The sequence below is a fragment of the Lathyrus oleraceus genome, chromosome 1 (assembly GCF_024323335.1).
Source record: "Lathyrus oleraceus cultivar Zhongwan6 chromosome 1, CAAS_Psat_ZW6_1.0, whole genome shotgun sequence".
In the NCBI taxonomy this organism is placed as follows: domain Eukaryota; kingdom Viridiplantae; phylum Streptophyta; class Magnoliopsida; order Fabales; family Fabaceae; genus Lathyrus; species Lathyrus oleraceus.
This window is the reverse complement of record NC_066579.1, coordinates 28839216-28911304: the sequence shown is the minus strand read 5'-3', so window position 1 is coordinate 28911304 and position 72089 is coordinate 28839216. Positions and strand designations below refer to the sequence as shown.

Sequence of the window (72089 nt, the reverse complement as noted above, 5' to 3'; positions counted from 1 at the left end):
TAGAAAAGTGTATGTCAGAGGAAGATATGTGGATTTTTCTCTTGTAATAATAAATATGTTTTTGGGCAGAAAGGAAGAAGAACAAGCTGAAGTTGAAGTATATGACAATGTTATTTGTAGAGATATTACTGCTAAACAAGTAAAAGAGTTGCCAAGGAAAGGGAAGTTGGCTGCAAGTTCCTTGAGTGTGAGGTATGATGTACTTCACAAAATTGGAGATGCTAATTAGGTACCAACTAATCACACTTCCAACATTGTTACAGGATTAGGTAAGTTTATTTATATTGTAGGGACCAAGTCAAGTTTGATTTTGGATCTTATGTATTTGATCAATCTATGAAGCATTTTCATGGGTTCTTCACTAATTTCTTGGCGATCAAAGAAGCAAACAACGGTATCTCGTTCCTCATCTGAAGCTGAATACAAAGCTCTAGCTTCTACCACTTGTGAACTTCAATGTCTTACATACTTACTTCAAGACCTACACATCCCATTCACAAAACCGGCTCTTTTATATTGTGACAGCAACTCTGCTCGACATATTGCTATGAATCCAACATTCCATGAGCGAACCAAACATATTGATATTGATTGTCACGTTGTCCGTCAACAACTACAAGCCGACCTTTTTCATTTACTTCCAATTACTTCTAACAATCAACTGGCAGACTTGTTCACCAAACCGCTGGAACCGCAACCATTTTCTGCTATTTTTGCTAAGCTGGGACTGTTAAACATACATTCTCCAGCTTAAAAGGGGGCTATTAGGAATTAATTACTTGATATTTCCTTCTTATTTGCTAGCCTTAGGATTTAATTACCTATTATTTCTTTCCTTTTTCTAGCCTTATTCTCCTTCCTATTTAGGCCCTCCTAATATAGCTGTTGGAGAATATTCTATCATAATTCTCTCATGTAATCAGCTATAAGTTCATGTAATCATTCACCTTTTGATCAATAATAAATATACAATTATTTCTCTAATATAGTGTTATAATGTGATTTCTTTTAGTGTTACGATGTGATTTCTTTGGTGAATGTCACAAAAATGGTTACTGTACACTAGAGAGTTATGTTGTAGATGCGCGGTATGCAAGAAACTATCATGAGCCAAACGTTTTCTTTAATACCTATCCAAGGTGGGACAAACATTTGAATTGTAACTGGGACAATATTCACATTCAAAGTTTCAGCCAAAAAGCACCTCAAGATCCAACGTTAAGGATATCATCTCAATTAGAAGAAGCCTTGGAGAGTTTTGTGCAAGCCATACAAGTAGGTTTTGATAGATTAAAAGATAATCATGAAGAGATGAAAAAGAAACAAATGACAATGAGCAAGAAAACTTAGGCCTCTATTAATATTTTAGACTTACAAATTGGTTAGTTGTCACGACAGATGGTGGCTCAGGCTAGTTCGAGCAGTGGATTTGTCGGTAATATGCTTAATAACCCAAAGAACGAGAATCATAGCTCCATTAAGTTGAGAAGTGGAGTGACGAGTTCTACCCAAAAGACTAATGGGGAGAGAAAATAAGACACGTGCACACCACTAAATGAAATGACTGAATCAAGAATTGAAAATTCTGAGGTGAAGAATAGCCTTAGGAAAAAAGCAAGAAGGCCAAGAGAAATTTTAAAGGCAAGAGTTTTCTTAGACATAGATATCCAACTTGAACATCTTCGACAACGTGTCTCGAGACCTATTTTGGCAACAAAGCATATGTAAGCGAAGAAAGTGATAAAGTATTGGACTTCATCTATGCTTTGTTCGCTATTACTAGGCCATATAAGATTTGAGAACCACATCATTGATTCCTTAAGTTCATGGGAATCCTACAAAACAAGAGGAAGAATAAGGACGGTGTCTTCTTTGAATAATTCATGCCTCCCAAATAGATGAGCAAATAGTCAAGCTAAAAACCTTAGATAAGCGTTGCGTGGGAGGCAACCCACAAATTGGTTTGCAGTTTTTAGTTTTTTCCAATTATTTCCCTTTTGTATTAGTGTCTTAGAAGTGGAGAACTAGCTTGGAAATTGTTCTTTCCCTCTTTTTTACTACTTATAGTTTTTAATTAATGAACTTGTTTTCTGTTGTTTATTCTTTTTCGGTTTAAATTGCTACCTTACCAGTGAATGAAAAGAAAATTCACAAGAAAAAAAACATAAAGTGATCGTGATTGAAGTACCTGGGCCGAGTGATGATTGATGAAGAAAAGGGACACCACTGCTTGTACTCGACCTCCATATATCTAAGCAAGTGAGGTTTCAACCCTAATAATTCCATTATTGACTTGTTTCTTTTTCTAAGAAAATTCATGCATTTGTAATATCTAGATTTCATATTATAATATTTTAATCAGTTGATCTAATAAACAAACATAGAAGGAGTTGTTTGTGAAAACTTTGTGGCCTTGTAAACCACCATTGCATGATAATTTATATCCCTTGTTAACCAGTTTGAGCCTTAACCTTTCCTTCGGTGACTTATCCAATTGTGAGTCTTTGACTTGAAACATAAAATCTTTCCACCCTCTTTAGAGTTAGGTAGATAGGTTTCATTTCCAGTATATGCTAATCACTAAGTTTTAGGCTGCTCTTGGAAGTTAGCAACATTTAAGTTTGGGATTGGGGGTACTAGAGAAATTGGTCAAATAAAAAGAAAAAGAAAGAGAGAAATAAGATGTCAAAACAAGACATTTAAAAACAAATGAGAAAGAAAAAATATGACCAAAAATAAGAAAAATCTATAGTACCCACGAATATTAAAGAAAAAGTTATATGAAAGGAAGAAGATAATAGAAGTACAAAGTGGTACCTAACTCCAAGGTTTAAGCACTATTTGTTATCCATTTCTGTGTCTATCCCACCATCCCTAAGCCCATTCAAACCAAAAAGACCTCATAAAGTGTGTGGAATCTGTTGTTGTAGTGAAATTTGAATGTATTCGAATTTAAAGTTTGGTATTGCATGTTGGTGCTGTGAGTGTAACACGCTAACCATGAGAGATATTGTGAGTGTGTGAAAAAGCTTGCAGGTAACGAGGCTTCTGATGTGAAAATGTGGCGAACAGCTGAGTCGGGAAAACCGGAAACTTATTGGAAAGGAAGAACACAAGTTGTGAAGGACAAGGTTGCATTGTGGAATATGAATTCGTGGGTGACCTTTGTTTGGACTCAATACATCACTTGAGGACAAGCAATTAGATAAGTTTGGGGTTGTGATCGGTCACCATTTCCATTGAATTCCCACCTTTGATCCGACATATTGTCATCACTTTGGTAAGATTGTGGTGTTTTTTTAGTTGTTTTATAGTCATTTAATATGTTTCGTGAGTTTACTATCGCATTGCATATTGTTACATGTTTTTGTCAAAAGTCTCTTTTATGCTTCGATTTGGTTGTGTTATTGTTACAGGTTGTTGCATAGGTTCAAAAGGACTAATAGCTGACTGTTGGATGCTCAGAAAGGCAAAAATATGAAGATAAAGCAGGTCAACACGGGTCGCCGTGTGCATCAACACGGCCCCGTGTTGTTTGTCAGGAAAAGATAGCTCAGAGAGTTAAAACAAAGCGTTAACACGGGCACCCTGTGAATCCACACACGACCCCGTTGATGCCTCTGTAGCTTGCTCTGAAAATACATATGTTGAAGAGCACACACGGGCACCCATGTGAATCCACACGGCCCGTGTTGATGGGCGCGGCTGAGAAACTTTACTTTTTATCGTGTGGGTCTATTCTGCTCATTAAGGGTATTTCAGACTTTTTGCTGGGAGAAAATCCATCTGAAGCTATTAGAAGACTTGGGAGAGAAAGAGGAGGGCATTTTTTGACGTACGAAAGAAAACATTGCATTGGAGAAGATAGCTACTACGGAGGATTTGAAGACGACGATATTCAAGGGCATCCACCATTGAAGATCAAAATCTCCTAATTCTTTGTAATGTTTAATTTCCATATTATGATTTCTTTGAATACTATGAGAGGCTAAACCCCCAATGTTAGGGGGTGGTCCTGATTTGATCGTATGTTATGAATTCGAACAATGGATTTCCTTATTACCATGTGACGTATTTCAATTCAATTGTGTGATGTTATTATGCTTTTGTATCGGACAACTACAATTAGATCTATGACTATCAATAACAGGCTTGTGATTGTTAGGGTTTTCACACAATTGGGTTTATAATTGCATCACCTGGGACTAGGAACTTTTGTAAATCACCATAAACCTTGATATTATTTATGATTAAAACCAATGATTAATTGAATGGATATTTGAGTAAGAATTGGTAGTTTAATAGTTTCTTCTTTAAAGGACTTAAGGAAGAACATTATGAGGTTAGGTAATTGAATGTTTCATGTGTATTAAGGAATCTTGACTGAATTCATAACTGGTTAAATCAACCACTCACCCTAGCATGTTTTATATTAATCAATTATTCTTTACTATATTTTTGTGTTTATTATTATAAATTCACAAAACCAACCAAATCATTGTCTTTTTGTTCAAATAGAATCAGAAGTAAAATAAGTATTTCCTACGCAATCCCTGAGATCGATACTTGGAAATAAAACTCCTTATTACTACATCGGTAAAAATAGTACACTTGCTATTTTTCCGATCAAGAGACAACCCAAAAATCACAAAAATCATGTGAAAACAAAATGGAAGAAAGCGTATGGATGAATGACGTACCTTAGATGTTCTTTAAAAGTATGAATATTAGAACCTATACAAATAAAAAAAAAATCATATGAATAACATGATTACCTTTTAGAAGAAGAAGCTGAAGAAGAAGAAGCTGAAGAAGAAGAAGAAGAAGAAGAAGAAGAAAGATAAAGAATAAATAGTGTTGAACTGATTACCTTTTAGTATAAAGAAGAAGAAATATGAGATATGTGGAAAAAAAAAAGAGACACATTTGTTGGATGTGGAAGAGAGTGATGTTAGGGTTTTATGTTTTGAGCGAGACGACTATTCTTTGTTAGCTTGATAACTTTGATTATATATATATATATATATATATATATATATATATATATATATATATATAACGATTAGTAATAAAAATATGATAAACGTTAGTATTATTCACAATGGTTTTTGTATTAATCGTGTGGTAGATATTTTAATTTTAATACATTTACAAGAGTATACGGACAAGCCATTTTCTAAGGAAAAAAATTGTTGGTGTTGGGATTCGAAGCATGTAACTTTTCATGTATCACCACAGTTGTTATTATGAATCATGATGAAATGTCTTTTAATAAAATTAAAATAAATTCAGGCACATTAAGATGAGTTATTACTATGGTTGCTTAAATGGTCATAGTAATATAATGTTACCAAATGTATATTTTGTAGTAGTGGATGACGAGCAACTATCATAAATCCATTTCCACATATCATTTGATATGAGAACTGGCTAAACATTATATGGAGTAATACAATCACCATCAACCCTTATACTCCAAAGTCATCAGGAGCATCAAGAATGTTGAGCACCACAATCAATGTCAACGAATAGCTAGGCCAAAAACAACTTGTTGAATACCCCCATCGATACCAACAAACATAGTGTTGATGACTACCATCAATGCTAACATAACATATTGTTTAGCATCATCATGGATGTTAACACCATCAAGATCTTCCATGGATAGTTAAATTTCCTTGTATACTTAAAGTATACATACACTATGCTTAATTTTTATCAAGTTTTCAAAAACACACTTAAAGATACAAATTAATTCCTACAAAATAGAGTTTAGGTTTTCATCTTTGGTACCCAAATCTTTTTAGGTCCTGGTTTGCCAGTGGCTCTAAGAGGTTTAGAGTTATTATCTTTAGACCATTTTAGTTTATTATAGCAAAAGACTCCAGATGGCAAAGCTTATTATAAAAGAACACTTGTAAAAAAGTTGATTAAATTTCTTCCTATTTTTAGTTATCTTTCCAAATGATCTATTTGGGTTAAAGCCTACGCCATTTTATTAATATAAGACCTTTGATTTTATAGGATAAGATTAGGGTTTTCTTTCCCCTTAGTGAATTTACTTAGGTTTCATGCAAATTTACCTACTTCAATTTTAAATGAGTCGTAGGAATCACATTTAGGTGATTTTAAGTATTTGCTTCTTATGCTAGCAATTTCTTCACAAAATATTCATCTTGCTATTTTATGAGAACTCGACAAAATCCTTGAGATCCATAATGCTTTTCTCTAACTTATCATTCTTCTTATAGAGATTAACATTAAGCTTAAACAATTGATTATGATATAGAGAAGTCACCTTGAATTCATCTTCCTTTAAGGCATTGAGGCATGCATGACCCATCTCTTCTTTTTGAGGATGTGCTTCATAAGAGTCTTCGGATGTATCATCAAGTATATTTTTGAAGACGTTTTTGCAACAATCTCGGTAAGGGGTTATTGATGTTTCAACCATTGATACATCATTTTCTTCTTCACAAGAAACTTGATATGAATGATTTTTTAATATTTTTATAGAAGTTGACTTATCACGACTTCTTATGAATGTTAGCTCTTCATCAACCCTTCTTTCATTATATGAGGTTACTTCAAATACTCCACTGGATGAACCTTCTTTAATATTTATTTTGGAAGTATCTTCCTCATCATACTCATGTATGATGATTCTTTGGATTATCGTTCATCTATTGAAAATGGTTGTTTGAACCAAACAATTGAGTTGATTTTACTTCTTCTTCTTCAAAAGAATTTATTGATGAAGTTGGTGATGATTCTTATACCTTCATCCATTGACAATTTATTTAACTTGTTGACCTTTTTAAGTATTTCCTCTTTCTTATATTTTTCTTGAAAATCATAAACATTATCATCTCTCGATTTAGGGATTGGATCAAGTTTATAATTCAAATTCTTAACTCTTAGATGTTTGTCAAAAACAAATGTTATAATATATCTTACACAGTTTCCAATGGATGAGCAACATTTATGAAGATAACCTCCATATTAATTTGATTTTTAACTTCCTAGATTTGTATGTCCATTCCCTCTTGCCTGATAATTGAAGAAACTCCATAAATCATTTCAAGAGTATCCCACACTTCCTTGAAAGACTCATAAGTAAACAAAAATAAAACTCCTTGGAACTTGAAGCATTTATAAAAAAATGTTTAACTTTAAACCCAAGTTTGACTTTTCTCAAATCCTATTTAGTCCAATCAAAATCATATTTATTTACTACCTAAACATTAAAGTAGAAGGTTGGAATAAACAAACCATTGTTTAAAATATCCCACATTTTAAAATCTTTAAGCTTTGATAAAAGGTTCAAATCTCGTTATTCATAAGCAAACCTATCACCACTAGGGTGTTCATGGGTGTGGGTCGACCCACGAACCCATTGATCCAACACATAAATGACTTAAATCCATTCATTTACGGGTATACCGAATCCAACCCATAACAACCCTTATAGTTTTAGTTCGGATATCGGGTTTGAGTTTTGCAACCCGCAAACACGTTGACCCAACCCATTGATGTGACTTTAGTAATTTTTTATTATTTTTAATTATCATTTTAAATAAAAATATAAAATTAATATCTCACTAATACCATAATTTTTCCAAAAAAAAATTATTCTCCACCAATAATACTATTAGACCAATGAGTTTACGTAATTCTAAGATTAATTGTTGTTTTTTATTTCTCTTGTATCATTTCCAACTTATGTATTTTATGGAAATAACATGTCTTGTTGAATTTTATACTAGTATAAGGTGTTATATCGTGTTGATGCGTTTTATTAGACATTATATGACGTGTTTCATTAAATTCGAGTGTTATATATGAGTATGATTGTATTGAGTTGTGTTATATTTTTTTAAACCGACAAAAAGATCATAAAAAAATATTTTTTTATTTGAAACACAACCCGCAAATCCAACCCAATCCAACCCATTAATGAACGGGTTGATTCGGGTCAATTTTGACAATGAAATTACGGGTTGGATGACAGACCCAACCCATTGAAGTTTGAACGAGTTGGTAATGAGTTAAGCCAAACTCGGTCTAACCCAACCCGCATACACCACTACTTGAGACTTAAAATTAGAGCTCATATTTTTTTGGGCTATTTTAGCTCTATCCTAAAAAGCATGCTACCCATTAGAGCTAGCCTGTATGAGTCGTGGATAGCCTCTTAGGCTCGTATAACTATAAATTTTAAAAAAATTATATTACTTATATTGTCTTACTTCAGAATAACATATTAATTTGTTTACCTCACTAAATTCTATCTTTATTCTATTCAATGTTTCTCTTTTAAATCTTATACATTAATATAATCAACATTCTTTCCTTGTATTATATTAGTTTCTCTTATGTTAATAAATAGATCGAGTATTATTTTATACAATTTAGACATGTTTGTATTTAAAAATACATTATAGTATTTATAAAAGATAACATAGTACTTAAAAATTCATTATGTTTAAAATAATATATTTTTTTAATTTTTATAATATATTATTATTATTTTTTAAATTTTTTATTTAAAAAAGTCTGTTTAGGATCGGGTATCTCAAAGTCCATCTAGGGTCGTGCTCAAGTAGTAATTTTCGAGCCCATATTATAACATGGTTTATTAGGCTTAACCCTAAAAAGCCCGAGTTCCGCCATGGTTGACCCATTTAGGGTCGAGTAACTCATTTTAACAGCCATAGTCTTAATACCTACAACGTGTTACATATTCTTTCAAAAATCATATGTTATGCTTCACGCATAAAAACTCTCTGATGTACAACTAATAGACTCGTGATCTACTGCAAACTCCATAGAAAACCATACTTTATGCTTCTTGTAGAATCATGATCTACTGTTGAGGTTGTTGTGAAATAAGATACACTATTATCATTATTGTCACTGTCTATCCGTAATTATGACAACTACTACAAATAATATTTTTCATAATAGTTGGAATAGACATTTAACCGTGTTTAAAGGCCTCTACTAATGTAAAGTGTGGTAGTAAGTGAGATACTTACCACCACCGACCTTTGAACATGGTAATAAATTAGAAAGCACATTACATATCATTATGGTTGAAATAAACAATCATACTGAAAAGTTTATATGTCATTGGTTCGATACCCAACAATACCATTTTTAAGTTGTATTAATCCAAATAGCATGCTACATATTGTTATATATGTGACTTCACACACAATTTGGGGGGGGGGGGTGAATTATATGGTTCCAAAAACATGATTTTGAAAAAGTTTGCGGATTAAAATCATAGTTACAATTCATTTTGAAAAATACTTTAGAAATTAAGCAGCAAAATATCAAATTGGCATAATATAAAGAGCGAAAAGTAAAGATTTGAGGGAGAGAGAGAGAACACCAAGAATTATAGAGATTTGATCAAACAAGAAAAATACACACCCCTCTCCCCAAAAATGATCTTGAGAGTATTCAATAAACTTAAGAGCTTTTAAAAGGTTATACTCACGAACCCTCCTTATATAAGGAAAAATAAATTTTAAGATTAACTCCAACCAAATAGTAAACAACAAAGTGAAGCGATTAGTCTTCCTTCCAAACGGCATATCGAAGCCGTTAGTCTCATTTCTATGAGAATCTTGGAGTGTTTAGTCTTCAAGCTTTTATCATGGAGTGAGCTCACAAACTTTAAAATCTTGGTGTTATCATAGGCTAACCAATAACCTAAGAGATTTTAACATCGAGCTAATCTCGAACCTTAAAACCTTGGTTTAACCACATACTAACCAATAACCTTAGAAATTTTAGCATTGGGCTAATCTCAAACCTTACCAAGCTTTTAATACAAGGCTAAGATTTAACCTAACCTCGGTTTTACCACGGGCAGACGAATAACCTATTGAAAGCTTTTATCACGAGCTGAGCATTCGAACCTAAACAAGGGTTTGATCACACAATCCCCAAACCAAAGCTTTTACAAGTTTAACTTCTAACCCAAACAAATAATTCCTAAATGAATAATATTCAACCAAGATGTAAATACAATTCCATTGGTGAATTTTACAAATACATCATTCTAGAATTACAACTTCTCTATTACAAAAAGGACTTTCTCGAAAAATACTTCGACTAAAAACTTAGTGAGAGAAAGTAAAAGAAAACTTTATATATACAACTTAGTGAGAGAGAGAGAGAGAGAGAGAGAGAGAGAGAGAGAGAGAGAGAAATATAGAATGAAACTCGGTTATGGATGAGTACCGACACTTGTCAATGTCACTGACCCACTAACAAAGCCTCTTGCGCAGTAGAAGCATGATGGCCATACTCGATCTATGGGTATTAGAGGTATACCAGATTGGCTATAGTGCTAGTGGGAGATTGTTGGTGTAAGCCCTAGATGCCAATAGTTTTATTATAACTTGGTACTTATATCAAATTATTTATTAATAATTAAAAAGTATTTCTTTTATTATTTTTATTTTTATAAAATAATAAAGTACTTAAAATAGCTAGTGTGTTTAATGGAAAATTAAACGTGACTTAATCATGAGATCCCATTAAACATATGGATAAAGAAACAGTCAAAAGGATTCTAAGATACATTAAACAATCTATTGACTGCAGAGTTCTCTTCTTCGCAATGAACAAGGGAGGAAAATGAAATTTACTCAATTTTGTCCAGTTCCAATTAGTGCGGAGATAAAGATTATTGAAAGTCCACAACAGGATACAATTTTATGTTCGGTGAAACACCAATCTCATGGTGTTCGAAGAAGGAACTAGTAGTAGCACTCTCTTCTCGTGAGGCCGAGGACAATGTCGCCTTGTTGTATGCGTGCCAAACCGTGTGATTAATAAATTTGTTGAATGAGTTAGGAATCAAAGAGGTTAACGTTCACAGTTGATAATGTTTACACTATAAACCTTGCTGAGAACCCAATTGCACATGGGATGAGCAAGCATGTTGAGACGAGATTTCACTACTTGATAGAACTTGTTAGTGAAGGAAGATTGAGATTGGGGTATTGTAGAAGTGAAGACCAAGTGACCGATTTGTTAACCAAGGGAGTCACGGTTGAAATGTTCAAGAGATTGAATAAGTTAATGGAAATGGAATACTTGGAGGACTTGAATTAAGGTGGTGTGTTAAGAATACAAAATAATTCAAGTCAGTGCAACATGTTGCAGTTTTATGTCAACAAATTGCACCCCTTTGTAAAATGTCAAACGACAAACAAAAGCAAAGTAGAACCAGTTGCACTAATAGTGCAACCGGTTACACCTGGAGCCTTTTTGGTTAAAATTGAAACAGAAGCAAAGTACAACTGGTTGCACTAATAGTGCAATTGGTTACACATGAGAATTTTCAATTTTATTTGTTAGTTAATTGTACCTCATTTCTTGTATTGTTGTATAAATATCATTGAGGTATCTTGTGAGAAAATTACTATACTTTTCACCCTCAATTACTCTTTCTATCATTCTCTCTCTCTAACTCCCTCTGCACACCCAACTACTCAATTATTTTTCACCAATCTTGTGGTTTCAAGTTCTGACAGTGGTATCATGAGCCTCTGGTTAGAGTCAAAGATTGACTCATTTGTATCGAAAGTCCTCCGCACATGGTGGTGGGTAGGAGGCATGCCCCGTTTGAAAGAATTTAAATAGCGATACAAGTGTATGTGGATGAAAGAGCTTCTGCTTGAGGGAGGACATTGTGTATAGACTCACACTTGAGGGGGAGTATTGAGAAAAAACTGTGAGTTAAAAGTGTTGTGTGAGGAAGTCCCACATTGATTAAAAAATTGGAGACTTCAACATTTATAAGTGAGAGAACCCTTATATCTATTACCTTAAAATTTTAGGTGAGTATGTGTTGTATTTCTCACAAGGTGTGTTACTCATAAAAAAATCCCCAAAAGTATAAATCTCTCTCTCTCTCTCTCTCTCTCTCTCTCTCTCTCTCTCTCCCCCTCTCTCATGTTTAGCACCCAAATTAAAACTCGAACATATTTGTCTAAGAATTTCAATAGCGATACACATGTATATGGATGAAAGAGCTTCCGCTCGAGGGAGAACATTGTAGATAGACTCACACTTAAGGGGGGTGTTGAGAAAAAAAGTGTGAGTTGAAAGTGTTGTGTGACGAAGTCCCACGTTGATTAGAAAAGTGGAGACTTAAACATTTATAAGTTAGAGAACCCTTATATCTATTACCTAAAAATTTTAGGTGAGTATGTGTTGTGTTTCTCACAAGGTGTGTTGCTCATAAAAAATCCCAAAAAATATAAATCTCTTTCTCTCTCTCATGTTTAACACCTGAATTAAAACTCGAACATATTTGTCCAAGTAAACAAAAATGAACCAAAATAAGGGAAAAATACCCTTTTTGGTCCTTTAACTTTACCTCAGCCTCCATTTTGGTCCCTCAATTTTAAAAAGTTTCAAGTTGATCCATTAATTGTTCAAACAAGGTCACGTTAGTTTTTTCCGTTTGCTCTGTTAATCAAAGTCAATATAGAAGATCACTTGGCATACACCTGGCACTGATGTGGCATATGCTCTTATTATTAGATCAAAACCATTCTTTCCCTCCATATCCCCTCATTCTCTCTCATGTTCATGAACATTAATCATATTCATTAATCAACCAAGAACAACAACAACAATTAATCAAAGATCAAACTGAACAAAGCTTAAAGAATAAAAATCATACATGGCGTAGAATACTGTAAGCACAACATCACACAACAACAACAACTTCACCAATATGTGAAGAACAATGAAACCCTAAAAGCTAAATTAAATGGCAATGGTGAGGAATTTGAGGCATGTAAGTATGGGGATATGATTCCGTGTGGTGCAGAAACAATATCGCATCAAGAAACTATAGAAATGATGTGAGTTTCAAGTTCTAACTGATGAAGCTCAAGAGCACGACGAAGATTCCAGTGAAATATGCAGATTCTGACGAGTCTCCGACCAAACTCCGACTAGGTGTTTTTTCAAGTGGTGCTCGACAGATCTTAATGCTGCAATTGAAGAAATTTATTATGCATTACAATGTAACTAGTCACAATGGAGAACGTGGCAAGAAACTAGCAAAAAACACGTCTTTACAAAAGTCGATTCAGTTGTTTATATGATACATCCAATTGTTGTTGTAGTCTGCAAATGAAAGATATAATATTTATATGATACATTCTCCAACAAAAAAGTATTTTAATAAGCAATACTTCTTCCGGTGTCTTGCAAATAAACAAATGAGGTATTTTAATAAGCAAACATATATAATTAAAGATGATTATTATGTAAAGAACAAATTTTATAGGTAAAGAATAAGAATGAGGTTCCCTAAAAAAAAGGATTATGGATTAATGTTATAGTCATAATTCTTGAGCTATAGTGATTCTAGGTTAATGTTTAATTTGAAATGTATTTATTCTTTTTCAATCTTTAAATTTTACATTTATTTCTCAACTATTTGCTTGATCAATTTTAATTGAATGAATTTGATAGAATACATTTGATATGCATCAGTTATGAATATGGTAATATATATTTTATTCGTGAAATAAATAAAAAAATGATATAGTCTAACGGGTACTATATCTTTTTAAGTAATTGTGGTGACCATTTTGGTGACTTGGTGATGAAGATGAAAAAAAAAAAAAAAAAGTAAAGTTAAAGGACTAAATAGGTATTTTGCCCAAAATAAATGTTAACAAAAGAAATAAAAACCAATAGATTTTTGGACGGAAAAACCAATAAAGGAGGAGTAATTACTACAGTACATATTTTAGTCTACTAGTACTAATTACTACTAGTAGTTATCCTTCTAAACTTTAATAAATGTATTTACATATTTAAGGCTGAAGTCACTTATTCTTCTCATCTCATAACTCGCTTTTCCATTCCCGGGCGTTTCCGACAAATTTGTTTTTAAATTTTAAGAACCTACCCCACACTGTCACTTTACTCTTTTGCCTCATTTCCATTTTTCCATCAACCATTGTTTATTGCCTCCAGGTCCTCTGTCCCTCTCAATATCCTTTCCACCTTTTTCATACCCACTCTCTCTCTCTCTCTCAATGCTACTAAAATTCAACTTCAGCTTGAGTTCAATTGTCCTCTTCTTTCACTAGATCTCCTCATTTTCTTACCAGTGCACAAGGTAAACCACTTTTCCTTTACCAACATTAGATCTCACCTATATAATTTCTTCTATGCACTTTAATTTTTTTTTTTCTTATTCCCCAACTTTGAATTATTTCTATTTTTGTTTTTATATATTTTTTTTCAGGTTGAAATGGAAGTACCGTCGGAGTCCGAAAAGAAAAAATCTTCAGAAGCTGTGAAAACCGCTTCAATTGGTTCGGTTTCTTCGAGAAAGAGAGTCGAGGCTCGGAACATAACGGATTCAGGTTCGGTTACAAAGAGATCAGGTTCGGGTCCAGTTAGTTCGAGTTCAGTACCGAGAAGAAACAGTACTGGAGGGTTAGCACAACGGTCTTCGCTATCGTTATCATCAGATGGAAGAACTAGAGCTACTATTAGAGATAAAACTGTTTCTTCTTCTTCAGCTTCAACTTCTTCGGTTACTGAACAAGTCCGAAGATCTCTCCCGGAGATTCGCCGGAGTTCGATTTCTGCTTTGCATGCTGGCAAGCCGGTTGCCGCCTCGCCTGTGGGTTCGAGTAAGACGGAAGTTGTTAAGAGGCCGTTAAGCAAGCCAGCATTGTCGGTTTCTGCTTTCTCCTCGTCGAGGAGAGTTGGTTCTTCGACTGGTGATGTTAGTGGCGGTGGTACCGGTGGTTCTGTTAGGAAGAGTGTGGCGAAGGTTTCATCACCGTCAATGTCAGCACGGTCGCCAACTGTGTCTGGCGGGTTGAGAGCGGGATCTTTGTCATCTTCTTCTGATAGAAGTTCTAGTTTGTCCGGAAGGAGGAAATTGGGGACTCCTGATAGCCGTAATTCACGGTTTATTATTCTTCCGCAGATTGAGGTTAAGGCTAATGATGATTTGGTAAGGTTTGTTGTGATTAATGCAATGATGTTTACTTTTAGGTTACTGTTAAAAATCTTATTAGTGAAATATTTAGAGTGTTTCATTGATGGATGGAAATTCCGATTCCGGGAATATCATTTCTAGGAATTTCTACGAAAGGTTATATTGCCTGAAATTTTATTCCCATGAATTTGTTCGGGAAGTTATTAACATTTCTAGGAATATTTTTAAAATTTGTTTTATTTCTAAATTTGAAAATTTAAAATAAAAAATAAATGTATTAAAATAATGTAGAATTAGGTAATTATAATTGGTTATTTTTTATTCTCATGGGAATGTAAGATTTTCACCATTTAATATGGGAAGAAACATTAAAATTTACATGAGTAAATTAAATTCCTTGGAATAAAAAGTATCTAGGCATAATTTGTTAAAACTCGAAAAGAACATGAAAATATGAGATTTCCAACTTCACACCCCTATGTTAAACTCCTACCATTAATTTTGGAATATTGCTAAAAAGGAGGGGGATTATATGTATGTGATGTTGTGCATTATTAGATGTAGGTGCTTTTGTCTTTGAAAATAATTAGTGGTTGTTGGGTGATTTATTTTTAATTTTAGGAAAGAAAAAGCTCTATTATTAAGTTTTAACTTAATAGCTTGCATTTGTGAAAAGAAAAATATAATAATGGTGTGCGCAGTTAGATTGATTGTGTATTTTGTGAACTGTTTAACAACTAATACTAGTAATGTTTGGCACATTAGAGTGCTTTAGCTGTCACTAAAAGGATCCACCACTTCGTCTTCTTACTTATTTTGGGGGGATATTGAGGAAATTTGCTGTAAAAAACATGGCTGTCTGTATAGACATGGTTGCTGTCGTTATGACATATGAAACTGCGGCCATAATCGAGGTCGCAGTTTTTTTTTCCTTCGAAACCTCGTTTAAATTATATTGTAATCTTTCAGCCCCTTTTACTATCTAATTCTGAATCATATTGATGTTTTATCAGAGATTGGATCTTAGGGGACACAGGGTTCGCAGTCTCACTTCTGGTGGATTAAACTTATCCTCAAATTTGGAGGTAAGTGTGTCTTCTGTCTAGCACATTATGTTAGATAATATGTTCACAGTTGTTTTTGGCAATTTTGAAATGAAATGAAATTTATGGCAGGGGAGGATTTCATTTTATTTATTGAGTCCTATAACAGACGAGCATATGAGTAAATTCATATCAATGTGTCCTTTAATTTTATCCTCCACTCATTCCATAAAAACATGAGTTAGCTTCTTTGTCCATGTTCATTTACTAATTATTTTTAGGAAAGAGAATAGTTTGCTATGGTTGAACACACGCAGTAGTCTGTAAGAAATAGTTGGGAAATCTTTTCATTTGCAAGACAGAAAAGATAGTTGGAAAATCCTTTCATTTGCAAGAGAGAAAAGTTAGTAAATGCAGCTCTTTATTTGTGCTTGCTTTTGTATTACTCATATTTTAGCGAATTGCTAGATTGGTGTAGGCTTACTGTTTTCCTAAAGGGGCTGAGATGCATATTGTCCAGTTGCTGCTGTGCGAAATACCATGACAAGACTAGTGAGCTGATGTTGATTTAATTTCTGTTGTCTCTTCAATGGCTTTAGGTTTTGTTATTTAAGATTATGAAATAAAATATCTTATTTGCCTTTATTTATTCCCACAACTGCATAATGCCTAGGAGAGAATCTCAAGTTGTTTAAATTTTAACATACCATAGTTATTTTGTATTTTGAGGATTTTCATAGCATTTAACTTATGATTCTTATTGGCAGTTTGTCTATCTCCGTGACAATCTCTTGTCTACATTGGAAGGAGTGGAAATATTGACAAGAGTGAAGGTTTTAAATATAATCTGTGCTTGGTTATCATGTTTGAATATCTTCAAGTGGTCTCTCTACTAAACTAATTGAAAAAACCATTTGATTTATCAGGTTCTTGATTTGAGTTTTAATGATTTTAAAGGGCCTGGATTTGAGCCTCTTGAGAGTTGCAAAGTACTGCAGGTATACATATATTTATGTGGGCGCGCTTGCTTTTGCCTTATGTATGCAATATATACAAAATTTTAATGATGACATTATGGAGTTCATAACTTTTATGTAGCAACTCTATCTTGCTGGAAATCAAATCACATCATTGGCAAGTCTCCCGCAACTTCCCAATTTGGAGGCAAGCTTTAAAAAAACCTTGTCAGTTTTCTGAATTTTTATTCAGATTTTATTTTTTTGGTCTTCAACTTAAGTTTTCATAAAACATTTGTATATTCTATGCTTCAATTTTGCAGTTCCTCTCAGTAGCTCAAAATAAGTTGAAATCTCTCACTATGGCAAGTCAACCTCGACTCCAGGTTGTTTTGCTGTATCTAGTATTGACCATATAGTGTGTGTGCTTATTTAACATTTTACTGAGTAACAATAAAGTAATCTGATGCAGGTGTTAGCTGCCAGCAAAAACAGAATTTCTACACTTACAGGTTTTCCATATTTACCAGTTCTTGAGGTTAGTATGATATCATTTTTACTTGGCACAACATAACCTTAAACAGTTCATCATATGTAAAACATTTATTGGAGTAGACTTTTTTCATGGGTATAGTTAATCACTGTGTTATTGTCTGATAAAATTTCTGAGTCATTGGAGACGTCTAGTTATCTATTTGAGAATATAGAGAAGTGTCGCAATTAGTGATTGTTAAATGCTATTGTTTTTGTTTTAATTTTGTAGTTTTAATTGGTTTTTTGAGAAAAGCAGTAAGGATATTGTTTAGGCTGTCATGTGATTTTGCTTCTATCTTCATCATATTTATAGATAATCTTGAATTTTCTAGTATATCTTGGTTATTATTAGTGGGTTTTAGCATTTATACAGTCTAGAAGCAATTGTATCTATGATTGTAGCCATTGCTTAGACCGTACACAAGTTTATTTTACTCGAAGAGTTTTGTTTCCTGTATTGGAAATTTTATTGGCTCCTCTGAACTGAAGGACACACTTCAGAGAGAAACGTGCATATCCCCACAATCTTATCCGTTGGTTTTCTAATCAACAATTTTAATACTGCAATTTTCTCTCTAAAGTGATCCCCTGACCTCAAAGTAGCCAAATCATTGTCATAAAATTATATATTCCTGCTAGACAAGGGGGAAGTAAACCTTTGTATTTAGGCAAAGAGTTAATCTTGCTAACGCTCCCCTTTTCTCAAACACTGCCAAGCATTTGGTTGAAGAGGTCATGGCTGATTAAATGAAAGATAAATGTATAATAATGTGGCTGGCTGCAGTATGAGTTTAGTTTTTAATACTTTTTGTTTCCATTAAATCGAAGTGATATATGTTTTCATTTCTAATTTCTAATCGGGTTTGCACCATATGAAAGTGGACACCAATGGTCTCATTTAGAAACAATTGGTAATTATCAACACAAGGGTACTAGTTAAAAATTTGGATAAGATTCAATAATAATGCAGGAACTTAACCTAAGCAATTTTAAGTAACTTTTGAGTACTATTTAGTGTTGAATTGAATTGTACATGCATGGGTAAATACTTTAGTGTAGACTGATTTATGTTGTTTTCAATGATTTAACTTTAACTTTTTCTGCTTTAAAAAAAGTTGTTTTGAATGATTTATTTTAATGTAGCATTTGCGATTGGAGGAGAACCCTATATTGAAGATGCCTCATTTGGAAGCAGCCTCAATATTGCTTGTTGGGCCTACTTTAAAAAAATATAATGATAGAGGTATGGGCCATCAATTGTTAGCCTTTGGCTTGTTAAAATGTTGGTAGAGCTGATAGAAGAGTACATTCTAATTAAGTACTAGTTATTAGTTAAGGAGTACCCATTTGTTTTCTTTGAGTGATTTGTTTCGGTATCTTCAAATTCTTATGTTCTCATGCATTAAGATAGTTCATTGAATGTGAAAAAGTTTTGTAGATCTTTCTCGCGAAGAAATGGCAATAGCAAGAAGATACCCTGCACATACAGCTTTGTGCATTAGAGATGGTTGGGAGTTTGGTCGCCCTGAGCAAGCTGCAGAGTCAACTTTCCGCTTTCTAGTTGAGAAATGGAAGGATCATCTTCCACCTGGTTTTTTACTCAAAGAAGCCTCAATAGATAAACCTTTGGAAGAAGATGTGTGCCACAGTCACTTCACATTTGTTCATGATGGTGCAATGAGTACAGACCCTCCCTTAGTCTTAAAATATCAATGGTTTTGTGGTGATGTAACACTTTCGAATTTTGTCCCTATTCAAGAGGCCACTGATGAGGTATTTTAGCTGATTGTATGATCATCATTACTTCAAATTTGTTAGTATATTTGTTTAAATTATTTATGTATACGATATTGTATTTTTTTCAGTTTTACTTGCCAAAACACGATGAGATTGGAAAAATTCTGAAAGTGGAATGTATTCCCACTTTAGGAGAGACAGAATATCCTTCTATATTTGCCATCTCTTCTCGTGTTAAACCAGGTATGCTTACCTTGTACCTTATAAATGAACAACTAAATTTTGAGATCTTAGATGTGAAATGAATTTTACTAAATTAAGTGTAGCAAAGATGAGGATGTTGCGTTGGATGTGTGGTAAGATTATACATGATAGAATAAGAAATGACAACATTAAAAAGAGAGTTGGGGTAGCACCTATGGTAAAAGAAAAGATGGTGGAAACTAGACTGTAGTTTGGGTATGTAGAGAGAAGACCTACATGTGGATTCTATAGTATGGAGTGTAGATCAGATGGAGGATTGTCAAACTGCTAGATATAGCGGAATACCTAGAAAAAATATATGAGAAACTATTATAAAAGATCTCAAGGTTAATGAGAAGGATCGAAGTATGGTTTTTGATAAAATATTATGGTGTCGTTTGATACATAGCCGACCCCACTTAGTGATATAAGGCTTGGTTAATGTTGTTGTATAATTATGGTTCATTCTATTGTCTAATTTATCTAACCTATTCTAGGAAAGTAAATTTACAATAAATACCACCATCCATTTCTGATTAACAAAGAGGTTAGTCATTTATTAAGTTGAGTTAGTTAGAAAATATCCTGATTAACAAAGAGGTTAGTCATTTATTCAGTTGAGTTAGTTAGAAAATAAAGAGTAAGATGCATTACTTTTATATAGAAAGGAGGGTGGAAGACACTTCAAGAGCTGGCATTGTTCTGTGTTACCGATCGATATTCACCTTTAAATTGATAATAGTTGAATGACCTGTTAACTTTCTGACTCTGACTGGTTAAAAAAGGAGGCGTCTTACCTGTATTGTATAGATTGTAAATTAATATTAATAGTATATTCTTTCAATAATTTCTTAATGCTTACATAATTCATGTATTGCAAATGATTCTTTTACATTTCTACTTTTCACAAGGGAGCGGAATTCCTAGGGTTATAAATCTTGAAGTCCATGGGGAACTGATAGAAGGAAGTATCATCCGGGGTTGTGCTAAGGTTGCATGGTGTGGTGGGACTCCAGGAAAAGGTGTTGCTAGGTGAGACATCATTCCTTATACTTGTATGTGTCGTTTTGCATTGTGTTTATATGTCCTCAAGTCATATTCAACTAAAAAAGGTGTAATGAAACTATTCCATTTGTTTTTGTATCCGTGCTTTCTTTAGTTGGCTGCGGAGAAAGTGGAACAGTAGTCCAGTGGTTATTGTTGGGGCAGAAGATGACGAGTATCAGCCCACCATTGATGACGTTGATTCAAGTTTAGTTTTCATGTACACACCAGTAACAGAAGAAGGTGCCAAAGGAGAACCTCAATATAAATATACAGATTTTGTAAGAGCTGGTAATGATTGAAATTTGGTCATTTTTAAATTCTTTAATTTTCCCTAGATCCAATTAAAATGCTTGATAACATTTGCAGAATGCTAATCTAGATTTGCCCACAAGTTTAACACTTGTTAGACTATACGGTCAAGTAGTCAACAATAACTACGAAATATTCTGTGTTAGTGAGTTATTTGGCTTTTAGTTTGTCATGAATTTGTTTAATTAGCTCCTTGGTTGATTTGATTCCAGTCATACCTGGATAGGAGATAATTATGCAGCTTAGATACACCCTAGTTCTTCCAAATACTATTTGTTTCAACATGGTATCAGAGTTGTTCTATCCCTTATGATCCAATTCTTTCCCTATTTCTATATCTGAATTTTGAAAGTCTGGAATTACTTTTGTATTCTCCTGTTTCGGCCTCACGGGTCTCTTGCTGTTGGCAGTGTACTTCATTTGGTTAGTGGAATCTTTGATTTCCCTCACAATTGTTACTGCCATATGCCTTTCTAGAAACATGAGTGGCATTTTTACCTTTTAGGTATGTTTCTCCTACCAGCATTGCAAACCTTGCCGCCTTTTCCCTCCTGGTACGGTTGGCAATAATAGCCATAGCAGTTAGTGAACTCTTGAATGCTTATAGATGAGCACTTTGTTGAAGTTATAAGGTTTTAGATAAAGAAAGAAGTGAAAAAAAATAGACTTTCCACTAAATTTTTTATTTTAAAAGTTGTTGATTTATAAATATAACAACTTGTTTACATTAATCCATAAATATAAATAAATGCTGCTGCCATGGATTGAACTCAAAATCAGCAGTTTACACCCATTTAACTCAACTAGCATATACGAGTTGAGCTACCTCACCCGCCCTTTCAACTATGAATATGGTTTGATACAAAAAGGCTAAAAGTTACTTCTTAGTTATACTTATAGAGTTCTGTAAATTCTGTGTGTCTATACTCAGCGTAAATATTTTTTTTTCCTATTCTTATAGAATTCTGTAAATTCCGTGTGTCAGACCAAACATTTTTTATTGGTTTTGTTTCCCTTTGGCTAAAACTGAACCAAACTGACTCTTTTCAGCCTATTCTTATAAAACTGGCTTATTAGGCGAGGATATCTAAGCCTTCATAGTTTCCTTAGAAAGCTTAGGCTGATTGATTTTATTCCGACATGATGGAACCGTGTTTCTCTTTGTTTCCGACATGGTGAAGTGAAATGAGATTCAAATGATTTAATGGCTCATAATCATTAAACTGGCTTATTTGGAAGATTAATGTTGTCAATAAGGAATTAGTTATATTATATCATTGGTGAATAACTTCGCCTTTTTTAAATTCTCTTTATATAATTGTAATCATGTCTAACTCTATAATTTACTTTTTTGTTCATATGGCAGCTCCCCCTTCAGTCAGTAATGTTAGAATAGTTGGAGATCCTGTTGAAGGAATCACCATTAAAGGAGTTGGTGATTATTTTGGTGGACGGGAGGGACCTAGCAAGTTTGAGTGGCTACGAAAGAACAGGGATACTGGGTCAGTATTTTCTTCATCATGCTTTTCCGAAGGGCATGGAAGTATTTATTTAAAAAATAAAGCCTTGTATTCTTGTCTTTGATCTGTGCTTCCACTAATTGGAAAATGAATTGTTGCAATCATTTTGATGCTTTGGTGGATAGTTAACACCTTGTTTTTACCTAAAATTTTCTCTCGTTTATTGTCCCCTTATCTTTCACCACTAATCTATGCAGAGATTTTCTGTTAGTGTCAGCTGGCACATCTGATTATACCTTGACCAAAGAAGATGTTGGTTATTGTCTGATGTTTATATACATACCGATTAATTTTGAAGGTTTGGTATCTGGGCTGAACACAATCAATATATCCATTCTATTTATCTGTCATGTATTTCTATAACATCGTCATTGGTTTCCCTTTCAGGTCAGGAAGGAAAATCGTTGTCAGCGACGTCCTCTGTTGTAAAACAAGGTATCTTAAAGATTATTACCAATGTCTCCTGTACTTGGGTACTTCTGTTATGCATCCTTTCCATTTTATTATGCTTTTGGGGAATGTTTGTTTCTAGTCATGTAATTTAGTTTTTGCGATTTACTTTTCCTTGGAATATAATGTTGAGAATCTTATTTCTGTGTATATTTAAAAAAAAAAGAGTTGGTTTAACATTTATAGCATTTCATTGTATCATTAGTATTATGAGAAGTCAGCTCTTAATTCATAGAGGGAACGTGAGAAGTCAGTTCTTAATCCACAAGACAAAAATATTTACCGTGTTGCTTATTAGTTAGGTGTGTGTATTTAGTTCTTTCCCATTCTTCTCTGAACATGATGAAATGTTTGCTGGGGATGTTTTTAAGAAATAAAATTTCTGCTAATATATACTGAAAATTGGCATATGGTTATAATGCTTTGGTCTCAATTTCAGCTCCACCAAAAGTAACAAATGTCAAAATAATTGGTGATCTACGAGAGAATGGAAAAGTCACTGCGACTGGTATTGTAACTGGAGGAACCGAAGGATCTAGCAGAGTTCAATGGTACAAAACATATTTGTCAACTTTGGATGAAAGCAATCTTGAAGCATTAAGTACTTCTAAAATTGCTAAAGTGAGTGGTTTGTTGTTTTGGCATAGAGTTCGGGTTGTTTTCCATTGCGTTGCACAATTTCCCCCTCTATGCACTACCTTCCATTTTATTGTTTTGTTTTGAATTGGTCAGGCATTTCGTATTCCTCTTGGAGCTGTTGGCTGTTACATTGTTGCAAAATATACACCAATGACTCCTGATGGTGATTCTGGGGAACCAACATTTGTAATATCTGATAGAGCAGTTGAGAGTAGGTTTACTTGTCTCTATGCACCCCCTTTTGTTCTTTTTCTGTCATATATTACCAAGTATATAAAGTTAATGTATTTGTGTGTTTGAGTTGGCGTTGGGAGAGGTCAAACAACTCTTTGAGTTCACAAAAACTTTGTTGCATTGACATCGGACGTGCTTTGGGATGTGGGTCATTGCTAAACCAAACACACCATATATCAACTGCTTCTTTTAAGTATCAAAATGATTTATTCTCAAATTAGAAGTCTATCTGAAGTTTGAAATAAAATCTTTTTGCATCTCATTTGCAGCACTTCCCCCAAGCTTAAATTTCTTATCAATCATTGGAGATTACTGCGAGGATGGAATATTGACAGCTTCATATGGATATGTTGGAGGTCATGAAGGAAAAAGTATATACAATTGGTATTTTCACGAGGTATGCACTTGCATCAAAGTTCTGCAAAATATGCTTATTTTTATTTTCTAAATGTGATGAGAACCTAATCCCTACGATGTGTCATGTCGGTGTCCTATATTTTTTACATTAGTAATGTCGACATGTCATGTTAGGTGTCTCTGCTTCCTAGCTATAACATTGAGGCTTTTGTCTTCTTCCCTACTTCATGTATTAGCAATGTTGACATGTAATGTTAGGTGTCTCTGCTTCATAGCTGTAATGTTGAGGAGATTTTTTTTGTCTTCTTCCCTACTTCATGTATTTTGGCATATTTTTGATGTAGTTATCGGAAAACAAGAAAATGTATCGAGAAATTTATCAAATGGGTTGGAAAACAGTAGTACTTTGCGCTACTAGCAACAAATATGAAAAGCAGCATTCCAATCTATGAAAACTGTCCTTCAGATAGAGAACTTAATCTCTTAAATATCATCTAAATTTCCAGGTTGAAAGTGATTTTGGTTCTCAGATACCGGGAGTTTCTGGATTTCTGCAGTACCATATTACCAAAGAAGCTATTGGAAAATTCATCTCATTCCAGTGTACTCCTGTTCGGGATGATGGTGTTGTGGGTGACAAAAGAATTTGCATGAGCCAGGAGCGCATTCGCCCAGGTAATACATTTTATAAGGTCTATGTGGCAAAAATTGTTTTATTTTTTTGTTGTTTTATACAAAAATGAAATTTACATTAATAACATGCAAGCTAGAAATTTCTGATGTTAGAAGTATTTATTCGTATAAAAGTTAAAAAATGGAGAATCAAGAAGCTTATTACATTAAATATGAAGGTCTCTATAATTTTGTGTATTTTCAATGAGTCTTTATTTTGCACACTGGTTTTTAATCTTTGCAATAGCAACTATCCCTCTATCTGCTATACCATTATAACATTTTAGGGAGCCGGTTCTACACGACGCTATCTGATATAAACAACATTGATGAAAATCTCTGAAAATAAGAAAAATAGGACTATCTAAGTAAACTAACAGTATCAAATGTAACGAGAAATATTAATCCTAATTATGATTTTAATTAACATAATCTGAAGTCATAGCACAAGGATACATGAGATTCAATGTCCAAGAGTGGCAAACAAGGAAACAAGATTGAAAGCCTCGTGATCATTCTGATCTGATATAAATAAGTTTCCATAAATTGGGTCCATACTAAATAGTTAAAAATGAAAGATTAGAGCATTGTGCAAGTTAGCAATGCCATACAAGCTTGTACATAAATCCAACTGGTAAATTTTGCAAATTTCTCTTCCCTCCAAGACTAGAAATTAGAATCATTTCCTACTTGAGGAGAACACAAAGCAATACAATTACAGTTATTAGTTTTAATCATATCTATAGTGAGCACTATTAGGTGTTAGGGATTCCGGTGAGAAGTTTGATCACCTGCAATTTAGTAGATGATTGCTTTGTTAGTAATTACTTTACATGAAATAAATACATACTTGTGTTGACCGATTAAATCATAGTTTTAACTCATACTTTCAAATTTTAAATAAGATACCATTATTGATACAAGCCCACCAAAAGGTCTCGTCTACACTGAATTACCAACAATGGACATGCATTGCCTATTTTTTCAATCATGCAATTTATTCCTTTTGCTTTATCTAAGATCATCCTGGATTTTGTATTGTGTTTCTTATGGTGGAGTTGTTTAATGATGATCAGGAAGCCCAAGATTGCTTTCTTTACGCACAGTTGGAAATGCGGTTGAAGGAACAACACTAAGAATTGAAAAAACGTATTGGGGTGGTGAAGAGGGAGATTCAGTTTACCGCTGGCTTAGGGTACTTTTTCTTTGAACCTTTTGCGCTGTGAATGTCTTTGTTTGGAACTCCAATTTTGATTTAAATTGGCATTGGCCTATTTTGTTTGACAACATTTTGTTTTCATTTCCTATTTTGAAATTTAATTACAAAACATCACTTTTTATTTTTAATTTGTTTTTGTTTTCAAATATTTGTAAGGAAAAAATTAAAAGATGTTTTTTGTTGTTTCCTATACAAATGCTAAACATTTGGGGTGGATTGAGCTTAACCTAATCCCACACTTGCTGATACGGAAAGGGTTGGCCTCACTGAACATTTACAGTGTGATTTAAGTTGCCTAAAATCACGATAAGAATTGGCCCAGCAGATCTACTATAGGCTATGTTATTGTAAATATGTTATTTTACAACAAAATAATATATGTAATTATTAGGAGAATAACATAACATATGTAATTATGGTTTTTTGTTTGTTTGTATTTCCTTATGTCTTGATTAGCATTTGTTAAGACTAGTCTATCTATACATTTAAATTAAAGCTTGTACAAGGTGATCCAATTGTATCTCAAAATATCATTTATGAAAGTTGACAATACCTGTATTCTAAATTCTAAATTTGAGGACACAGAGAACCCCAAAGGTCATAATGGACAATATCAAAGGGAGACATTGATCTTTTATTGACACTACTAGAAAAAGACATTGATCTTTTATTGACACTACTAGAAAAAGACACTATAGCATATTTGCAAAGCTAACGTGATTACAATCCTAGGAATTCAAATGTGAAAGATGAGGAATCAACACCTTTAACTTATCCAAACTTTGATGACCCCAACAAAGATGAATAACATCTAGAGATACAAAAGCAATGGATACACTGGACGAAAGTAATAGAGACACCCCATGATTCAGTTCGTGTTCTAACCATCTGTCCTATGCTGTAGTCTTGTATAAATAAAAGATCAGAAATAAATGTTGCAGAACAATTGAGAGAGAGTGTAAGTTGTTTAATTGTACCAGAACAGATAAGACATCATTTAGAGACAAGGATGGAATAAGTGTAGCTTGACCAATACCAGTAGTCTATGCCTCAGAATAATTTGAAAGCATAATGGGATGAGGTGTTTTAGGAGGTAATAGATTATGAAATGAAAGAGGAATTACCAACTATATGGTCATAAGCACCATAATCTAAAATTCAGGATCCTACATTAAGATAGACGAACAGATTAACAACCAAAACAAACTAGTGTAGATGAAAAGGAAGCCTAATGCACTGACATGAAACTGTGAAGAGTACCTTGAAGGGTGTCAGTGTCAAGTCGGCAACCTGAGAAACCAACCACAGCTTTACGAAGAAAATAAACAGGGCTTTAAATAGCATGTAAAAACACTTAAACATCAGCTTGAGCTAAACGAGGATGAACGGAGATCCCACAGGGAAGCCTTCATGGCAGATGAACCTGAAGATGTAGGATTTCATAATTAGTCCTCACTTTACAAACAGTTTTGTGGTATTCAGTTCAACCGTAAGCTAAGTTTACAAAATATTCTATGATGATTTCAGATTCATTGTCGTATACATTATAGCTTCATAGGATTTTGCCACTTAACAAACTTTGATGTTTGGTTCGAACATAACTGAAGGATTAGGCGGAGTGGCTAACAAAGGAGGGTGGAAACACTTGTATCCTTTCAAAGTGGAAGAAAACCTATTAGAAAGATATCTTAAGAGCTCTTGGTTAGAGTTTCCACGTCCTAACTATGAATATGAACAAATAATACAAACCCAAATTGGTGGTCCTACTTCTTGTGGTGTATTTTGACACAGGCTTGTGAGTTATGGACTATTTTTCACAAATTGGTGCAACATGATTAAAATAGTTATTAGCTTTGTCAAACACGAGTCTTTCAGTATTCTCATCAAGTTGGTACTCTTTCAATTCCGTTTTACATGTATTGTTTGTATAAGAATTTTGTTTTTATAGTTTTTGTTTTCAAAGTTCAATGTAATATTAATTATTGATTTGTCAATAATATCCTTGATTATTTATCGAAGAGATACAGGTGAAATGAGATAATAAATCGCTAAGGTATTATAGGAAAAAGACATTATTTCATCGGAAGTAACATTTATTGGTATGAACCTAAAACAATGCTAACTGACATGCCTAAACTATTGTAAGAATGGTGAATTAAGCATTAGCTAAACTCTTTTGATAATAAAGCAGGGATGGAGACTAACTTCCCTTTGTGATTGCCATATGCACTGAATAATGGCATAAATAGCGCAGTCGGTTTCACTTTCTTTCATTATCCTCTGTTAAATATTTGGTGGACTAACTTATTATCTATGGCTTTATGTAGACCAGTTCTGAGGGTGTCCAAAGTGAAATTATGGGAGCCACCACATCATCATATATGCTCTCAATTGATGATATTGGTTTCTTTATTTCTGTTTCTTGTGAGCCTGTCAGAAGTGATTGGGCCCGTGGACCCATTGTTCTCTCTGAACAGATTGGACCTATAATAGCTGGTATTGATCAGTTCTTGTTTTCTTAATATGCTCTGCCAGCTTTAAAATGTTCATCTAAAATGGAGATTTTTTAAAGCAATTTTTTTTTTGCACTTGTGCTGCAAATTAGGTCCACCAACTTGTCAAACTTTGGAAATTATTGGATCAATAATAGAAGGGCAGCGATTGAATTTCAATGCTGTGTATAACGGAGGGTCAGGCTTCTACATCCAATGCTTATAAATTCATGTCTCTACTTATTATTTTATCAGTGGTTTCTTCTCCTGACATGGAGTCTGTTGATCACCTTTCAGGGAGAGGGGAGAATGCACCCACCAATGGTTTAGGGTAAAAGACAAAGGTCTACGAGAGAAGATAAGTACTCAAGGTGAGTTTCGTGTAGTTGTGTTCTCAAAGAAGCGGTGTTTATCTATTATATACAATATAGAATTATGGAGTTGTTATTGTTATTATTATTTAATACTACTACTTATTATATATATATATATATATATATATATATATATATATATATATATATATATATATATATACCCAATAATAAAGACGAGTGAAGTAGAGAGCGACCAAGGGGACACCTGGGCCAAGAAGAAATAAATGGATACGCTCCCCCCCCCCCCCCCCCCCATAATTTTGGGTTTTTCACGCTTATTATTTAATACTATTTATTAATTAAGAATGGTAGTATAAATTAAAGTATGATTTTTCCACATAAAGGAATATTCCAAGTGTTTCACAACATTAAACTAAGTTAATTAATAATTCATAACCATCATTCCAAAAGTTCATAACAACCCAGTACTAAGTTCATAAAGTTACTCAAAGACTATGTTTAAAATAAGTAGGTCAAAAGACATAATCCATAGAAACAAGTCTAGATATCTAAGAAATTATCCAATCCCATATCATGATAGTTATTGAGATCGTCATTCTCTTCCACTTCAATGGCATCATCTTCAACAATAGAAGGAACACCCAAATCATCACCAAGAACATTACCAATACCACTGGCATCTTTTTCAACATCAAGTGAGATGTCATCTTCATTCTCATTATCCTCCACTTGGATCGTTTGTATGTCTAAGTGTAGTGATTCTTCCTTACATGCTATCTCCCCTTGGCTCTTTCTTTTTCCACTTGAATCAGCAACATAAGCGTCATTAGCTTCAATGTCAAATACATTTGACTTTTTTAGCAACATTTTTTGCAAGTTATAAACAATATCCATCATGTCTTTCTTGACATACTCAGGAACAACTTTACAAGGCTTAGCATCTCACTGGTTCCAGCCAAATGATGCTTCAAACGACAAACACCTCCTGTAAACTCACTCTCACAAAATTTACACTTGATTCTTCTTGTAGCTGCATCAATCGTAACACAATGTTTTCATGCTGAGTTACTCTTCATTCCAAGGGCATTTATCAGCAGGAACATTATGGGCATTTATCAGCAGGAACATTATGAGACTCACTCCCTGTAGATGGCTGTAGCAGCAGGAACATTATGAGACCGACTTCATGCAGATAGTTGAGCACTCTGAGACCCACCTGAAGCCATTACATCAATTGTCAAAGAAAAAAAGAAGAAACAGATTGTAAATTTCTGAAATAGAGTGTTAAGAAGAATTAAGAGGCTTAAGAAAGAGTTGAAGAGTAATTTATGAAGAAGAGTCTAGGGGAAACTGTTGCAGGGAAGAGGAGCTGGCAGCACGAACAGAGGAGACACCAATGCAGTATCACATGGAGGCGAGACCGACGTTCGAAGGTAGGGAACGACACTTGGCGTTTTTCGTTCGTGGGTAGCAAGTGAGTGAGGAGGGAGATTGAACTCGAAGGGTTCTGTTTGTTATACAAAACTGCTAATTATTTTAAAAAATCCAACCTGAGGATGGAAGGCCCAAACGAAACTGTGGCTCTGCACGGAGGTGTTACGATCTTGCTGCAAAACACGCGATCTGGACCATAATCCCTTCCGGCGATCTTAATTGAATTGAGGCACAATTCCATGTTGGAGGATGAAAGATCGTATGGTCCTACAACCTAACACTCAAGCACTCAATCTGGACTGCCTTGACTTTTTAGTTCTTTCTCATGTGATATGACTTTGTGACCGAATGGAATGAAATATAATGAAATAGAGTGGAATAGAGCGAAATCGAACAAAGATTTCATTATTTGGGAATAGAGCGAAATCAAACTATCTCATTTCTTTGCATACATCCAAAATGAGAGGAATGAAAATAGGAGGATTGGATTCCCTTCATCCATTATTTACAAATCTAAACAATGAGATCTAATTATTTACCACTCTATTTCATTCCATCACACAACGTCAATCCAAGCATAGCTTTATTTTTTTCATTATTTGTGTTCTCATTTTATATATGATGATAAACATTTCCCATAAAAATATGTAGATATCTAATACAAAATCGTTAGTATTTAAGTTTAGACCCAAAATATATTATAAGAAGATTAAATATTTTACTCAATAATGGCAACACACGAATTACCATAATTTAATGTATACATATATATTAAAAAGAATGGTATTAAATTTACATATTTTGAATATAAATCGTGTGCATCAAGTGCCAATCATATAATAAACTGATGTGTAATACTAAGTGTAGTATTCATTTAATCTTTTGATTAGTAATTATTCAAAAGTGCTAGATATTTTTAAAAATGTAAATTTAACGTATACCCGTGTATGGCACGGGTCACTGCACTTGTTATGGAAAACTGAAATGCTTGATATTTGTGATTAGCAGAGTTTTTGGATTTGACTCTTGATGATGTTGGTGCCTGCATTGAGCTTGTCTTCACACCTGTGTGCAAAGATGGAACTAAAGGCAACCAAAAGAATGTGGTATCTGATATGATTTCTCCTGGTAAGATTGTTTTTTGCACGATATTCGAAAAATAATGTGAATTTTATGTAACATGGTCCTAATTTTGTAGCTGGAGTCCATGATACATTCTGTGATAGCTTTTCTGATAATTACTTTAACCAAGTATATTACTAATTTACTTTAACTAAATAAAAATTAATTTTTATTAATTCAATAGGGTAAATCTTTGACAAAATAATATCTTCGCTACTTAATGAGTAATTAATAAAAAAGTTACTGAGTTTGAATATCGTCATAGTCATACGTCTAAAACCTGTAGGCTTTGTTTGGGATTTGGAGGCGAGGAACAGATGATTAGAGAGGAAAATAGGTAAATCTTTAACTATTTTTGAAAGAGAGCTTCTTAGTAAAATGATAAATGAATATTTGTTATTAATATATTTTTAATATTTAGGTTATTATAACAATATAGATTAGATTTGAAGAGTAAATCTAACCTGTCAAAAACCCTTCAAACCCCCCTCCAATATAATTTTTAGTTCCTCCAAATTAGGTGGATCTTATGTTTTGAAGAAAAGTAAGTCCTCCAAAGCTCTCCCCTCTCAAATCCTTCAATTCTCTCCACTTCATCATTCCTTTTCTTCAAAGCCCTGCCTCCCTTCCCCTTCAAACTCCCAAACAAAACCTAAATATATTTTAATAAATATATATTTTTTCTAACTGTAGTACCAAGTACACTGATTTCTCTGTCATCATATTTTTGACGAGCTCTTGCAGTATACAAAAATGTTTGAAAGTTCTGAATGATTGTCATCTGTGCCTATATATTCCGGTTAATGGATGATTTTTTATTTGTTTTTGTCGCTTGTGTGTATGTTTGTATGCATGTATCAATTCTGTAATATTGTGTAATGGGTATATACATCTCCTATGTAATTAATTTGTTCTTTTTCTATTCTGAGCTCAGCGGATCCTAAGGGAATAGAGCTCTTAATTCCTGACTGTTGCGAAGACAGACAGGTTACCCCATTTAGGATATATTTTGGTGGACATGAAGGAGTTGGAGAATATATTTGGTACAGGACAAAGATTAAGCTTGAAGGATCTGCACTACTAAATATATCTAATGCTTCTGACATTGAGATATGCGGGACAGAGCTGTAAGTACCAACATATTGTATTGTAATTGTATATGAAAAATTATATCTACATGAAATTGAAGATTAATTTTCATTGTCATGGCAGAACGTATAAACCAACTCTTAAAGATGTTGGATCTTTTTTGGCCTTGTATTGGGTGCCAACTCGCGTGGATAGCACTTGTGGAGAGCCTTTGGTTGCAATTTGCAACACCCCAGTTTCCCCTGGTATAATTGTAGCTCTAGCTTGAAGTTCTTTATTAACTATCTCTGATGCTTTTAAAGTGGGTTCTGTTTAATCACATCTGATGTAGAGTGTGATATTTAGTAGTTTTTGTTGTCTTACTCCTATATTAATTTGCAGCACCTCCGGTAGTTGCTAATGTACGTGTGAAAGAGTTATCTTTGGGAATTTACTCTGGCGAAGGTGAATATTTTGGTGGATATGAAGGAGAAAGTCTTCTTAGCTGGCACAGAAAAGATAGTGAGGGGACTGTTGAGCTGATTAATGGAGCAAGTTCTAGAACCTACAATGTTACTGATTCAGATTACACTTTTCGTTTGTTGTTTGGGTAATGTTTCTAGATTTTTCTTTAGCTTTTCATGTTTTACCATGAAGAATGTCAATGATATGGCATGATAAACATAACAACTTTGTAAAACTCTCAGATTCAGAATGTGGAAGAAGAGATAGCTTTTTTTAATGCTATTTCTCCCTCACTTCAGATTTGAAGATCTATTTAGCGAATTGCTTTTGGAAGGAATTGATTTTGAATGTGTAAATTTTTTTGTTAAAACCACCTTTTAAAATTTTAATTACAAGTGTAAGGCATCATAATTTTGCTCTCATGTGCAATGGTCAGTAAGTGATTCAAACTTCCAACATATGTTAGTCCAGTTGGTAAGTTTCAACTCATCTCACAAGGTCGTGGGGTTTGAATCCTAGTGTCGATGTAAAGATCTCGTTGGTCGGTAATATATAAGTACCTCTTATAAGTGCTCTTTGAGCCGTTGGCCTTTTCTTAACTGTGCTCTGACCCTGGGATCTAGCTCTCCCAAAGTATTTATTTTTAAAATAAAAGAATAAGTGATTCAAAATAGTATAAAATAATGCTATAAAATGACCATGCAGCAATGTAAGAACTAATTTTATTTTTATAGGGGTGAAGTTGAATTATCTGTGCAAACATCCTTGTACACTGAATTTTTACGCATGCGCACTGCTGTGATAGTCCATGACATCTTATTTTAGTGTTTGAACTTTAATATCTACCACTACATAATATGTGATTTGTGCTATTTTTGTGTTATAATATCTCAGAATATTGTAAACCTTGTATATCTTTACAATTAATTTAAAATATTTGGAATCAATTATCTTGCAATTAAGGAAGCAATCATAGGAGTTATTCCCCAATTTGTTTTATTATGTTTGTTAGCAGGCTTAAGCTTGTACTGCATTTATAGACTAGTGCACGACCAAATCATCTGCATAAAGAGGTTGCTTATAATAGTATTGTTTCAGATCATGCATCACATCAACCGAATATCATTTGAGAAACTCCTCCCCTTTACTCTCTTTACACGTAAACCCTGTAATTCCAACAAGATAAAGAATTAAGATCTATTTTGTTCATAATATCATGTTGGTACTTGTTGAGAGTCCCACATCAATTTGTTTTATTATTTTTGTTAGCAGGCTTAAGCTTGTACTGCATTTATAGACTAGTGCATGACCAAATCATCTGCATAAAGAGGTTGCTTATAATAGTATTGTTTCAAATCATGCATCACATCAACCGAATATCATTTGAGAAACTCCTCCCCTTTACTCTCTTTACACGTCAACCCTGTAATTTCAACAAGATAAACAATTAAGATCTATTTTGTTGATAATATCATGTTGGTACTTGTTGAGAGTCCCACATCAATTAGAGATATGGTCTAGTTAGTGCATAGAAAGCTTGAGCAGTCCTCGTACAAGTCAGTTTTTTGTGTCCCAACCCAAATTCTATGATATTGGACCCTATCATAGATCTGTTACTGGGCTGTCCAAATTATCTATGTACCAAGCCCAACAACATTGAGCATATGGTGGTTTATCAGAAAGAAAAATTCAGGACCCACATTAATTATAGTGTATACTGCCTAGTAAGAGCTAGTAAAAGCTTGGACAGTCCTCACTTTAGAAGACGTTTTTGTAGGGTTGAGTTAGGCCTATAATATAAGATGGTATTAAAGACTATTTTAGTCTCTTATTGGGTCAAGATTTCTATTATTGCACCAACATTTGTTGACATTCTCGATATTCCATCTGTATTAATCCACACTTAAGGTGTTTAGCCCTAAGAGTGAAGGAGTGTGTTTAAAGTCTTACGTTAAATAGATATATGGTCTAGGTAGTGATTATAAGTCTTGGGAAGTCCTAAACTTACTAGCTGATATTGTGGGGCTGAGTTATGCTTGGAACCTTAATTCTACTATGTGCTAATTTTTTTTCTTCCTTTCAGATATACTCCAGTTCGTTCAGATTCAGTTGTGGGTGAACTTAAGTTATCTGATCCAACTGACATTGTTTTCCCAGGTAACCACTGTGCAAATACGTGATTTTTTAAAATGATAAAACACTATTCACCTTCAAAATTTTAAGTTGTTCTTGGTAAGTAATTGGGGTTCTTGCATTGTCCTCTAGAGCTTCCATATGCAGAGATGCTTGCTCTGACCGGAAAGGCAGTTGAAGGTGACTTACTTACAGCTGTTGAAGTGATTCCAAATAGTGAGATGCAGCAACATGTCTGGAGCAAGTACAAGAAAGATATAAGATACCAATGGTATGGTCTTATACTTTACATTGATGCAGAACTACAATATTTCTCATTGAACAATTTACTTTTTAATTTATTCCCTGGTGTCAAATACAGTAATAGCTGGTAGTCTCTCACTCCTACTAGCTGTATAATTACCATTTTCATTTGAGCTCACAAACCTAGGTTGAAGTCTGCAAATTTATCTTTATATCGGGTAATAATAAATATATTATACCATGTAAATAAATAATAAAATTTCCTACAATACTAAGATTCCAACACAACTTGGATTTGTTTTATTTATTTAAGAACTATAATTCACCTACATTGTTTCTCAAGCTGATACATTTGTTTCGCAAAAGATTCTTCTGAGGGGTATTGTTTATTAATAAATAAAGATCATGCACTAGTAACATGCCAAGGTGGCTTTCAAAAGTGATTCAATAAAAAAATTACCAAATCCTAATATATTGTATGGAGCAGTTGTGAGCTCAGATGAAAATGATGGTTATGCAGAGATAGCAGTTACAATTATATTTGTGATGATACTTTTTCCATGTGGTTCAATATTTCTTGTAAGTAACAATTATATTTGTAGTTGTATTTATATCTATATTATGATGAGAACAACAATTGCAAACTTGCGATGATTTTAATCAAAGCCCTTATTTGTATAACATTAATATTATTGCAGGTTTTGTTCATCAGAAGTGGGAGACAGTTTTTCATATGAGCCATTACCCAATAAAAGTTCTTGCTCATATAGGGTGCGGTTTGAGGATATTGGCCGTTGTTTGAAATGTGAATGCGTTGTAACTGATGTGTTTGGACGGTCGAGTGAGGTGGTATACATTGAGACAACTTCTGTATTGCCAGGTAATTTCCTTGAGTGCACACGTCTTCTTGCTTTACCATTATACCCATTTTGCAGATTGTACCCTAAAAAAATAGTTTCCCTATTTAGTTAGGTCATGGTTGTTTATGAGATGTGGAGAACAACTAAAAAAAGTTGTGTACAGAGAAATGTAGAGAGAAAGGGTGCCTAAAAAGAGAATAGAATTTACTAACTAGACATTTGTCAGGCTTCGTGTGTTTGTATCTATATGGGAAGAATAAGGATAGGTAACTAGTGTAGGGAAAACAACCCTACACAAGTAAGCTCAATTATGAGAGCTGTGTAGTTTTGACACAGAAATTTGACAACAATTTATAGGGTTAACGCAGATCAAATGCGATTAATTTCATTATGTGGATGGTTAATGTTTAATAAATTGTCACAACTCATTAACCATCTACTAAACATAATTAACATTTTCGAACATCATTAACTAGGATTATCATGTGTAAACTTGAACACAAGTTATGGTTAATGGATATGATGTATATTTGAACATTTGAAAATCATGTATATTTGACCACAATTTGGATGGTTAGTAGATATAATGTATTTGAACATCAATTCGTAGTTAAATAACTTCATCCCCTAAATTAAATTACTTTCTTTAGAGGCGTCAAGTGCACGGTATTATGGAATGTCATTTGTTTCATGCACTCAACCACAACTAGTAAGAAACTTATTTTTTGATGTACTCGGGCTGCTATGCTATTGTTAATATCTGGAATGAGACTTGCGCGACGCGCGGGCTTAGATGAGTTATTTAAGTAGTATTGGTTTTGATAGGATTTTGTTTTTATAGTATTGAATTTTTGTTATTAAGACAATAGAATGAAGAGAATAAAACATTAAAATTAAAATTGAAAATGTAAAATAAGTGCATAAAATTTTGTCTTTATTTATACTCTCTAAGAATGTTTCTTCGCCATTGTGTGGATTGAAGACAATTTAAATTCTAAAATTCAAACATCATATAAATAATCATCATGGTAGACATTAAAATTTAAAATGAAAGTCTTGATATTCTAATATATTTTGGTAGTAAAAAAAAATTGAGTATGACTTTTAAACCAAATACAATGATATTGTTTGTGTCTATTTGAGTATGTCATTTATTTTCAACATATATAAAAGTTATTTAATTTAATTGAATTTTTTATAATGTTAATTAAATATAATTTATTAATATATTATAGAAAATTTATATGTAAAAGATTATATATATTATAGCTGAAAAATGATTGTCTAATTTTTTATTTTTTTTGTAACATGTAATTGTAGATATAATTAAGAATTATATTTTAGAAAGAATTTAAAATATTTGTATGTGTATTTAAAAAAGTTATAATTAAACTTAAAAATATTGTATTTGAAATATTAGTATGTCTATTTAAAAGTTATAATTAAACTTAAAAATATTGTATGACTATTTTATTTTAAGCATTGTCATAAGATTTTTTTTTACTCTAGTTTTAAAACGGTTAAATATGAATTATTATTCATTCACTTAAAAAATTTATTTAAAATTTTAGTGGAATATAAAAATGTAATTTTTTTTATAAATTTTATGAATGGAACGTTACATATTATAGTGAAATAAATATTAGAAGTTTTAGATGGTTATATTTTGAATAGTTCCACATCAGATTTTAATTGATGTGGCAAGTTAGATGATGATTTGTCAATAAAATAAATTGTGGCTTAGATTTAATAGATTATAATAGATAGATAATTGTATGACCATTTTATTTTAAGCATTGTCATAAGATCTTTTTACTATAGTTTTAAAACGGTTAAATATGAATTATTATTCATTCACTTAAAAAATTTATTTAAAATTTTAATGGAATATAAAAATGTAGTTTTTTTTATAGATTTTATGAATGGAACGTTACACATTATAGTGAAATAAATATTAGAAGTTTTAGATGGTTATATTTTGAATAGTGCCACATCAGATTTTAATTGATGTGGCAAGTTAGATGATGATTTGTCATTAAAAAATAATTTTTGGTTTAGATTTAATATATTATAATAGATAATAGATGATAGATAATAGATATAATAGATGCTTAGTGTATCACAAATATACTTAACCTGATTACAAACAAGAGCTTTTAGTCTGACATGTCTGCCAGCAGCTCTCCAGTTTAGTCCCTGCTATAATTATTTTATAATAGTATGATCGACGGCCTCTGTATGCTTTGCATATCATTTAATAGGGAATTTAGAGACTGGCAAGATGCTTGATTATTAGGTGTATGTGGATGACACACTGATCACAGACAATGGTTATAATGTATCAGTTGTTTTTACTTTGGTGCTCTGAAGTACTTTATAGGCAATCAAGCTGCACATTTAAGGAAGTGTCTCTCTTTTCTCAGAGGAATGACACAATGAATTTACCATTTGAAAAATGTAATTGAATTGACTCTTTTATCTGGCAAAATTGGAGGTCTTGTGCTATCTAAATACAAAATTAGTGTTTTAACATTATGACATTTATTTTATGATTGATTCTCCCTTGCATTTTTGTCATGATTTATGCTTTGCTATAAGTATTACATGTGCATTCTCTTAGGGATTCCTAGAATACACAAGCTGGAGATTGAGGGAAGGGGATTCCATACCAATCTTTATTCTGTTCGTGGCACTTATAGTGGTGGGAAGGAAGGCAAAAGCAGAGTCCAGTGGCTTAGATCAATGGTTGGAAGTCCCGATCTGATCTCTATACCAGGTATGCTAAATCCTTTAGATCACTAAAAAGAGTTAGTATTTCCAGTTAAAGCTGTAGATAAGTACTGTGATTGAATTTCAATACATAAACCAGATGAACTAAGTTGCATTTTCTTTTCTTTAGAAACATGAATAAATTGACCTTAAAATAACAATGATGAATTAGGATTACTATAAAACATGCCTGTATTTTATCTGTTACTTTTTTAATACTACTACTACTACTATTACCAATTTTGAATCTAAACTCAAATTAAAAAGGGATTGGCATTTTTTTCTGAAAAAATACGATAATCCTATTGAGGATGTTGCGATGTAAGAAAAAAGATAATAAGTGAAAAAGAATACTTTTTTCTTTTAACGTGCTTGTTTATTTTTTAGATAACTTTGACATATGAGTTCTATTTTATCATGCAAATCTCTTTTATTTCTCTTTGGCATGAAATGGCTTAAAATGTTTTTAGTCATGCAAAATAGGATTGTTATTTCTTGAATTGGTCCCCCTCCCGACTCATTTTGAGTCTTGCAAACTTAAGTCTTTGAAAGTTTTTCGTTTTCCTGCATTTAATTGGAATTTGTAATAGAACAAAGGATCAAAGATGACATCACTTTGTTACGAGATTGTTTGGTTATATGTTAGTGAATTTCATGATTGACTGGGAAGTTTTTAATCTTTAGGTGCATGGATGGCCATAAAACTTAAATTGAACTGTCTTTCTTTTCATTTATTTTTCTATCTAGATAGAACTGCCCCGTAATTTTGTCTTTTTCAAGTCTTTCGCCTAGAATCCACAACATTCCATCAATCTTTGTAGGATAAATAAATCCTTTTAAAGTGGTACTCTTAATAATTCAAAAGAAGCTTCACTTAGTTGGGATGAAGCAGATTCTGAAAAAAATCTATTAGTTGAGTATTGCAATGAAGCTAAACAGACATCACAGACACAACAAGGTCCTTTCCCTCGACAAATGCATCCTTGATTTGAGTGAGCAGACTGTCATCGGTTGGAAGCTTGAGATCATCCTTAGTGTTACCATTTTCTGTAAGCAGATTATCCTTAGTGTTACCATTTTCTGTAAGCAGATTATCCTTAGTGTTACCATTTTCTGTAACCAGACTCACAAATCCATGCTTAGAGATATCAATGAGCTGGTAGTCAGTACGATTCATATGGGGAATGTCACAATAATGGGAAGAAGGCAACAATATCTTTAAGTTTCTTCCCAGTGAAGATATCAATAGCAACAAAATGACACTTCACATGACCGTGCTTTCCAGTCTTGGATGTGGGCACCGGCGGTACCGGCCTGCCGAGGTAAGTTTTGGAGGCACTGGCGTTGACCTTGGATTCGAATTGATGCTCTTCGTCCGACATGGTGATGAGTTAGAGAAGTGTTGTGGCGGTGACAGATAAGAACAATTAGAAGAGAGAAGGTTTTTTTATTCCTTCGGCTTCAACGATATTGAACACTGATTTTGCAAGAGGACCACTGATTTTGAAAAACAAAGCACCTAAATGGCATGAACAACTTCAATGTTGGTGCTTGAATTTCAAGGGACAGGTTATAGTGGCTTTAGTTAAGAATGTCCATCTGTGATGTGATCGGAAAGAACCTTCAATTTCTGGAGTCAATTTGAAATGGGATTGGAAAGAACCCTAAGCCCTAGTTCGATTTGAGGAGAAATTGCAGAATCAGAACGAAGAAGAAAGTGGAAACCAAAGAAGACGAAGGTACTTTGCCAACTCAGCTGCGATGAGTACAAACATTAATGTTGTTTGATGAAAATGGACGGACATGACTCATATGACGCTGTTTTAAGAGTTAAAGGATCAGGTCGTACTTTTTAAAACTTAAGGGACCAAATGGAACCCTGAGGTAAAGTTAAGGGACTAAAAACGGTATTTTGCCTAAATTCTGTATTCTAACTCCATGATTAACTATTTATTAGAAATGGAAAACTATAAAATGCTGCCAAAGAATTTCTGTCCTCATCCTAAATTCAATTAATAGAAAATGCTCCAGGCTGTTAGTTGAGACCCAACATTCATTGAAAATCATGTATAATCTATACCTAAAATACCTAGTAACCTTGGAAAATAACCTGTAAACCGCACATAAGGGGAGAGAGTTCTGTGGTCAGCGACCTTGATATGAATTATTTGTACTGTTTGATTTATTACTTTCCAAATAAAGGACCACAGGAACCTGTGTCTGTAAGAGCCTCAGCAGGAAGGAATTTCTGCTTATTTGAGTGAGTTAAAGATTGGAAAACTAATCTACAATTATGAAGAGAATTCAAAGGCCAAATACATTCACATTGCTGAAGTGAGATATGGGGTTTTGCCCAAGAATTGCACGTATTTATTTTAAACATTATCCCCAACACAAATACATTTATAACATGAAGGATAATATTATCACATGATCCTAAAACACAATATCTTCTCTAATCTATCCCTAATTTTCACAAACAATATCATGAACAATATTCTCTTCTAATCTATCCGTAAGCTGTACCCATGCTTTCTGGATTAACCTTACATGAACAATATTCTCTTCTATTGTGTATCTAAGTTAATTAAACTGTTTTTTTATTGAACTTCAGGAGAAACAGGCAGAATGTATGAAGCAAACGTTGATGATGTCGGCTATAGGTTGGTGGCCATATACACTCCTATCAGAGAGGATGGAGTAGAGGGCCAATCAGTTTCTGTATCCACAGATCCAATTGCAGTTGGTAAGTTGAAAGTCTTTATCTAAATGATAACATGATTTGATGCTCTTGAAATACAAGAGATTAAGAGATATTTGAATAAATCATATGTTTTGAAAAGTACTATGGAGACTTTATTATATATAGAGAGATTACAACTAATTATATGATATAAGCTATTTGAGACTATTCTATATACAAATATTCTTAACGCTGTATATTTATAAATATCAACATTCCCCTCAGGTTTGAGCATATAAGTCAAATGCACCAAGCTTGTTACATATATAATTAATTCTGGGGCTTCGTAGGGATTTTGTAAACACGTCTGCCAATTGATCATTAGAGTTGACAAAGCTTGTGACGATGTCACTTGACTCGATCTTCTCTCTGACAAAGTGACAGTATATCTCAATATGTTTGGTCCTCTCATGGAAGACTGGATTTGAAGCAATGTGCAATGCAGCTTGATTATCACAAATAAGATTCATTGATCTTGCTTCTTCAATTTGAAGTTCCTTGAGCAACTGTTTTAATCAAATAAGTTCACATGTTGCCATTGTCATGGCCCTATACTCTGCCTCGGCGCTTGATCTTGCAACTTTATTTTGTTTCTTACTTTTTCAAGATATAAGGTTTCCTCCAACAAGTACACATTACCTAAAGGTGGATCGTCTATCAATAGGTGATCCTGTCCAATCATCATTAGAGTATCCAACTATCTGAGTATGTCCTTTATCTTCACACACTAGACCTTTTTCTGGAGCACATTTGATGTATCTCAGAATCCGGATAACAACATCCCTGTGTTCCTGACAAGGGGAATTTAAGAACTGACTTACCACACTAACTGCAAAAGAAATGTCTGAAAAATTGACTGTGAGATAATTCAACTTTCCAACCAATCTCTTATACTTTCTTGAGTCAGATAGAGGCTCCCCCTGATTGGGTAGTAGTTTGACACTTGGATCCATAGGAGTATAAGTTGGTTTAACATTCAACAAACATGTTTCTTCCAAAATATCCATAGCATATTTCCGCTGAGAAATCACCATATCATCTTTAGATTGGGCTACCACAATACCCAAGAAATAGCGGAGTTTACCAAGATCTTTTATCTGAAATTGATTTGAGAGATGTTGTTTTAACTGGAGTATACCCTGTTGATCACTACCAGTTATGACAATATCATCTACATAGACAATAAGATAAATACACCTTTGGGCTGAGTAACGATAAAAAACAGAATGGTTTGACCTAACTCAACCCTACAAAACCGTTTGGTAGAGTGAGGGTTGTCCCCACTTATAAATTCATGTTCAGGCCATATATTATCCGATGTGGGACTCTTAACAACCATAAAGAGACCTGTGTAAAAAAGGTGACAATGTGAAAAACCATCAATAAAGGTATCACCAAAATGACATCTGTTAGACTTCTTTACATTGTTCAAAAATAGAAAATAATTCAGATCTATTCTTCATTAAAAATAACCACGTGCAACGTGAAAAATCATCAATAAAGATGACAAAATACCTAGACTTAAGAGTAGAGACAATACGCGGGGGACCCCAAACATCGGTGTGAACTAAAGTAAAAGGGAACGAAGCTCGTTTATTGACACGACTCACAATGTAAATTAAATACCTTTGATAAATTTGACACCAATTTATGTAGTTTCGAAAGTCTGGGATGACCTAACTAAGCATGAATAGAGAGTGGAGAATCTTTGGCTGAGCATGTTAGAGATGACACTGAGAGATAATAAAGGCCTTGAGACTCGCATCTGACGACAATTGTCAGTCCCAAACTTCGATCCTGCACGGTAACATTATTGTTAGTGAAGGTGACATTACAATCAAGAGAACCAGTGTGTGCTACCGAAACAGTAGAATCTAAGTTCGGATGATTCTGAGAAAATCATCGTAGTTTGGCGTAAAGTTATGAGGAGTATCCATGAGTATCTGAAGAGAGAAAATATCACGCGAATCAGGTGAAAAAGGTTTTGTTTGAACTGGATCACAATTTTCCACAAATGGAAAATAAAATCTGAGACCAAATCTGAAACAGTTGCACTATGGAGAGTGGGGTGGCTAGATCGGAGGTGGCGCTTCTGCCGATAGGGTTAGTTTGTTGGAAGGTCGCCGGGAACAATAGCGACAGTGCGGTGGTGACCGTAGAATTTTGAAAACTGATGTCGGAATGAGTGACGACAGTGTATGGAAGGCAAATCAGAATTATGACACGGTTTGCCAAAAATTTCTCACTGGAAGACAGTGAGTCAACCGGGTAAGGTACGTTGAAGGGTTGTCTCTCAGTAGGCTCTGGATACCATGTTGAAATACAAGAGACTAAAAGACATATGAATAAACTGTGTGTTTTGAAAAGAACTACGGAGACTTTATTATATATAGAAAGATTATAAGTAATTACATGATATAATCGATGTGATCGATGTGAGACTATTTTATGTACAAATATTCTTAATACTATATATTTATAAATATCAACATATATAATAGGAAATTGTCATTTGATATTATATAGTACACTAAGGCGAGTTGCCAAAAATTTATTGGTGGCTAGTTTTTATATACGACTACAAATTCATTAATATGACAGATTATGTATGTATTTTTACAATACACCAATCTCTGATCACTGCATGTGGTAGCCAGCCCCTAAAATAGTTGGGTGGTATATCATTATTTGCCGTTGAAGCAAAGTGTTATTCGTAATTATATGATTGAATTAGTGGTTAAACAATGCTAGAAATATAAAAAAGAGATCAAAATGAGGTCGAATAGAATAATTGTGAAGTGTGATCGCGTTATGATATAAGGGAGTTAGAGAACGGTTAAGGTATTTAAATTATTAGAGGGGATATCTTGTATGAATATGATAAATAAGAAGAGAGGGTGGGCATTCTTTATTTTGGAGACTTAATGAGTGGAGTAATCCTTTGTAGAAGTGGGAAACAGTTGGAGTAAAGGTCCCTTTATGTTAAGAGTCCCACATTGGACAATATATGACATGAACATGTCTTTATAAGTGAGGGCAATCCTCATCCTACATGCTGGTTTTGTAGGGTTGAGTTAGATCCAACTACATTTCTTAACATGGTATCAAAGTTTGGTTTGGTTTTCGCTATCAGACCACCCGTCATTTATTTTCATGCTTCAGATATTCAGTCCTGGGCGTGAAGGGGTGTGTTAAGTGTCCCACATTGGACAATATATGGCAGGAACATGTCTTTATAAATGGGGACAATCCTTGGACGTGAAGGGGTGTGTTAAGTGTCCCACATTGGACAATATATGGCAGGAACATGTCTTTATAAGTGGGGACACCCTACAAGCCGGTTTTGTAGGGTTGATTTAGGTCCAACCACATTTCTTAACACTTTTATGTATTAAATCACTCAATAAATCTTTCTTTGTAAATGTTTCTATAATATTTAACCAAAAATGAAATTGGACTATGTGTTCAGTTTCTTGATTAGATGGTTGGAATAAGGAAATCAATTTCTTGGGTGATAATCCTAGTGTTGTGAGTGAGATATGGAAATTCCAAGGAATCGGAATGTAAACTGTGGTCTGATCTTTAGTTGTAGTTGCAAACTTTTCAAAACGTGGTGGTGTTTTGTTCTGTGCATGCCTTTTCTTTTAAATAAAAGTGTTTGTAAAATCAGGCTCTAAAACAATGCACTTCCTATATTAATCATTATTGTGAGGCCTTTACATGCCTTTTTTTGTTTAAAATGAAAGAAGTTTTCATCTTAATATAGTAGGATTTATATCTGACCCCTAATTCCATGCAGAGCCCGATGTTCTTAAAGAAGTGAAGCAGAACCTTGATCTGGGATCAGTGAAATTTGAGGTAGGTTATATCTATTTGACATAAGTGTGGCAATGCATTAAGTTAAATATCCCATGCCCTAGTTCTGCTGGTGTTATGATATTGGTGTCTAGGAACATTTAAATTTTAGTTCACAAGAGAATATGACATGTTGGTAAAACCAAATTGTGTAAGTAACTGAAATATGCTAAATCTACTTCTGTGGCAGGTATTGTGTGACAAAGACCAAACCTCGAAAAAGGTATCTTTAATAATAGTCATAATAGTCTTATGATGTTTTCATTTGAATTGGATGGATTCATTTTAAAAGTACTGGAAAAGCAAAAAGGACTATTCCTATTTTTGACATAATAATTTCTATTTCAGATTTCATCAGTGGGCACATATGAAAGACGAGTTCTTGAGATTAACAGGAAGAGGGTAAAGGTGGTAAAGCCTGCCACCAAGACTTCCTTTCCAACAACAGAAATCCGTGGTAGTTATGCCCCTCCCTTTCATGTAAGTTTGGGTGATGACACGTGAAACACATTTACCTTCATCGGCCATGCAATGTCATTGCTAGATTATTATTTCCTTGATTTACCTGTGTTGACATTTGAATGTATCAGGTGGAGCTTTTCAGGAATGATCCACACCGTCTAAAAATTGTAGTGGACAGTGAGAATGAGGCTCACTTGATGGTGCAGTCCCGACACATTCGGGATGTTATTGTTCTTGTGATTAGAGGACTTGCTCAACGATTCAACAGCACTTCCCTCAATTCTCTTCTCAAGATAGAGACATGATTGTTTTTTACTTGTTGAAACATTGTATAGTCAGTCGCATTTGATTTGGGAAACCAAGTTTCTGAAACCAGTTATCTCAAGGTTTGCCTGTCATGTTTTGAAACGAGGTTTGCTTGTTCTGAGTGCAAAGTATTGTTTTGAGAGAACAGTTATTGATGCCATAATTATTGAAGATGTGCGGAACATGAGATAATTATTACGAGTTTCACATCAGATTTTATTTCATCTATTCCATGACCGGAATAGGGGGTATTTGTTACATTGAGATTTTCAATTAGAAGAGTGATTTTAAGAAATGACAAATCTATTCAATCTCTCAATAATTAAGCCGGATCTGATGTATTGTAATGGATTCTCTTTTTTTATTGATTTTTCTGGATTTGATCAAAAATAATTCGTATATGAGATATTCAACCTAAGGGACGAATCAAAAAGGAAATCAATATTGGTTCAGCTTCGACTTTTTTTACAATGTGAATGAATCTTTTTATCCAAAGATCATAAAAAATGGATTCAGACCTCTCATGGGAATTATATTCTAGATCATATACCTATAAAATGATATTCTAGATCATATACCTATAAGGAAACACATGATCAATAAATGTTTCTCAAATTTGAAAAGGAGTCAAAACAAATGCTTTGATCTTCTTATTTTTATTTATCAAACTATGAGATATGTAAATAAGGATCTAAATACATATAAATATAAATGGTCTAAGGGGAATGTTGTGGTGCGAAAAATACTCGAGCGTAATGAACGTTCGAAATTAACAAGAGTCGCTACCGAAATTTTATTTTTTAATAGGGAAACCTTAGATAAAAAGATGGTTGTTGCAATCAAATTTAGGTTCGGGAGTTGGTTATGCGCGGGAAAGGTATAAGCATCTTGCACATCCATTGATCAATATATGTAATGGACTATTGCGCCAATGGTTATTGGACTTTCGGGGTATGTATGTCAAGTAAGGTTTGAGTTTTTCTTAAAGGGTCAAGCGATGTTGGCCTTTGGGCTTTTTAGATGTGTCGAGTGAGGTCGGGGTTTTGTCTTTAGAGGTGACGACTAAGATCGGCCTCTTTGATTGTAAATGTTTGATTTTGCTGCCATGAAACTTTTAGGTCTTTGACATATATGTGATGCCATGAAGCACAAGATGAGATGCATGGTTTGATGTCAGAGGAATGCAAAAATGGTTTATGCAAGGGTAATGATAATGCATGATATATGTAAACATGAATGATAAGCTTACAATGCATGATGATTTAGATGTTTTATCTAGTGTCCATGTAGCGTGCAATGGATAGTTAAAAATTGAACAAAATGATTACTTTCCAGCAAAGCTTCTTATCAACAAGTTATTTTATAGGATGTTGTGCTAGCATGACCTCCTGAAACTCATTTTAAACTCAATAGTCGTTGATGTATGATAGGGTTTTGCTTGAACAACTTAAAGTATGGAGAAAAGTTGTCACTTTGTAGCTTATATTGCCCTAGTCGGATGAGTCTTTGAAAAAAATTGCTTCAAAAGGAGTTTGAAAGCAGCTTCCCATAATATGACCTTGATATGGCTTGCCCCAATATTTTAAACCTTGAAGTGGTCTGCACCTAACTAACCTATTCTTGGAACAGTTTACCGAGTCTTGAAGTGATTTGCCCTAGATTTACCAAGTCTTAAAATGATTTACCTCAAATTGATCAATCTTTAGAGAGATTTGCCTCTGACCAACAGTGTCTTTAGGCGATTTACCCCTGATCAATAGAGTCCTGAGGTGGTTTGCCCCATATTGGATACTTTACGAAAGTTTGAATTCCTCGTTGATTGCTCATTGATTTCTCATTGTTGGAACTTCCTTGATGTTAACTGTTGACTTGCAGATAAAAATGTTCCTTCAAAATGGTAATTCTAATGTGATGCTCATGCAAGTTTTGAAATTAAAATTATTATTGAAATGATATTGTGGTGTATAGTGAATGGATCACTTATTATTGAAATGATATTGTGGTGTATAGTGAATGGATCATTGGTTAGCATGCAATGTTGATTTAGACATTCCAGGTGTGAAAGATGATGCGAGAACATGATACCGATACAGATGATTAGCAAATATATTTGGATTCAGGTTAACGCAACCTTGTTGTGGTATGCTTTCAAAATAAACCTTACTTCAATTAGGTCTTTTGCGGGTTGTAATATGACATGGTTCACGATTATTAAGAAAAGGATATAACACTCAAAAAAATTAATTTTAACCCTCTCATTCTCCTTTTAATGATCATCGGTCTTATGTTCAGTTAATTCTACACACACATTCAACATCCAAGAGAATTTTGCAGGTGAAGCAGTGATGGTTTGATAACCAATGAGTTTTTTTTTCTTGATGTGACAATCACCCACTTTTGTTTCTTTCCTTTTTCTTTTGGGTATGGTGGTCACATCCTCTTGCTATTTTTCAATAAGGATTTTGGTGACCCCTTTCGATTTTTTTTTTCTTTTTGCCTATTTTTTTCCTTTGAATTTTTTTTTAGAACTATTTGTATGAAGTTTATTCTTTTGATTTGAAAAGGGTTGTGACTATCGTGTTAATGGTTGTGAGGAACAACGATTGTGAAATTTTTGGATTTTCATGACTTCTTCAATACTTCATGACGTGTATGAGGAAGAAAATATGGTTGAACCTCAGATTAGATGTTTTCTCTTGAAATTTTCATGCATAATCAAATTAACCAAAAAACTACTCTGCCCCTCGTTAGGATTAAGGGTTTTTGAAACTAGAAGAAACACCAACTTCTAGACACAAAAATGTTGAGTAGGGATTAACTCTGTTACTCCTTAGTATTTGGGAAGTGAAACAATACCTTACTTCGTTAGCAAGGTTTTATTTAAAACCATACTTTAGCAATTTTAGGTATTTTGTTAAAATTATCCTTCATCCAAACTTTGCTTAAACACAAATTGACAAAGGAAATAGGTGAAATGAAGAAACACTAATTTTTTTGCGAGTAAAAAATGATGGTACACAAAAGAGTGAACACGAAGGAATTGATTCCAAAGATTCATGATTATTTTATTAATGTTACCATTCAAAAGCATCAAGTTTAAAAATAAATAGCACTTAGCAAACAAGGAAATTAAAAACGAAAATGATAAAATGATCTAATGATCATCAACTTCGAGGATGAGTTTTTCTGTCTGAGTCACCGAATTTAGGAGGTGCTTCCTGAAGTCTTCGCACTCACCCGGGTGAGGGGTTGTTCATCACACTAGGATCTTCTTCGTTGAAGGTTAACAACTTTTTGTCAATAAGTTCTTATACCTTAATTTTGAAAACCCTGCAACTCTCAACAGTATGTTCAACTAATTCGTCATGGAATTCACACTTAGAATTTACATTAACCTCATGTGGGTATGGTGGCGTCAAAGGCCTGAGTGATTTGGGCTCAACCATTTCCTTATGGATCAAATAGGATAACAAGTATCCGTAGGACATATGTATGGGATAAACATGAGGATTCATACTTTCCTGATTGTTTTGAGGTTTGACCTGATCCTGATTCTGATAATTCTAATTCTGAATTTAAGGAGGACTAGACCAAGGTTATTGGTACGAAGGCCTTGGAAGCAAAGGTTGGGGAGGATATCCAAGAGGAGGACCATACACCAGATAATGAGTGTTCGGTGCATGGGACTATCGTTGATCTGGGGTGAAACCGACTATGTATTGAGGGGTAACCATTTCTGCTACAGCAATTGGTGAGGGGTTTCCTTTGCTCCTTAATAAAGTTTGCAGGGTTTCCATGACCAGCCTTATGTGACTTTTCAATTGGTTGACCTCATCTCTTAACAATTCCTGGCCTCGTTGAAGTTCATCCGTAATTCTTTTGAAGGTGTTCCAAATTCCAAGCGAGTGTCTAGAGATCAACTTGTTGTTTATGGAAAAAATATGGGATGATATATTCTTCTTCTTTTTTTGCAGAAAAATGTGTATGCATAAAATTTTTTTGTCACTGTTGACTGTGAAATTTGGTAAACAAATACATAAAACATTCCCGCCGGGTGTGCCAATTTGTTTACTGCGAAATTTGGTAAGCAAATACACAAAACAGTCTCGTCGGGCGTGCCAATTTGTTTACTATGAAATTTGGTAAACAAATACAAGTTTATATCAATACTTAAGGGATCAAACTCGAAAATCTCTCTGACATATTTGTGTGTTTTTAAGTTTGTGAAAAACCATAATTGCTGGAAAATGTTTGTTATGATTGCTTGTAATGAGGAATAAAAGAACTGCAAGTAGAATGCAAGTAAAGTAAAGGCTTTGAAATCAAAAAGGAAAAGAAAGGGCAGAAATTAAAGTGCAAGTTAATGTAAATTGACAGGAAAAGTAAAGGAAATCGAAAAGCAAGTTAATGCATAAAAATGACTTTTAATGTAAAGTTGCTTAAAATGTATAAAACGGTGGAATGCATACGCACATCTTTCCTCACTCGTTTCTCAACACGCAGGTACTTTGAGTTAGCAGAAATGGGTACAATTGCGAACCCTTTACAAAATAAACTTAAGTATCCTTATATACTACTATATGATAATTGTCTAAGAATGGTAAACTACTAATCTGATGACACATCCTAAGTTCATGTAGCGTTTTTCCTCGACGTTCCCCCGCGTTTTTCTGAATAACTGTCTATGCCAACTCAATTCCCTCCTTGTGACATCATTTGAATTTTCTAACTGCTTTTCTGGGCTCCAAAACTGACTACCCTCGTCGAAGTTTTTGATGTCGACTATGTTAAGTTAACATATTTTATTGCATTATCCATTGTAATGATGAACTCCACATATGGTGATTGAGTCAACATTACTTTTATTATAATGATGAAATCCAATCTTAGCCAACATAGCACAATTTCACTAAGTCCCCAAGTTTCTCACAGCGTCTTTCGACCTTGCCACCTTCGACCAGTATCACTCTTTGTGACTTCCAACCTTGAGTAATATTAGTCATGTGGACCCACTTTATATTTGACCTTCCACGTGGCATATTCATAGCTTTCCTCATTAGTAGTTTCCACTTATGGTCAGGTCGAAAAATCTAGTGTAACAGTCACGCAAAATGTTTTTTTTTTAATTTAATGCCATGTCATGTATGGATGCAATCCAATGTCACATGTGGGCTTTAAAAAGTATGGATTATGGATAGTATGGGTGATTGTACGCCAGAACAAACTATTTAGGAAGGCTCCTTACGGTAAGATAGTTCTAGGTCTCTAGCCAACCCAATCACAAGGGTTAACTCTAGGTTTTTGATAAAGATACCTATATTCCCGGATCCAATTTGGAATTTTGGCATAGTAATAAGCTAGCGATTATACGACAACATTCATAAAAGGAATCTCTTCTAGGTGGAGTCTTCACACTAATCTCGTAAGCCAACATTCTACAATCTCCAAACTTAATAACAAGTTCTAGACATGGTACCTAGAGTCATGAATTCTAATCAGAGTTTTGCCAAAGTAACGGGCTGACCGTTATACGAAAAACTTTGCAAAAAGAATCTCCTCTATGTGGGGTCTTCGTACTAACCAAGCGAGATGTATATCCCAAAGGCCAATACTACACAACTACCCAACTTAAGCTTAAGTTTTTTCTCAAAGCTCGAGCGTAGAGATTCACTCAAAAGTGCAAGTGAAAGCGACCAGAAAGTCCACCCATAACATATAAGAATCATATAGTAGATGAATAATCAATAAAATAAAGCATAAGAATAAAAGATGGTAGAAGAAAGCAAATAATCAATGATAACACTCATCACAAGACTGACTAAACTAGGCTTAACTTTCTAAACTCCCTAGTCAAGCCATCAAAAGTCGCAACGCGAAAAAATACCCGAGCATAATGAACGCTCGAAATTAACAAGAGTCGCCCCCGAAGTTTTATTTTGTAAAAGGAATCGCCAATAAAACCCTAGAAGAACATAAAAATGCTCCTCGCAACCAAATTCAGGTTTAGTAGTCATTTATACGCAGGGAAGGTATTAGCACCTGGCATATTGGTTGCATCCAACGGGAACCGTTTAGTTAGTTTTGAGAATAAGAGTGTTAGCTTAAAATATTTTGATTTCTTCTAATTATTACGATTTACATAAAGAGAGAGGGGCAAAAAATTAAATTTTTATTAGCGTACTTGACGAGACATTAAACCTCGCTCATACGTATCCTCATATATGATGGAGAACTCAAAGCTACGTAGTTCTAAGTGTTGCGGTGCAAAAAATAAACACGAGCGTTCGCATGCTCGAGATAATAAAAGAGTCGCCACCAAACTTTATTTTTCCCAAAAGGAATTTGAAATATCGATAAAACACTTAAAATAAAAAGAAAATGGTCATCGCAACCAAATTCGAATTCAGGAGTCGGTTATGCGAGGGGAAGATATTAACACCCCTCACATCTGTTATACTAAACGGGAATCATACAGTTAGATTTGCAAATGGAATGTTAGCTTTCATTATTTGTTTTCTTATTATTATTAAAAGTTTGAAAGCTAAGAGAAATGTCTCAAAAGAAGTTGTTATTAGGGTGTTTGACAAGATTGCGAGTCTTGCTCCTACGTATCCTCATGTGAAATGAGGAATTCAAAGCTACGTAGTTCTGGTCAAGGTAGATATATTTTTGGATTTTTGTTATAGTGCTTGACGATACGTTGAATCTCACTCAAATGTATACCTAGGTACGATGAAGAACTAAAAGCTACATAGTTCTTGGTAGAAAACCATGTATTTGTTGGTTGATTTTTAGAGAATGAATGTTTAGGTTGCATTATAGTGGTTAAATGTTGTTTGTATGCTCGCGGGAGTGGGGGGTCTTAAGCGTTTGTTTGTATCGGTAGAATGGATAAAACATTATTCGTTTGTGAAAAGGTTTTTGATCATGCGGGAGCGAGAAAAGATAAGTTTGATTGGTGATAACATGAAATTATATCATATTTTAGGACTTAATTCAATTAAATTTTATTATTATTTATTTCAATTTATTGCATTTTATCAGATATTACGCGGTATTTCCTTTCTATTTGTCTCAGGTGTCTTATTTGAAGCACAAGTAAAAAAGGGAAGAAAAGGAGGTGCAAAAAGGAATGAAAAGGCCCAAATAGCAAAAGCCAAGCCCAGCCCAAAGAAGACACAGGCGGCGTGCCTGTGACGACCGCCACGGATGCTGTGACGAACGTCACGCTGCATACACTTATGTGACGAGCGTCACACATGGTGTGACGGACGTCACACCATCCCCCTACATTTCTGCCTTCAGAGACGTTGAGAGTCCACGTTTACACGCTGAATCCTATTTCCACGGCGATGCATCCGTTACGTGAAGACTCCTTTACGCGGACTGCTTTGAAAACCGTTACGGAGAGCATCATTATAAATAGCAACTTTGCAAACCCTGCAGAGGTTCCACACTTCCACGTTTCCACGCTTTTTCCAGATTTCGGCATTTTCCAATTTTATTTTCTTCAGCAGTTTGAGCATACCTTTTACATACCGCTTTGGCAATTTTTATTGTTTTCTCTTGCAACTCTATTTTCCTCTCTAGCACTTAATTTATTTTCACATAATAGTTTCCACACCGGAAACTATTGTGTAACTTTTTCACCGGATCTAACCTTACGTTAGAATCTAGTTTTTTTATTCCTTCGTTTTAATTTGTTGGTTAGTTGAAGAATTCAAGAACAAATCCTACCGGCTTGTGGTGGAGTGTTCAAGACTACTGTTTAAATTATTCAGGTTCATTATTGTTTAATGCTTTGTTTTATTATTTATTTATATTATTTGCTTGAGATGAGTCTGTTTATGCATGACAATTATTTAAGTTCGTTTAGCATGTCTGGCTAATTCGCCTAGATATCGGTATGTAGAGTAAGCGGAATAAGGGATCAAAACTAAGTCGGTTTAATTAAATTTGAAATTAAAATCACTCTTTTTACGGTCTCAGTTTACAGGTTTAATAACAAAGTTTTTATACGAGAGTAAAGGACATAAAGAGGTTAAAATCAATAGAGCGAAAGTTTGAGGTTTTAACTGGACAGTGTAAATTGGATATTAATTCTAGATCAGGGCGAGAGCAATTTTTAGAGTTAATTAAATTCTAATATTTTCCAAAAAGTATTTTTAAAGATTGAATGTGAGGACGAGAGTTAAGCATTCGAATTTAATTGTATAACCTAAATCAACAGAGCGAGAGTTTGAGATAAGGGTGTTTAAACGAGTAGTGTTTTCTTAAAAAGAGTTTCTACGGACTTTATTGCTTTCAAAAAATGGTTTTTGACTTAATTATAAGTGACAGCTACGTTAACATAAAATCATGGTTTATTCAACAGAGCAAGAGTTTGAGATAGAACTTTTAATCAATAAAGTCAACTGAAATGATTTATTTTAAAACCAAGAAACCGACAAAGAATTGATTCCCTAATTACGACGAACTACATACCGATATCCGTTTATTTGATATTTAATTTAGATTCTATTTTTTTAGTTTTAACTTTTCCCCAAACAATCAAACATTATCCACCTTAGCTTTACGAAGTAACCTTAGATAACGGTATATCGATTCATAAGTCCCTGTGGGATCGATATCTTTTAAAACTACGCGATAGAACTGTGCACTTGCAGTTTGTACCCCAAATTCGACTCATAAAGTCGCGATCAATTGGTTGAGTATGTTTTTAGAGGATGAAGAGTGCTCGGTAGGACCAAGAGGGGTCTGAAGGGATGACTGGTCATCTAGATGACAAAGATGAAAACTCTGTTAAGAAAAAGGATCAATCCACTGACATAGTAAATATAGAGGATTTGGACTCTGATGATGTATCCATCGGTCATAAACTGGCTCCAGGAATAGCTAAATGATTAAAGAACAAAAACGTTCAAGCTATTGAATCCTCCGGCACGCCCTCCAAATCTCTCAGGAAAAGAGCTAGTGTTAGCCCTACAAAAAGATGGAGCAAGGACATCGTTTCTACTGCCAGAAAGCAAGCATATGGGAAGAAGATTCCAACAAATATTCCTGAAGTCGAATTTGACAACATTTCCTTTCACTCTGTGGAGAATGTTGAAAAATAGAAATTTGTTTATTAAAGAAGATTAGCACTTGAAAGGGAGTCGGGCAAAGATGCTTTTGAATGCAAAGAGGTGATGAGTCTGATTCAAGAGGCTGGATTAATGAAAATTGTGATTGGGTTTGGAAAGTGTTATGAAATTCTTGTTAAAGAATTTATTGTAAACATCTCTAAGGAATGTGATAACAAGAAGAGCAAGTAATTTAGAAAAGTGTATGTCAGAGGAAGATATGTGGATTTTTCTCTTGTAATAATAAATATGTTTTTGGGCAGAAAGGAAGAAGAACAAGCTGAAGTTGAAGTATATGACAATGTTATTTGTAGAGATATTACTGCTAAACAAGTAAAAGAGTTGCCAAGGAAAGGGAAGTTGGCTGCAAGTTCCTTGAGTGTGAGGTATGATGTACTTCACAAAATTGGAGATGCTAATTAGGTACCAACTAATCACACTTCCAACATTGTTACAGGATTAGGTAAGTTTATTTATATTGTAGGGACCAAGTCAAGTTTGATTTTGGATCTTATGTATTTGATCAATCTATGAAGCATGTTGCCTCTTATGTTGTAAAGATGCCAGTAGCTTTTCCCTCATTGATCTGTGGTGTTATTATGAGTCAACACCCATATATCTTAATCAATTCTGATAGTATCTACAAAAGGCTCTCTCATTAAAATATAGGTTGTTCACTGGGAAACATGTTCCAGAAATTTTCATGACATCTGGGCATAGATATTCTAGGCCTACTACTAGAACAGGCATCCTTATTGAGCTAAAATATACCTGCAAGACCTTGGATGAAACTATCAAAAGTTGTATTAAGAGTAAAAGCAAGATTGAAATGTTAATAAAGGTCTTGTCTAAATAAGAAGGAATTTTGAAAGGTGATGGAACAAGTGAAGAAGAGGCAAATTAAGAGGGTTCTGATGCAAGTGATGATGAAGACACTACCAACAGTGATAAGACCTAAAGCACTCTGGTTCTTCTGTGTGTTGTTTGTTATTATTATTATTTTGGGGCTACGCCCTGAATATTTTTTCACTTTAAAGTGCTCTTGGTTGTGTTTGGTTTGTAAGCTCTCGTTTAACTTATCTGCTAACTCTGATGTCTGGTTATAATTATCAATTTTTTGGCTAAAAAGGGGGAGTATATAGTTATGTGATTGTGATTTATTGTTTTGATTAGTTCTTTGTATTCGTTATCTCGCCCTGATTCTTTCCCACTAAGGGGGAGCATGTATGGATGGGGAGTAACTCTTGGGGTATCTTTTGCCCTTGGATCTGCTACTCAGGGGGTGTTTTTTTGTGTGTTGTTACGGATGGGTTGTTGATGTTAATAATGTCAGGAGAAATATCCTGACATCCTGACTAAAGAGAATTTATTTTTCTCTTAGGCAGGTTCTTCGTGTGTGTGTTTATCTTTCTAATATGAGGCAATGTTTTTTTCCGCTGCGCCTGCCACTGGTTTTCTTGGGGGAAAAAGGATTTTGGTTGTTTGCATGACGGTTTGTTACTATGATCCTTACCTTCATTTTTGTTGGTCTATGAAAAGGTTGTTTTAGCCAAAATTTTCTAAAGGAGGAGATTGCTAGGTTTGATATGTAGTGATTGGCCGCATTTTGGAAAAGCAAGTATTATTGTCAAATGTTGAACAAGATTTCCTGACATGTTGGTTCAACATTGGAGTGTGACCTTTTTTAGTATCTTATGAGATTTGTTTCCTTTTATGGTATATCTGAAGATACTCTAAAGATTTAGTTCACGAAATATGTAGAGCATTTTCTAAAAAGCAAAAGACTATTTTGCCTTGAATTGTTTACGAAGTAAAGATGTCAAAACATTTTAGGAAACATGTTATTGAAATCAAATATGTAGAAGATTGTGCAGAGTCATTGGATCTGCTGTGAGTCAAGCCCGAAGCCCATGTCTTTCCATTATTATTTATAGAATGTTTCTAAACCTAAGAAGGTATCGAAGCAGTGATGAATATTGTCTAAATTAGGGTTTCATGTCTTTGTATTGTGTGAGTCATTCGAATATTTTCCTTATACTTGAATTGGACTTGGTTTATTGACGTTTAGCTGTCAATCCCTCAGAAGCTTTTAAGCAATGATGGATTGTATTTTTTTGTTATAAGTTGTTGTATGGTTGAAGGGAAGCGAGGAGGGTCTTAGATAGAAACATCCACGGGTAGAGATTAGGTGAGAAGTTTGTAAAACCTGAGCTTGTTCAAAAATTCAAAGTAATTTTGTGATAGTGGATTTCCTTCCTGGCTTTGTAGCCCCCAAATGTACGTGACATTGCACCGAATTGGGTTAACAACTACTTGTGTTATTTCCTATCGTGTTATTATTTAAATCCTAACATAGTTTGTGGTGTGATAGTGTGCTGACCATGGTGTCGTGACATCGTGTACGACATCCAGGATCTACATACCAGAATTTCAGACGCGAAATGTATTTCACCTCAGTTACAATGCTGAGGTAACGAATGGTGACATGAAAAGTGAGAAATTTACCCATCAATTTTTATAAAGTAAATGAAAAAGGTTAATGGTTAGATCCCTAGCAACATCATATTTTAATTTTCAAAACTAACTAGCGCGCGCAACATACCTCTCGATTTTATTCAATAACCGAGATAATAAGTTATGTTTGTACGTCGGTTTTTGACTTTAATCGATGGGCTTAATCAATTTTATTGCTATATAAATTTGTTTTTATTCTTATTTTACTGGTAGGCCTGTATCATTTTGTACACATGCAAAAACTATAAAATTATTACATAATACCAAATTAACACAAAATATAAAATCAGAAACAAATAACAAAATTGATACTCCTTTTTTATACATAATTACAGATTTACATTGTGGCAAAACCAAATGAACAAATTTACATTGTTGTCATCAACACATAATACAAAAGTTAGAGGTTTGCACATGAAAATATCAAAACATTTATATATACAAATTCAGCTTATAACAAAATAAAAAAATTATTATTGTTGAAATTCATGACAAGATAAGAAGATACCAACCCAAATTGATCAAATATCGTCTATATCTTCTTGTTAGAATGGTGTTTTATCGCTAAACTCTTATAATCATAACAAAGTTTAAATTATGGGAAGCTAACAATAACATGATTTAACTTAAGAAATATACATAAATTACATGTGTGTGGATTAAGCTAATACCTTACATTTGGTTCATCCATTTGTAATACCTCTGATGACAATATCATGCATATGTTTTATAACATAGTATCCACAAGAATAGTCGTCGGGTTGTCTTCTTGACTACAAATAATGTTCATATAGTTACTAATTAATACACAAAAATAAAATAATATCAAAAAGTATAAGAAATACTTATTTTTGGGGAAAGAAACTTTGGCTTTTTACCAATTAAATTATGTTTGATTGCATTGTATCCCTCAATCGCTCTACACGTGTCGGTAAAAATTAAACATGCATAAAAACTATTCAAAATTAAAGGTCAAATTTGAATAAAAAATAATACTACTTACTCATACAAAGTGTTTAACATAACTTCATTAAGGGTATTGTGCATAGAGCAAAGCATAAATACAATATTTTGTCTCGCGCATATAATAATTAGTTGTCAATTATTATTGCATAAATATTCAGAATAATTAATAATATGTATAAAACTGATTTATAAAATGAAAACACATATTAATATATATTTACACGTGGTAAAACGAGGCCAAATGACATTCTTTATTCTCTTCTAACAACTTGTCTTTTAAGTAAACCATGATATTGTTTGCTACCATATCATCATGAAGATAAATGTTATTTGGATCTACGAATAAAATACTTTCTTAAATCCCTTTCAACACACATCTCATGCAAGTACCTGCAAAAGTCAAATGTTTATTGTTAAAGTACGAGAACGTATGAATATAAATAGAAATGATCACGTAAAAATTATACTCACGAGCACCACAATTATAATATGGTAACGTCTAGCCATTCACCCCCTTCGAAAATTCCTTATAGTAGACTTAGGAAGTACGTAATACTGACATGGAACATGACTTAATTGAATATTCTCGCAAATATCTAGAAGACTCTCAACTATCATTTTTAGTCTTTGAATGTTATCTACTAGTTGTCGTGTGGTTTCAATATTGCTCTGGTAGGCGGAACAACTTTCTTTTGTGCTTGTACCATCCATTACTTTCTCTTGAATGTCCAACTGATTTGAATTTGTTTGGTTGAGTAAACCCAATGAAATTAATCTTTGCATCATAAAAACAACAGAAATACAATACAAAAATTAAAATGCACACAATAATAGCAACAACATACAACACATTTTTTTTAAATTATACTTATACCTCAAGCACATTGCGAATACATTTCACGGATATCCTCTCATACTCCTCATTATTCATCTTCTTTCGCTCTACCCCAACCAACCTCTCTCGCTCCTCTTGCTCCTTTTGGACCCGCTCCCGCATTTGCTGCAACAATCTCACACTCTCCTCCTACCACACCCTTTCACGCTCATCCATCTCCACCCTCTGAAGTTCCTCCTGATTCCACTTCTCTCTTTCCTTCACCAACTTAACAACAATTATCTCTTCAATCTCTTCCTTACTGTGTACTTCTCTAGTTGGTCGAGATCATCCATGAAAATTCTTGAAGCCAATGCCTCTTCCAAGACCACGAACACGTCGGGGGATGCTCCTCAGACCCAATCACTTCAACCAAGATGTCATGACGATCTTCTGGAACGAAGAGGTCGACTTTGGATTGTTCAACCATTCTACAACACATATAAAATTTCATCTTTACTAAGTTGATTTAACCAAAATAAATAATATTGTTGAAAAAAGAATCTACTTACAATCTTTTTAGCCACTTCGCGTGTAGCCTCTGATGTGAATTCACCGTCTTTTCTTTGACGTGCATTTTTCCATTTCTCATGGCGTGATGATGGAGATGGAGTGCGATTAAGGCTTATAGAACCACCTAACTCTTGTTCCCTTTATTTTCTTTTTTCTTCTATCATGATCTTTTCAAGTTTTCCATATCCCCCACGAGACAATCTATATTGATAGACATTTCTAGATTTATTAAGCTTTCCTTTTTTGCTTTTAGCCAAGAAGTTGGGAGTGGTGTGATTCTTTACAAATTCCTCCCAACAATTATGATAAAAAAATGAATACATAATGTATGAAGGCTTTTCTTTACTTTTATCTATTAGATGAGTAATATAATCATGGGTGAGTTGTGTCTTAAAACCCCTCAAACGCTCACCAACATATGTAAGCATTTTCTTTTTCACCTTACTGTCACCCAGACTAACATTAAACACTTCATATGCTTAGACAATATAGTTGTTATCAGTATTAAAAAAAGTCAAATGATCATACATACTTGTAAAACAAATCATAAAATTCAATATAAATACCGTAATATCGGTCCATAAGTTGTTTTTCAAATTATCGTCAATGGCGTGCCAACTATCCAAAAAAATACTCATTTTACTTCAACCTTGTAACACAACCTAACCCGTAAAATCCTCAGCATGTGCACCATAGGCCTTGTCGGTTGCAACGTCAACTCTAATCGGGAAGCGAATCCCATTTTCGTGGGTTTTTTCACCTTGGTATACATCGTGACACCTCTATATTTTCTTTTACATTGTGTATTTATAGAGGTAGTTGTATGAGTTGTGGAGGTTTAATTCATCGAGACACCAACATCTTCCGGGTGAGTCGTTGATGTTGTATGGGAGTTGTTTGTCGTATCGACCATGACTATCTATATAAAGAATAATAACAAAGACATCATTTCATGAACTAAAACCATTTCGGTAATATAAACAAAAACGTTATAAAGAAGTACCTCAAACGTGATGACGAAGATTCAGTTAAGGTTGGAAATAGAGATGATGTTCGTGTTTTGATGAGAGTGACGATGAAAATTACCAACAGTTAGAAGAATTTTGATGAGAGAGTGACAATGAAATCTCCTAGGATTTTCGCGTAGAGAATGACGATGAAGTTAAAGCGTTGATAGGTATACAAAAAGTTAGAGACTAGTTCTTTGAAGTATTCCATGCAAAACATTCTCATGTCTGTTTTTAGGGAAAAGCGGTGTGTATTGATTAATCAAAAATAAAAGAAAAAGAAAAAACGTTATAGCGCCATATTCTGGGAAATCAATTAAAATATATTTCACGTCGGTTTTAAAAGAAAACTGAGGTATATGAGTTCATAAAATAAAATAAAAAGAAGCTTTTGAAAAAATAATTAATAAATATTAACACAATTTATTACCTCTCAGTCGGTACATGTAATCGAAGTTAATACAAATATAAAAATAGAAATAAAAGATTAACAAAGAAAATAATGATAGTTAGAAAGGCGTCAAGTCACTACAACAAACAAGACATTAGACAGCGCTTTTTTTAGCCTTAGACAGCGCTTTAAAGCGCTGTCTAAACCTCCGCTGCTAAAGGTTTAGACAGCGCTTTTTTAAATCTTAAAAGCGCTGTCTAAGCCCCCCCCCCCCCCTTAGACAGCGCTTTGGCCAAAAGCGCTTTCTAAGACCCTCCTATTTTAATTTTTTTAGGTATACCTTAGACAGCGCTTTTCAAAAAGCGCTGTCTAAGCCCCCCTCCCCCCCCTTAGACAGCGCTTTTGCCTAAAGCGCTTTCTAAGACCCTCCTATTTTAATTTTTTTAGGTATACCTTAGACAGCACTTTTCAGAAAGCGCTGTCTAAGCCCCCCCCCCCCCCCCCCCCCCCCCCCCCCCCCTTAGACAGCGCTTTTGCCTAAAGCGCTTTCTAATCCCCCCCTTAGACAGCGCTTTTTACAGAAGCGCTGTCTAAGGTATACGAAAATTTTTGAAGCTTTTGTTTTAAACCACATTTTTTCCAGGTTTATAAACCAGAATTTCTACCTGTTTTCAACCAGATTTTGACAGACAATTATCACATTTTATACATGCCATTTTGGCCTTTTTTCTACCAATTTTTGGCTAACAAATATATATATATATACCAATTCAAACCAATTTTGCCTTAAATGTATCAAAATATATACAAATTTATGTACACATTTACAAGTCATTACATATACTACAAATGTACACATTAATTACACAAATTTATGAAAAAACATTGAGCTCTATCATGAATTGACACCACTCCTCTTTGATTTCGTCCACTTGATCCTTTGTATAAAATGCACACTTGAATTCCTCAAAGTACTACATAATAATATAACATATTTTGAATTAATTCCAACTATTTAATTATATGAGATATGTGTAAATATAAAAATAACTCATAAGTTAGAAATACATACATCGGTGGGAATCATTAATCGGCCCAAAGCAAGAGTATCTCGCATAAACCTCAACATGAAATACCCGCAATCTATTTGATTACGTTGTCGAGGACACTACATATGAAAAAAAATATGGATTATAAATCCTAAGTTTTATCAAGTGTCATCACTAATATAATAAAAAATGTGGTAATTAAAAATATACCGCCACTTTAATCCATGTAATGGAGTTGGCGCCCCTCCTTGAGGTTTGGATAACTCGTTGGGCCCGAAAAGCTTGTAGGACGCTAATAAAATAAAAATGAAGCAATTAGAACAATTCACATAAACTAAGAAAAATTTTGAACATTCTCACTTACGTGTCAATTAGGACCTTCATATCCGGGTATGTTGTCCAATCATTTCCTAACGAGTCAAGATAATACACAATTTCTCGGATAGGATTGATTGCGAGCAACAACCAATGTCCACTGTAATGATTAGGCAAATGTTAGATGGTAACTTGGAAAATAATTATAATAGATGAATTTAGAATGAAATGCTAACCCGGTATTAAACGGTATAAAAAACAACTTCTCCGCATCTTTATTGTCCATGAGGATCCGAAGAACGTACTCCGTCACGGTATCCGGTCTATTTAAGATTAAACCTAAGTTGACGGTCGCGGGTGCTAAGAATCCGAATGACTCGTCCAAACCATTGGGGCGCATCAATTTGTCATACAAAAACCTAATATAAAAACATCATTAACACCTCTTTTGAAACATAAAGTAAACCGGATTAACATAAAGTAAACATCATTAACATAAATTGTTTAATTAATAAAACAAAGTAGACCGGATTTACCTAATATATGTATTGACAACGTTGACGCCGATTTCTTCATGACCAAAAACTTGCATGAAGTCTTCATTACCAATCATTTGGTCGTAATCAAAGCCGAAAATCCCTACCTCCATATGTACATTCCGAACACCTCCGGTCGGTATATCGGTCATCTCTAGAAATGTCCTGAGGCACGACCTATACTTGGTGGTAGGTTTTTTCCTAGCTACGGTCTTCTTAGCACCAGAACTTTTTACCCGTGCGGAGGCGTTGCTAACCTCCTTTTTTTGTTGTGCGGAGGCATTGCTAACCTCATTTTCTTGAAGCTACATGTCATATAAATAGTTAGATCAAATTAAGAATGTAACAACTTCCATGAATATATGTCATATAATTGTATATTACCTATTTTCTTGAAACCGTGGACTCGGTATACCGTGGAATCGCATTATCTTTTGATTTGGATTTTGTGGGAGTCTATTTAACATAACCAAGGAAAATATGTAAGTAAAATTTTAAGCATAAATTTTAAACTTTGAATATACACATTAAAGCTAACATAAGTTTTAAGCATACCTCATATCCTACGCATATGAGGTTTGTCGGCCATGCAACAAACGAACCTACTGCTTCGAACTCTCGTACTCTTTGGTCATTCGATCGGCACAGATCCATGTTTTATCCATGGTTTTCCTACTTATTAAAGTAAACAATTAATCCAGACGAAAATACATAACTAAGGTAGTATCTTTGAATATCCTAACAATTATAAAGTTCAATTCATTTTAAACTTCAAAAACCTATACATAACCAATGTTAATATAAACTTCAATAACGTATCCGATACGCCAATATACCAACTTTAATTACCTCATCACTTTCATTTTTATATTACAAGAATCAAACTTTTTCTATTACAATATACCTATAAGTATACCTATAACTATATTAGAGTTCGTTCAATCATTTTATGGGAGAAATCTTGTTCCTTTAGAATGAAAGTGAGATGAACAACACTTTCACAGTTAAAAAGAAAAAAAACTACCTATTCAATCTTCAAGTATAATCAATATTGAACATCTAAATCCAAGCCTAGTCATGACAGCCCCAACATGCAATGCATTTCAAAATTCATCATGCATACCAAGCAAGTATAAAGAAAATCAAATTGCATACACATATACATACACAATTCAATATACATACATACACAAACTAACAACTCCCAAATCACCAACTATCATTAAACATTGCATTTGTAACACCAGCAACTAACCGATTAGCATAGCATTTTCAACAAACAGTTAACCATAATTATCATAATTATAAATTTCAATGAAGAAACATGTACACCAAAGCATTAGTACATAGCATTACATGGCAAACTTCGTGCACATTAACATAACATACTTTTACTTCTATGACAGTTGCAGACCAAATTTACATAACAAGACCAAGCAATACATATTTTTCAACCAGCATACATCAATTCACGTGCAATCCATTAACACCATTTCAAAAGGGGGCATGAATGCATTGCTAACAATCATTTCCTACAGTAACAACCCTATTAATCATCTTAACAATGGCAGTTGTGGTGGATAGTAAAAATTTGATCAAGATTGCAACAGGGCAATGGACAAACCACAAGCATTGAGTGTAGATTCAAACAGGGCAGCCATATGCTAACACCAACCCATACACATACGTTCAGCCATGGATCTAATTGCACACATACAAGGCTATAATAAACAACAACGGATCCATTCAAGCAGAGCAATTAACATAGGCAAAACATACAAGTGCAACAAGTATAAAAGAAAGAAACTATTGCAGTAACAATCCAAGTTATTTGAACTCATGGCATTACAATCAAACAAGCACATTTTTAACACCAACATTTCAGTTCAAGCCAAAGTCAAACAAGCAGGCGTTGTGGCATTGCATAACTAGTAAGCTAGCTAACTAACACAATAGCTCAGTTAGCATCATTGACAAATCCAAGAACACTCCAACATTCTAACTTCATTCTATGACAGAAATCCCACTGAGTTCATTAATTTTTCTTATTGTAATTGACAATGGAAATCGACTGTGATAACATCATAAGCATAACTAAACTAACTCTATTCTAAGCCAAGCTAATTATTTAACCATATTGACTAACATCTAACAAGTTAGCATTATGTTAGCATTAGAGCAGAACGTACCGTATTCAACTTCAAAAGATGGAAGAAGAGGAAGAGCATTAGAGCAGAACGTACCGTATTGTTTGGGTGACGGCGGAGGTTCGGAGGTGAGAGGCGAGTGCGGCGGTCGATTGTTTGGGTGACGGCGGAGGGACCCTCGAAGGCGGAAAATAGGGTTTTCGGAAGTTGAAGGAAAATAGGGTGATATGGGGATGTCGTGTTTTGGAGTGTCTGCGTGATGTTGTGTGAGTTGAGAAGAAGGTTATGGCTGATGGAGATTGAGGGGAAGAGGAAATGGCGGAAGTTTGTGACGTGAGTGAAGAAGAGGGAAAACAAAAGAACAGAGAACGAAAGCGCTTTTGTGGTCTGAAATTTTATTTTAATTAGACCTTAGACAGCGCTTTTGTGGAAAGCGCTTTCTAAGGTATGCCTTAGACAGCGCTTTCCAAAAGCGCTTTCTAAACCCCCCCTTAGACAACGCTTTTGGTTTTAATTTTTTTTTTTAATTTAAAGACTTTAGACAGCGCTTTATCAAAAGCGCTGACTAAGGTCTATATTTAAAAGCGCTTTCTAAAAGCGCTGTCTAAGGGGGGGTCTTAGACAGCGCTGTCTAAGACCCCCCCTTAGACAGCGCTTTCATTATTTTCTTGGAACATTTTCCGTGTTTTATTTTAATTTTAACCTTAGACAGCGCTTTCTTTTAAAAGCGCTGTCTAAGATGCGCTGTTAAAAGTCATTTTTGGCGTAGTGAGTGAGAAATATTAAATAAATCATAGAAAATAAAAATAAAATAAAATGCAGTAATCAAGATTCGAAGCTCTCTCTCTCTCTCTCTCTCTCTCTCTCTCTCTCTCTCTCTCTCTCTCTCTCTCTCTCTCTCTCTCTCGCTCTCTCTCTCTCTCTCTCTCTCTCTCTCTCTCTCTCTCTCTCTCTCTCTCTCTCTCTCTCTCTCTCTCTCTCTCTCTCTCTCTCTCTCTCTCTCTCTCTCTCTCTCTCTCTCTCTCTCTCTCTCTCTCTCTCTCTCTCTCTCTCTCTCTCTCTCTCTCTCTCTCTCTCTCTCTCTCTCTCTCTCTCTCACACATATATATATATATATATATATATATATATATATATATATATATCGGTTTTATAATAAAAAAATTAATAAAATAAAACATGACGTTCTCTGACATACCCTCAATTTTTAAACGTTCAGATGTATAAATGATGCACTTTATGTATGAATAAAGATGTATAAATGAGGAATAAATTGTTAGAATCAATAGATCTGCCAATGCTTCATTTGAAAAGAGAAAGAAGAAGAAAAAAGGAAACCACTCTTATTGGATGACTATTACCATTTGATCAATGAAGAAACAATATTACCATTTTTGTTCAATAAAAACCAAATCAAGACAATTGGCTGAATCATGTGGAATGTTTTCATAAAAGTTCGTTGGTTTCCTCTTTTTATAAAGTGAACATGCATATTTGGCCATTGAAGAATGATATACAATTGAGACATGAGTAGGGTTTGTTCGACTGTAGTTTTTAAGTAACTATGAACTTTTTTATAGAGAAGTTCAATCGAGTACTTTTTTTATGAAAGAAACTTTAATTTTAATTTACAATATTAAAAAAAATTCAAAACTAACTAACGAATTTAGATTACTACTTTTCTATACAAAATTTCTTTTCTATACAAAATTTATCTTAATAATGCAATTCTTTTCTAAATTCAAATTTAAAATTTATATTGTGAAAAGAGATTAAAGATTGTGAAAATAGATTAAAAATTTATTATTCTAACACGTCTACACAATTTTAAAATACAAACAAAATTTGGTGGAATTCATGTCATTGAATGGTTGACAATGTAATTTTTTTTACATTATTGATGAATATTCTTTTTTCTACTGAAAAAATTCAAGTTGAATCAATTCATTCAAATTAAAATAGAAATAATAAAATATACACAAAAATAAATTGTAACACAATAATTAAAATTAGATAAAGACTTCGACGATATGCAAATGCATTTGTGAGGATTTGAACTCTTGATCTTTAATAGAGATTAATTATATGTTTTTCTCTAGTGAATATGAATTTTGAAGTGTGTTACGTAGGAATATGAAGATGTGGCACAAAAATAGCTGAAGTGTCAGCGAGATGATGCGAGATTATGTAGGTTCATGTTTATAACTAATAACAAACATGAACCTACGCACGGGATATGTTTTTTGGTGAGATATGGTTTGGAACGCGCATTTATTTGTTGATTCTCATAATAACAGTATTTTTTTTTCATATATAAAAAATATTTTAATCAACATTAATTTTTTCTCTTATAAAAATATTATTTTTGTTTTGATATTATTTATAAAAATATTTGAAACAATAGTAAAATCGTTCTCGTATATAAATATATTTGAATCAATAAAGTATTTTTGTCATATATAAATACTTTAAAATTTTTCTCATTTAACTCCTGCATAAACTACTTTATACTTAGAGAAAACTTTGTCACAATTTAATTTAATTGAGAAACTCTTATAAATTAGAAGTGAATCTAAAGTTAGAATAGAATCAACAATGAGAATAAAAAAAGAATAACAAATTTTAGAGATTTTACTGATCTTCTTATTCTGAAGATTTCTAAAAGAAAGGTCTATGCAAAACATATTTCTCTGATTAGAAGAGACATGTATTTATGTAACATATGCTCCCAGTATTATCTAGTCAGGGAACAAAACCACATCATTACATGTATGGTTAATGGTAATGTATGGTTAATGGTAATGTATGGTTAATTGGTTATACTTGAAATTTCAACTCCAATCCAAACAAAAAATTGAACTAAATATGAACCTTTGTGGGATGACTTGCTGTCTTGCACATAATCTCACTATTGTTAACAACATTCACGTTTAATTATATCTTTTCTTTTTTAAAGCATCTTTTCAGTATCATCTTTAAAAAAGAGTATGAAAAATAATAACGCAAATAAAATAATTAAATTATTCAAAACATGTTAATTAAAATGATTCGGAATAAACAGGAGGAGTGGAATCTGGTAGAAGCTTTCCGAGATAAACTGGTTGCGGTGAGATAGAAACAAACTATTAATATTATTGAGAAATATACATTACTACGGAAAACACATATAATGACGGTTGCAAAACACATATAATAACGATTGCACAATGGGCGACACACCATGGGTATAAGTTAGGTAGTGCGCTATCTATAATAACAATTTATTCAATCAACCGTTGTGAAATAGTTTATAAGTCCTGAATTTGAATCCCAACAACGTCATTCATGCATTTTATTATTCTAGATAGCGCGCACTACTTATAACAATGGTTAAATTAAAAATTATTGTGATATATATATATATATATATATATATATATATATATATAATATATATATATATATATATAATATATATATAATATATATATATATATATATATATATATATATATATATATATATATATATATATTTCAATTTTACAACATTCCCAATTTTTAAACCTAAATATTTCTGAATCATATCAGACTAGAAACGGAAATACAACCATTTTTGAATTGAATTAGACAAAAAAATTGTATTACATCAATCAATGACGCAATTCCATTAGGAACCAAAAACTGTATATTACATCAAAACCAAAATGGAACAAAATAACCTACAATGTACACATCATTACAGCAAATAATAGTATCTTGTTGTCTTGGTATCTTATCTCTTAGTGTCTTGACTTTAAACACTTATAATTTCAAATAATAATAGTTGTTAGAAAATATTAAAATATGTTTTTTATTTCATATCAATTGTAACACAGTACATATGGGGTATTTATAGAATACGAATTACACTGGGAAGTAGAGGTAATTATTCTCCCGATAAATGTTAGTCCTAAATAAGATAAAAATAAAATAATACAACTAATTACTATTAATTACAATTTATATCCCGTCATAATGAGTTGTACAGGGCATAATCTATTTGAATTTGTGCTAATATTCAACACCCCCCTCAAGCTAGCATGAATATATCGTTCATAGCAAGCTTGCACACTATGTTATCTAACAGTCTCTTTAGAAGACTCTTTGTGAGAACATCTGCTACTTGACTTTTGGTGGATATGTAGGACATACAAATCTCACCGCTGTCAACTTTTTCTTTGATGAAATGCTTATCCATTTCAACATGCTTTGTCCTGTCATGTAGGACAGAATTATGGGCAATAGAAATAGCAACCTTATTATCGCAATAAACTTTAATTGGAGTTGGGCCAAAAATCTTCAATTCTTTTCATGATTTTTTGATCCATATACTTCACAAAAACTATGGGCCACAGATCGGAATTCAACTTCTACACTGCTTCTGGCTACAATATTTTTATTTTTGCTCCTCCATGTAACTAGGTTTCCACCTACAAAAGTACAATATCCTGAGGTAGACCTTCTATCATTTATATTACCTACCCAATCAACATATGTATAAGCTTCAATCTATATATGCCCTATATTTCTGAATATCAACCCCTTTCCTGGAGTACCTTTCAAGTATCTTAATATTCTGAAAATAGCTTCAAAGTGGGTTGCCCCTGGTGCATGCATAAATTGGTTTATTACACTCACTGCAAAGGCTATATCTTGCCTTGTATGTGACAAGTAAATTAGTCTTCCAGCCAATCGTTGATAGCGTTGTCTATCTATTATTTCATCTTCAGCAACTGACTTTAGTTTCACATTGGGATCCATTGGTGTTTCTACTACTTTACACTTTGTCATCCCTATTTCTGCGAGTAAATCAAGTATATACCTGCTTTGGTTGAGAAAAATTCCTTTTTTAGATCTTGCAAACTCCATTCCAAGAAAGTATTTTAACTTTTCAAGATCCTTGATATCGAACTCAACATCAAGTCTTCTCTTTAGATCACTAATTGCTTTAATGTTATCTCATGTAATAATAATCTCATCAACATACATTATTAAGATATCAATTTTACCTTCACATGAGTGTTTAAAGAACATAGTGTCATCTGTTTGACTTTGGGCGAAGCCATGTCTCTTTCAATCCATATAAGGACTTTCTCAATCTGTAGACTTTGTTTCTTGCAAGATTTGTTTCAAATCTAGGAGGTAAACTCATATATACTTCTTCATGTAAGTCACCATTTAAGAAGGCATTTTTAACATCATATTGATATAATGTCCATTGAAATTTACTACAAGAGAGAGAAGAATTTTGATGGAATTGATCTTAGCAACCGGGACAAAAGTCTCTTGGTAATCAATACCATGAGATTGAGTAAATCATTTTACTACTAATCTCGCTTTGTATCTTTCCACATTTCCATCAACCTTGTATTTCACTGTAAAGACCCACTTACACCCTACTTCCTTTTTATCTTGTGGTAGATCAGTGATACTCAAAGTATTATTTTTGTTTAGAGCATTCATCTCTTCTTTCACCGCTAATTTCCAATTCGGATCATTTAATTCTTCCTGAATAGTTTTGGGCACAAACAAATTAGAAATCCTAGACACATATGCCTTGTGGGTGTGTGATAGTTTGTCATATGACAAGTAATTAGACATAGGATGTTTAGTGCATATACGATAACCTTTCCTCTCAGCAATTGGGACATTGAGGTCAGGAATATTTTTTCTCACAGAAATTAGAAGATTAATATCAGGAAAAGACAAATCAGGTAAATCATTGGATGAGTAAGAAGGATTACCATATGAAGAACTAGAAAACAAATTATCTGTAGGACATTCACTTGGTAAATCAGATTGGATTTCTACTGGAGAGGCAATAGGGCTTGCACCACCTTTATGGATTTTTTTTCGAACATACACTTTAAGTTCAGAACTATCATCCTCAATCAGTATTTCTCCCCCTGTTTCAGATACTATATTACCTGGAAATTCAAGGTTAGGCTTTCTAGGTTCTATCATCTTAGAACTTAGGTGATTTGTAGTCACAATATCATCTAGAGCATGCAAAGTTTCCCAAAAATTATCTTCTTTATTATTACATTGACTCTTCCCCTGAAGAGAATTTTTTTAAAAAGGTTGATTTTCAACAAAGTGAACATCCATGCTTTCAAAAAATTTCTTTGTAACTAGGTTAAAACATTTGTATCCCTTTTTATTGGAAGCATAGCCAAGAAAAACACATTTTTCAGCTTTCGGGTCCAACTTAGAACGAAAAACATTGGGGATGTAAACATAACAGAGATAACCAAAAACTTTAAGAGGAAGATTCGTAATAATACGAGATGTAGGAAAATTGTTTTGTAACACTTGTACAAGACTTTCATATTGTAACACACGAGATGACATTCGATTGATGAGGTGACAAACAGTTAA

The 72089-nt window shown here is 33.7% G+C and overlaps 1 protein-coding gene across 3 annotated transcripts; it reads left to right on the top strand.

Annotated features, from left to right (window-relative positions):
- Window positions 1-13938: 13938 nt before the first annotated feature.
- LOC127075093 (187-kDa microtubule-associated protein AIR9) lies at window positions 13939-46625 on the top strand. 3 transcript variants are annotated; one of them, XM_051016569.1, is made up of 37 exons: window positions 13939-14170; window positions 14300-15022; window positions 16021-16092; window positions 16818-16883; window positions 16977-17048; window positions 17149-17214; window positions 17330-17392; window positions 17479-17544; window positions 18684-18783; window positions 18979-19313; window positions 19406-19520; window positions 20432-20552; window positions 20680-20855; window positions 22243-22378; window positions 22594-22694; window positions 22784-22831; window positions 23286-23467; window positions 23579-23696; window positions 23989-24116; window positions 24583-24751; window positions 25825-25943; window positions 28295-28463; window positions 28573-28657; window positions 28757-28830; window positions 31237-31359; window positions 32288-32480; window positions 32566-32687; window positions 32824-33031; window positions 34970-35043; window positions 35152-35290; window positions 35961-36142; window positions 38743-38898; window positions 41506-41637; window positions 45434-45492; window positions 45680-45712; window positions 45838-45969; window positions 46080-46625. In XM_051016569.1, exons 2-37 carry the CDS (start codon window positions 14306-14308, stop codon window positions 46254-46256), a joined length of 5028 nt encoding a protein of 1675 aa, XP_050872526.1. In that variant the 5' UTR covers window positions 13939-14170; window positions 14300-14305; the 3' UTR covers window positions 46257-46625. The 3 variants fall into 3 exon arrangements, with proteins under 3 accessions (XP_050872526.1, XP_050872603.1, XP_050872671.1); XM_051016646.1 differs by having other exon boundaries at window positions 13940-14170; window positions 31240-31359; XM_051016714.1 differs by lacking the exons at window positions 13939-14170; window positions 14300-15022; window positions 16021-16092 and adding an exon at window positions 16576-16602.
- The last annotated feature ends 25464 nt before the right edge of the window (window positions 46626-72089 follow it).

Bases quoted from the DNA above. Each gene is read 5' to 3' on its own strand.
- LOC127075093 (XM_051016569.1), top strand. From the start codon at position 14,306: ATGGAAGTACCGTCGGAGTCCGAAAAGAAAAAATCTTCAGAAGCTGTG. The intron at 25,944-28,294 runs GTACTTTTTCTT...GGCTTTATGTAG, and splicing joins CAGTTTACCGCTGGCTTAGG to ACCAGTTCTGAGGGTGTCCA. The intron at 35,044-35,151 runs GTAACCACTGTG...ATTGTCCTCTAG, and splicing joins AACTGACATTGTTTTCCCAG to AGCTTCCATATGCAGAGATG.